Consider the following 72,089-nt stretch of genomic DNA (forward strand, 5'->3'; position numbering starts at 1 on the left):
TACACTATAAAAATTTTAGTTTAATTCAGCAATATTTTTTTAAATCAAAAATAATGATATTTGATTGGTTCCACATCCACTACTAATGGGAAATACATTTTAGAGTAAAATGACAGTTAAACGTATGCAAATTAAGTAAATTATAAGTAAATCGAAACACATTGTTCTCAAAGTTGTGTTGGTAAAAACGATATTAACAATATCAAAGAAAGTAATTTTGTTCGCAGTTTGAAACTAATTGAACAAAACCAAATAGGCGCAATGAACGACAGTCCTCAATATCTAAATAGTTTTAAGCGGAGCTAACTGCCTGTTAACGCTACATCTCGATATGTCAGCCACTTGACCCGGAAAAGCTTCCTCGAACGCTGAAACGTGCTTTAATTCCAACGACGAATGAGAAAACCACCCCTAACTACCAACATCGGAAGAGCAAGGCGTAATCACTCGATTTTATCGAATCGAGTTATGGATTGTTCCGCCTATGGGCTTGAACTTCCCACCGAATAAACAAAAGTTTTGACCATTAGTAAACCCATCTCGTTTTTTCATTTTCTTATAAAAACTGTAGAATGCGACTCCAGAGCATCATTTTCGATGCGACAAATATTAATCGACCGTTTCAACCGGAGGAAATGGTTATGCCACCTCACGAATACTCCGTTTGATCCCGCTGAGACGACCTCCTCTCGGAAAAATGCCGTTATCGAACGACCCCGGAAATCGTTAGAGTTACAATAATCGCGCCATTGCTACACAGCGATTTGTTATAAAAATGGATTCAGACACGTTCTATTTTCAATGCACCGGATGGTTTTTGTAAAAGGACTAAATTGTACGGAACCACTTGTGGAATTAGACGGGCCTTTTTCAACAGGGATTGTGGTAAAGCCTGACATCAGTCATAAACATCGTGCAAGGTGACGGTGTGGGATCACACAACTATATTTTTTAGTATAGACAAATTGAAGAAGATTTATAGATGGTAGGACACAAATTCAATAAAATCAGAGATTTTTTTGTTTGAGCTTGAATATATTTTAGTTAATGATGGATTGCTGGTCAGGCCAATGCATGAACAGCCAGCAACATATAATTGAAGAATTCCGCTCAAAAACCAATCAACTGCGTAGTGATTACTACATCGACAAAACATTGCTGCAGAGTAAATTATGCAATTTTATGTACATTTTCATTCCTGTTCAATTCCATGGACGATTCTTCATTACGTTTAGCAATTTCAAAACGCTTAATCTTCAGATTTTCAGTTTTTGGGCCTGACCCCTCTCAAGAAGAAACCCCTGAAGACTACAAAACACGAAGCTGCATTCTTTATCGTTTGGAATTCAAGGGACGTCGGTCATCCCTTCAATCCATAAAAAGTTCAGTCGACTATTATTTTCTTGTTATAGGCCTATCGGTGAACGTCGGAATTTATAAGGGTTGAAGCCAAGAAATCTTTTTGGCCTTTATTTCAACAGCACAGGGCGCGTCGTCACAGCTTGCCTAACCGATATGAAGCGGAAATTATTACTCCATCTCTCTTATTCTCCATATCCACTCAGTAACAATTATCTTTATAGCGATAGAGGGGTGGTGTTATCAAGCGAAAATAACTTGATCGGATTTCTCTTAATTAAAGAAAACAACAGAATTTTTTTCACTCCATCGAGGTCATAAAATTTATAAAATAACACTTATAGAATTATATTGGTCGGAAAACCAACCAAAAAATTATCTGGAGTTCTCGATAAACCCTAGAACTGTAGGTACTTAAAGATTTAGTTTATTTTATTAATTAAAGGTGAATTTGGTCGCTAGCGATAAATCCCACTTTGTAACCAAATTATGTTCAATTAAGATCTCTAATGTGAACATGTATGATAGACACTATGCTAGATGTATTTCCTCTGTTCTGATGTAGCATTACTTAGGCTCCCTTATTATGAAAACCGCATGCTAACCTCTGCGGCAAATGTTTTAGTCTGGTATGTTAGAAATTTGACCGAGAAGGATATTTCCTTGATCTGAAGGATAATGATCTGGAATTAATATCATTGAAGAAATTGTCTATTTTCCCATTTTGGTCTATTCATGCGAAATTTGCATGGTTTTCTCATCTAATCCGAGATGTACTGTTATAATATTTAGTTTTTAATCAATTTGCAGGTTTCTTCTAAAAATACGCTTCAGACATTGAATGTAAAGTATTGATTTTCTTTCTATAAAGTAATTAGAATTTTCCAAGCATTGCCTCTGCGTCATCAATCGTCATGTTTTGCTACATTCATTGTACGATTAAAAGGGGGAAGCTGAAACGTCAAATGTCGGAATGTTTATTTGCATCGTGTAAAAATACGGTTCAAGTTCCCTGATGAAATATAGTTGGGAAAAAAGAAAAAACCGTTGCAGTTATAAAAGTAGAAAATGAAAAAAGGGGAAAATCGAAGGAATGAGCACAATTCAACCGGTCCAGTTATTTTCTCCCGATTTTTCGGAATACACATTTTTTATACTAATAATAATGGTGGATGCGCCGGTTTTAGCTCGTTATGTTTTTGTTTTTAAATATTAGACATGGCGTTTCTGAACCAACACAAATTATTTTGGAATTGTTTTTATGGGATTTTTTTAATAATTACCTTAGATACAATAAAAACCCATCCAGGAGTTAATCGGCATGTTTAACGCTTTCTCGAGACATATTTTATTGTGAGTTAACCTACATAACAGTCTGGGTCAAATATAAATATGAGTCCTGTCAATGCTATAAATATATCAAAATTGTCGATACCTTCTTCCGGATTTCAAACTGATTTTAATTAATGTTTTTTCATCGGAAGTTGCTCTAGAATATCTTTATTATAATGATAATTAAACTAGGCACTGTACCGTAAATTTAATTAAATCTTTATCATTAAAGGAAGTTTAGCTTGAAGAATTTATAGCTTGAAGCAAATGGACGTCTCCTAGAATAGTTTAAGTGAAAATAGTGAATTATGATGCAAGTTTTAAAATTTGACAATGTAGAGATTACCTCGTATTGGCATTGAATTATTGATTTTATTTTTACGATTGTTTAATTTATTCTGATTGTACAGTTTGCGTTGCGAGATAATCTGTTAATCATGTGACAAAATAGCAAATTAACTAGCTAATGGACTTTTTATAAAATATAACTATTCATACTGAATGTTGCAAAGCTAAAAGCATTAACCGATATTTTCGATCACATCATATAAAAGTTGGACGGTAAAAGTTATCTTCCTTGTATAAATTTATATTTACTGCCCTTCTTTGTAAGTTTGATTACTCCATAGTCTTTGATTTATAACACTGGAAGATGCCTGAAGCAAACGATAACATTATTTTTTTCTATTCTCAAATTTAGTTTTTATCGTCCGGCATTTCACTTTATTTTGTAGAAATGTTCTACAGGGAACTTTAGTTCCGAGTCAAATGGCAATTATTCCCTTTAGCATTGTAGAATAACTTTTATAGACAAACTTTTCCATTTCCATAAAGGGTGAACATAATGCAAATTCGTTGTTTCCTCATTAATAACTCCCAGATAAAAAAAAACTTTTAAACCTGACGAAAACGCGAAAAATCTGGCAGAGGAAAAATACGGTATTATTCGAAAGTCACAAATTGGAAATTTCTTTAATAAGATCGCGTGCTTGAAGTAGTTCTAGAGTTTCCATGAGGGAATTGTACTGTTGAAATTCGATATACTTTGTTAAATGCTTTCGTTTGAATCTGCTCTATGAGGAATTATGATGCAGTTCTGGAGTACACGGTAGCACGAACTTATCAAAAGCCGTAATTTATTGATTTTGATTGTTGTATGTCTACTAAAAATTTGAGAGTACCGTGCATTAGTTTAACTCGGTTTTTCGCATTATATACATAAAACAAAACGTTTTTAGAAAATAATGTGATTTAATGGATTTACAAAACATTCTCAAATACACTATTCCGACCAATACGAACTCGGCTTTAACAAAATCCCGCATAAATGCTCCCTGAAAATATCACCACTTTAGGAAATTTAATGTTGTGCCAGTTCTAAATCTCCAGTGGGAAGGTATGGATCAGCATCTTGGTTTGTTTATTCCACAGACGTTGATCACGACTGAGCTAGATTATTCGCAAATTTATTTAAAATGTCTCTACCTTAGATTAGAATTGTAGAATTGTTTGTCTAGGGATCAGCTAAAATCTTAGACACAAGAAATAATAAACTGTGCTTTACTTTTATTCGGTATTTTCCTTATTACTGTTTCATAGCCCTGCAGTGCACATTGAAAATTATTACGCTGTTATTGCTCTGCATTTAAATACCTGCGGGGAGATTCCAACTAGAGACAACAGTTTTAAAGATTAAATTCCCGTCGGAATTGTTTTAATTTTTCAGAACAATTCTTGTCCCGACTATATGACTTTAACGTGCGCCCTAAATCCATAAAGTCGTCAAATTTACAACGTCGTGTGTTGAACGTAAACAACACGGAAATAGTATGGGACAGGATACGGTTCATAAAAATAAAATTCGGCTGTAGTTAACAAACATGTAACATTTAGTTGTGACCATTTCAGGCCAATGGCAATGAAATACATACAATGTAGGGATTATGAGAGCGGCATGGCTGCCAAGATAAATTCCACACTAATTTTGATTTCGAGATTATAAAACGAGCTCTTTAATTTTGGCATAGATTTAATGTTAAAAAAATACAGTTGTGAAACAGCTGCGCTTCTTGCATTTCAATGTGACTCGTTGGCAGAGGTTTAAAATTAAAACTTAATTTTAATAACGCTGAAGTTTTGACACCGATTTTACGGTTGATTTTATTGTAGATTATTTGAATAACTTTACATTTAGAGTGATTCTTGAAATTGCCATCGAAAGAAAAATTACATAATACAGTTTTATTTATTTTAGTAGTTATATACAGGATGGGCCAACGAAAACGAAACAGAGGCGCTTTGAGGCACTTACTGGTGGAATTTCAAAAAACCCTGAGACAGGTCAATTTTAGTTGTGAGGGGGACACACAATACCCGTATTTACAACTTTTTGCAGTCAACTCCCTATGAGGGGTGAAATTCACCCCTTTCATTTTTAAATATAGATATAGGACATGGCATTTTTTTTGGAAAGGTCCATTGAAGACCTTTACAGTGATATAATATTTTTTTTATTTCTAAGCCCTATAAAAAATTTTTTGAAAACGAAACTGAGGCGTTTTGAGCTACTTACTGGTGGAATTTCCAAAAACGCTGAGACAGGTCAGTTTTAGTTCTGAAGGGGACACACAACACACGTATTTACAACTTTTTGCAGTCAACTCCGTTTGAGAGGTGAGATTAACCCCTTTAATTTTTAAAGATAGGTATAGGACATGGCACTTTTTTTGAAAGGCCCATTGAAGACCTTTACAGTAGTATCATTTTTTTTATTTGCCCTTTTTGTTATTGTTTTTGAAATCAAATGTACGTATTTTAGTGCCTGGTTATGTTGATATATATATTTTCCTACGACCCCATATGAAAGTGACATTTTCCTACGACCCCATATGAAAGTGGCGTTGTTCACACGGTTAAATTGACTCCGAAAGTTGGAGTTTTCGTACGTCCATTTCCGAAAGTAAAAGTCACTAGTGTGATATGAATATATACGCACAAACCTGTCAAAATTGAACGTTATTTTCAAATACAAATGTAATTCTTGAATTTTTGTCTCAAATACCTAGACGATTCACTCTAAAACAACATGCATAATGGTAAAAATGAGTTGGTTAGTTCGTTTTTGACAAATCAGTTTTGACAGGTCTGTGGGGATATATTCATATCACACTAGTGACTTTTACTTTCGGAAATGGATGTACAAAAACATGAACCATCTAAATATGTGGAATACGTCACTTTTTTATGAGCTTGTAGAAAAATGGCATTTAGAATAGATAAGAAAAGAACTATTGTCGAAACTTATGGTTTCTTCCTGATGATGAAAGGTCGTAGGAAAAATGGTGTACATAACTCGTCGAAAAGTGTCTTTCTTGCACTCGTGTAATATCTGCACTCGGCTGGCGCCTCGTGCATCTACTTTTACACTCGTGCGAAATTGGTCACTTTCCGTACTTGTTATGTAAATATTTATTACGTAAATTCATCGCAACTGTTTAGTTCTAATATTTTTTATAGGGGTTTAATACAAAAAAAAAAAATTATATCATTGTAAAGGTTTTCATTGGGCCTTTCAAAAAAAGCGCCATGTCCTATATCTTTAAAAATTAAAGGGGTTAATTTCACCCCTCAAAGGCAGTTGACTGCAAAAAGTTGAAAATACGTGTTTTGTGTGTCCCCCACACAACTAAAATTGACCTGTCTCAGCGTTTATTGAAATTCCACCAGTAAGTGCCTCAAAACGCCTCTGTTTCGTTTTCGTTGGCCCACCCTGTATATGTATACATATAAAATGATTTTGAGCATATTTAACATTTATATTTAAATCCAATCTAAACAATGAAAAGAATTTAATGTCCTTAAAATGAATGAACATAAATCAATGGGAAGTTCATAGTCGAAATCTTACGCGTTTGAGAAAAGAGAATTACCTGATAATATTGATTTTATCTCACTAATTAAAATTCAGCACCACAGTCTGATGCTGCAAACCCTTGCTAATTCCGTCCTCAAAAAGGATTACAATACCGAATACCACCGTTATTGTACCACATATTTTATTAATTCCAACTCGTCATGCGTCATAAACTTTATTTTTTTAGTGTTGGGAGTGCTTTAAACGTGCTCATACAGCCACGAAATTTTTATACCTCTAGTAAGCCAAAAATGTCGTTGGTTTTTTGCTGGAGAAGAATTATTTCTAACCGTAGATGTAATCAATCATAATTTCAAGCTTACACTGAATAGTGGACGTTTTTATTATGAAGCTCTGGAAAAACGATGACCCGAGCAGTATAAAACAATCTATAAAACTTTTACGAATATTCAAGCTCTCATAAGGTAGCGGTATATATTTTATTTTTTGTTTTATAAAAAAATCATAAAATTCAAGCGTAAAAGCAAAGTCTAATTATTCTACCTGTTGAAAAAAAGCAATTAATTTATTTTAGTTTGTTTTTTGATTTTTGCTAAAGAGTAGTATTGAATTCAGTGTAATATTACATGCATTCTCCAGTTTAAATTTAACATTTTTGCTCATAGCAATTCAATTAATGCTGTGCTTTTATTTTAAGATTCAAGACACTCGATGTGTTCCTTAAAACTCGTCGCTCCATCGAATTTCCCAATTCAATTTTCAACTGGAATTGAAAGTCAGTTTCAAACATTAAGTGGATCACAATCTCTTAACCTCTGATAGCTCTGGCTGAAAACATGATGTTTTATCCTCATAAAGATTTTTTGAATTTATCATTCGGCGTGTTTGCACGCCATCGATTGATTTCGAGTGCAAATGAATGCTTGTTATATATCAATTTCAAGTTTTAGATAAAAAGATTGTTTCGACATTGGGCAGTAACACGCCATTGAACAGTTTTTGTGCATATAAACTAGGATAAGGATCGTTGGATATGTGGGGCGTTAAATACTCAATTCCACATTTCTTGTTCTTGATTCTCTGTAGTTTAAATCAAGATTTATATTAAATATTTTTTGCTTTATGTTTTCCGAGTAAGAAGTCTCCCAAATCTGAAGAGGAACGACAACACACTTCTGTCTCTTATACGGTTGACAGAATCTTCCGATTTTTTTCTTATTAATATTTCAGATGTCATCTGCTCCTTTGAGCTTTAAATAGAACCAGTAAAGCAAACGTCATCGGATTTAGATTTGATTTCCCTTCAAGCGTAAAAATTACCATCGGATAATAAGCAACTGAAACCGTAAAGTTTGTCCAATAAATTACATTTAAAATATGTAAGACTAACCCAGCTAATATTTCTTCCTAAAATAAAAACATCAGGGTGAATAATTCTTACTGTTCTTACTTTATCGAAAGATTTATTTCATACATATAAAATGCACAACCTCACCCTCGATACACGTCCTGAAAACTTCCCCTAATCCTTGATTATAATCACCTGACCTGATTCAGCTATTGCTGAAATAAATTTCATGGGCTTTTCAGCTGCGCACAAAAAAAAGAAAGACGGCGTGAAATTTAGTTGTTTCAAGATTAATGTTTCATATTAATAAAGTAGAAAGTCTTTAGGACAAAGCGTTTAATTTTAGTTATGAGAATTAATAGCTGACTAAGACTGCATCTTCTTTAAAATTAATTCTATCATCTTTACAAATTATGAGGGCAGGGCAATAATATTTTACAATTTTACAAATTTGGTGTGCAAAAATGGTGGATGCGCCAGGTTGGTTTTTTTTTTACATAAAAACATACATTTTCCAGGTTTTCGGGTCGTATCAAAGAACTCTTTAGAAGCTAATCTGATACATAAACAGGCGCTTTATAATAAGTAACACGATATTTTGTTGCACAGAATCTGAGCTTCATCCGACAACAATTTGGAGTAAGTTTCGAGGATAGACTCTGAGTGGGCCGAATTTACGCGCTTATATGTGTTTATATTTATTTTACTTAGATATCTTGTCAATTTATTAGTTTTAGTTTGAAATTGTTATGCTTTAGCGGATATTAAAACAAGGATACTGAGAAAGCACACACAGACTTCATCCTCCCCAGTAATAAGAACAATAGCAGGTCTTGCGATACAGAAGTTTAATGAACAAAGTTGGTGAAATTGAATTTTACCACAGATAAGACTTTTGTAAACAGCAATGCATTGCAAAGAGCTTTCATCAGTAACAGTCGCTAAATGATAACAAAGTGATCGTGTCGGCATTTTTGAACGGCCCAGTTCCATTTACTCCGTAATGAATTTAGTCCCCATGTTTCTATTCCGAATGCGTGCGACACTAAAGTAATTTAATAAAAGCTCCGGATAATTGCAGGTGTATTTCGTCTGTTGAGCTAATAAGCATATGATAGTTAGCGAGTGTAAACATGCTAGTGTCGGCACACGTGCAGACTCGAATCGTGCTCGAAAGCGCCGAAGCAAGAATCGATCTCCGGAGTTCTGGAGTTTGCCGCAGTTAATGTCGGATTCCGGAGGCGGCTCGTGCTCCGGGCAGTGGGCTCGCGAATACAATGTACCACGAGTATTTCCGGGATAGTCCTATTATTCACAGTAGGATATACAAAGTTACAGGTATTCCATGCATCTTTTTTGTTATGGTGGGGTTAGTGACGCATGGGATCTCAAATAGGATACTGATTGGTGAAGTTAGATGTTACTTCTTTTAGGCTGTTTTCAACCTGTTTTTCGTCGGAAAGAAAATACATTTTTTATTCAAATTTTTTCGGGAGCGGTTAGCAGAGGTATACTGCACGTGGTTCGGAAGGATAAATCTGAATAATTTTGTCAGAATCATTATTTGAATATCGTTGTTTGCGAGAAAAATAAGGTTTAGACCGGAGGAAAGTCCTGGTTTTATTTTCCTGATTTTGAGACGAAATTAGAAATGGTAAAATAAATCAATACAAATTTTCGTACATATTGGGAATTTGTTTTTTATCTTGTCGCAATGTTCGGGAATAAATTAGATGTGTTGTTTTAGACAAATCTTTTCTTTGAGAAGATTTGTTGGTTTTGCCTACATAAAACGCATTCATTAAAACTCGTCGTTTTATGGCAGGTCAACTTTTATGACCTGAATTCTCAGCGTCGTATATCAAAATATGACGATTTATTACGACACTATTTATAATCAGTTTTCTAGTGTCTATGTACGGAAAAGTTGCCAAAAGACAAAGAGAGGAAATTAAATTAAATCGTGGTCAAACCGGAAGAGTAAGAGTGCTGCAATTTTTCCGGTTTTTTAATACTTGATTTATTTATGAGTTTTTTCCGAAGTTTGTAGTTATTTATAAGCTGTCACACTTTTTCTCCTGCCACTATATTTGTGTCGACTTATATTGACTTAGTTTAGTGGAAAAGGCTACTTTTCACCTGTGTATCAAAAAGTCATATATTATACACCACCCCCATGTAAGTTCGGGATAACACGTTCGATCTAGCTTATACAGATACCTGATTTCTTCTAAATCTGAATTATGCATACTGTAAGCTTTCCAAATCGATACTCCTTTATCTATGCAATGGATCATAAATTTATTGTAATTTCAAAATGGAAAGTCCGAAAAAGGCAGGATTTATGTGGAACGATAAGATTTGTAATTTTCTAAATGAAAACAGTTCAAAAGCTAGGACTAATATTTTTAATGAATGTTGTAATTTTTGACAGCCATTCATAACGTGCATAAACAGTAAAACAGAATGTAATAAAACACGTTCTCAGTTCAGTACAAGATAAATATGAACTGTTTTTACAATTATTCCCTTATTAAATAGTCAGTCGCCAACGTACATCATATATGTCCGCTTCCTTGCAAAAAGAAAGTAGAAATTTTGTTGTTGCCGAGCTACCTGCCTGGTTATTGAGTAATATTTACCTTGTGTCTCTTGTAAGTTTGGCAAACTAATTATAACAATGAAACGCACGCCAATTGGCACTGATTTAATTAAAGCCTGCAAAAATTAATAATATTTCTGTCTTCAGCTACCAACCGTTAGGACTGCCTGGATAATGTTCTTCAGTTCACCTTCTCTTCTACCTTCATTCTCGGCTAACTGTTGGGGTGGGTCAATAAAAATCATGCTTTTTACGAAAACGTGGCAACAAGCTACGCGTCACAGTGCCAAATGAGCACCCCACTGTTAATTTTTCACAGCTTTATTCAAATAATTTCGTTGCTTTTATAACTACACAATCGGCCACTGAAATTGCTTATTACTATATTTTGGAAATTGGCTGTTCACAAAGCTTTGTTTTCTCTTTTCTTTTACGACAAAAAAACAAGTCAACGAAGCACATTTCTTAATTAAAGGGCCTGTTATTTTTGTGTAACCATCCAGAATTTTGTCTTCTTCCGGAATGTGTAATAGTTTGGGTAATTTATCACGTTGCCGAGCAGTTTTTAAACAAGCTTTCGGGGTAATTAATTTATTATCATTAAATTAAAATTTAGTGTGATAAAGTTCCATTGTCGTCTGGTCTCATTAATATTTATTGTTTATTAATATTCAGCCTTTCGGGCGTGCCGCTTACTGGTTTTAGCTGTGCGAAGATCCTAAAGTGAATTTGCAAATATTATTAGCGAACCTCTTTCTTGAAAAACAGAAAGTGAAAAGCTCTACTTTAAGAATTAACTTGACGACCTCAGTGTGTTCAATCTTAACAACAATTTTTTAATTGGATTCAATTACGAGTCTAATAACTTCCTTAGCGTTATAATTTCGCCCCATTGTTCGCTTTTAAACGTTAATCATTATTGTGCTGATTTAATTATAAAGCTTTAGCACCTTGACGACAGAGTTAAATGAATTTCGTGCCGGCTGGATCTTGAAAGAATTGCATTTTCTTTGAATCGGCCAATTTTAGAACGAGATTTTCAATTCAGAATTCGTATGTTTATCGTCGGAATAATCAAATTTTCAGAAGGAGGATAATTTAATTTCTCGTTTTACACAAAGTGTGTACACGAGACGACAATAGTAGTTCGAGATTCGTCGTCATTCACTTCTTTGAGAATTAACCTCATCGAGATCAGACAATGATAGCTCCAATAATTCACATGGCTGAGTTGTTTGAATTTTAGGTTACTTGTCTTGAGCTTTCAGGAACTGGCTTAAATAATTCAGTCGTAGAACTTTCTTTACGTCATCGCGGGGATTGTAAAGTAAACATTTCAAAAAGTTTTTTCCGAAGATGGATATTCGTTTTCTAGTCTCAGCGACAAGTTTTTGGTAATTTTTACGAGACGTCTATTAATCCAATAACAGCAATCAGAGTGGTAACGCTCAGGGCTATGTCAGCATAAAGTTTTCTCTTTTATTATTTTCTTTGTTTTTCTTCCAATCCAGAGTTTCCACTTAACAATCGGGAGTCACAGTCCCAATAGATAGAACGTTTATAGTTCCATTCCCTCAATTGAGGAAGTCTCTGTGGATCCATATAAATGCGAATTGTGTCAGTAGTCTGTATTATTTATTGATGGAGTGACATGTAAGCAATTTGTCAAAAAACGGTAATCAACTGAGAGTGGATCAAAAACACGTTTGGTTAACCTTGGAGCTTTGAAGACATTCGCAACGAAAAGAAATTCGAATCTAACGAAGTTAGCTGTAATATCTCCCGCAGCAAAGGTTTCATTAGATAAAAATTCTTTTATATCTAATGGGGAAATTGGATTAGTCCACAAATATGTCCGACATAAAACTAGGAAATTAATTTCTTATCTAAGATGATTGAGTCCAAAGTGTGAGCTTGCAATAAAATGAAGCCGGAAATTTTTAATCGCGTTATATTACGTCTCACTGGCTTCATTTATCTGAACTCCACAGGCAAGATAATAATGATAAAAATGATTAATTAGTGCAAAAAAGCTACACAATAATGTTGAAATGTTGAGAAAACGAGGAAGAATTCTGGAGGAATCGTTTAAGAGTTTAGCTGCGTCATTGCGACACGGCCACAATGCGTCTTAACAATTTATTGTTAATTTTACCCCCAGACCTTGGCTCAAATCGTATAGACTTTCCAAGTGTATATCCGAGTCGAGTGCAATAAAGTTAATTTAGAGCTTTTCACTAAGCCTTTTATATTATCGCGATGGTAGAAGAAAGTCCAGAATATGAGGGTCGGCGACTTTTTAAATCAACTGAAATCATTTAACACAGGTAAAGCGCCGGGAACATTTACTAATTGTGTTTGTGTCTGCGAATGTCTGTTACATATTATTTGGAAAGGCCTCATAAATTAATAACAAAGCGTTGTATGTACGTTCTAACCTAATTAGCGTTTTCGCAGGGCACGGTCTAAATATTTAATCTACCGCGGCTGTTTATTGAAAATTTTTGAGAGATAAAACTTCTACTTTAGAAGCGTTTAACGCACATCCTTTTCATTTTTGGTAAAACTTTTATGAGTTGTTAAACAGATTATGGGTGTAGAGCAATAATTTATTAAGTGTTCTTAAAATGAGTGGGAAAATTTACAAAACCAAGGGCTAAGGCAATTGGCAGCAGAAGCTAATTAACTCATTTTCTTTTCTAAAGAGGGGTAAATACAAAAAACATGGCTAGTTTGCTTTTTCCGGTAGAAACAATCATGTAAGAAGTGTGGCTTTTAGAAATCTGCAGAACTACTCTGATGGGAAATTAATTAAACCGTAAAAGATACTTTACCCCACGATGAAAGAAAACTGTAATTTTGAGTACTAGGTAGTCTTATAGTAACTAAAACTATGCTAATGGTTACTTTTATGTTATCAATACCCGTCGACGTTGTAATACAATTTTATTAGTCTTATTAACTTAGGCAAGTTCCATGCAGTTATCGGGTTAAAGTATCTTATCTCTTGAGTAAAGAGTATTAACATGCAAGGTATGTCTTTTCTAATAAAAATAAAACTGCAGTTTAAATGAGCGCGTAACTTATAGGCTTCTCTCCAAATTGGAAGCACACCACCTGTATTTAAATTTTTCTCTTGGGACAACATTTGGCTGAAAGAATGTAAATGAAAGTAAATGCAGACTCGAATTTGCCATTATTATGCAGTGGCGATGGCTTTGTGAAAGTTTATCATACCTTTATAAGCGTTGGTGGTTTTATTTTTAAGCGAGGGTGTATTTTGGAGGTTAGTGTTAACGGAATAAAATGAGTAAGGGATTAGACGAGAATAAAAGCCAAAAATAGAAGTTGCCCGCAAACGCGAATCTTTAAAACAACAGGATGCAATTAAAAAATGAAGCTCTGAAATCTGACTAACTCATGCATATAAATAGGAGATGCTCAGAAGCCAATTAAAATTTGATCAGCCTGCAGAATGATATTAGACTGAAATATTAATACGACAATGAACTACTGTAACAAGCAGGTGAGTCTGTAAGGTGGAACATTTCCCCCTGGTAGCTATTTTGACATGGAATAATATTAACAATTTTGAAATGCTAGTCTAACTGTTCGAGAAATTTCTGACATGATTGCAACCTGGTTTTATTCGATTGGGACGAAGGAAGGATGTGGATTACTAAGCAACACGATTTAGCTTTCTGCGTCATATCTTTCTATTGATTTATAGCGTGATTTATAAAACGTGAAATGCGATCAGAAAATACTTAAATAATTTGTCTTTAATTAGCTTCTAATGCCACTAAAAGGATGGAAGAGCTAAAAAGACAATAAAGGCAATCTATTTGTTCCGTCGAGTGGTGAGACGCAACGAATCTTCTTACAAAGATCTCAGGCAGTTATTAAATGTATTGTGTTCATTCAATTTTTCTACAATTTTGTGGAAATGAAAAATACGGTTCTTATAGAGTTTTTGCAGACGCTCACTTTATGTCGAACGTATAGGTATATTTTATGAATAAAATATTTTTTCAACTAGGAAGGAGCCTTTGTGGTAGTGGTGGTGGCTTGGAACGAGTAGGTTTATTTAGCTAGCCATAAAAAGTACGAAGTCGAGCATTTCGTAAACTGTATTCAAAGTTCACTTTATTGAAAAATATTTTACAATTTTGAGTTTCAATTGCTTGTATGATTTTAGTTTATATCATTTGATGAATAATTCTTCTTTAATTTCTGCAGTCATTTTAGTATGAATTATTTTCAGCAAATAGTGAAATATTAAAAATGGTAACAGTCATTAATAGTAATAATCCATCAAAATGGCGAATTCATTTATTGCCAGAAATGGGAATAAATAAAAGTTTAATATTGAATAACAATAACTCAATGAATCGATGTGGACAACCCACAAATTCTTAATCAGCACAGATTATACTGTTAATGCTATAAAAATACAACATTTTTAAATATCCGCAAAGAAAAGTCAAAAAGGATTTATTAAAACAAACCTACTTACAAAATCTAGGTCAAAGAAGACGAACTTTGACAAATTTAATGATACAGTAACGAAATTTGGCAAGTTCATTACTTTTGATTTGTTTATTAATTGTGTCCAGTTATAAACTTCTAGTGCAAAAGAGACAGGTTTAGAAAATTGTATTTAAGGATCGATCTAGCCCACCTACGTGACCTTAACTTTTCGTTCATTGGTTCAAAACTGTTGTTTATTGAATAAATTTCAAAGCTAATTAAGTCATGCACAAAAAAGAATCAATTCATAGGATGTTGTTAACAAAAAAAATCACAAAACAAAAGAAACGGACTTTTTTCATTGACTTTTGTTTATTCGATCGAATCGACATTTTAAGAAATCGGTGTCCGCAAGCTGTACATAAAATGAACAATGGAATTTTTAATTTATTTCAAACTGATTTTGAAAATTAAGGTTTTATCTAGAAATATGTTCGTCTAAAAAATCAATGATCCCTAATCTAAAATCCAATGTAATACTAATCGACTCACCACCTCCGGATCAACCCTATCTCGCATCTAGCCGGGTCCGGGTTTGCCACAACTGTGAGTCACGAAATTCTTGTAACAAAAGATATTGACACCTGCTTTAATTAATTTAAGCGTTTAATTGGATTAACTTAACGGGGGTTTTCAGTGCCATATTTCCATCTTGAAGTGCATATTTTGAACAGCCGTTATTTTGATATTCTCAATTGAGATTAAAATGTAGTTGAACTTGACATTGAAAGGCTGAAAGACTAATTTGTGTTTCAGTCTCCCAGGAAACATTTTTTCAGTTCCGTAAAACTGCATCTCATTTCTGGAGATAATTTTCAAGATTCGTCTTTGAAGTATTACTTTTTAAAGAGCTAATATAAATACCATCCGTGGGTGTCCTTTTTTCACTTAAAAATCCAATATAATATGACGTTCAAATATAGTTTGGTAACGTGAAATACAGTAAATTATCTTAGAAAGTGGTTAATTTCTGGATGAAATGTAATGAGATGAGGTTTTATAAACAACGCCGCTGGTTGTTATAAACTTAAGGTTATAAATGAATGTTTCAGGTGGGTGGGGATATTAGATTAGCTATGAGGACATAAACGAAACCTAATGTAAGCTACTTAATACTTCAAGTAAATTTAGTTTACACAGGAAATGTCACAGAATGAGGGTTAGACGGAGTGTAGATTTAATAAGCCTAGCTTTGACGCTTGGCTGCATGTGCCAGTGAAGTAGTCTTAAAATTCTCTATCTCGTAAAATCCCCGCCGGATTGTCTGCATGAATCTTTCATACGAATTTAAAACTAATATTACGCTATTTGCGCTATCGCCGAAACCAGATTAGAATTCTTACCGGCGTCGTCGAAGATAAAACTGTGTCGATTTATCAGCCAGTGGGAAATCTCTCGAAGAGCCGATCAGACGACACGCTAATTTGTTACTAAAACTGTGACAGAAACAAATATCTTCTCCTAGAACTTGAGTGTAACGACGGTCCTGGCAGGTGCCTAATCAAGCTGTCGTCACAGCTTTTCAAACATCTCAACTATGTTGTTATTAAGTGAACATTGTCGTGAAAGTGTGGCATCAAAAAAATATTAATTAAATCCGGGTCTGGATTATATTCCCGTCATTAAATCCCGACCATGCTCGAGTTTAACTTAAACCTAGTTTTGCGAATATCATTTAATGAAATTGCCACAGAAGTTGCTTCATGATGGCTTTTCTCATAACTTGCAGCAATAACAACCCTCGCTTTCTCTTAGGGTCACAATTTCGAAACTTTTTTGTGTATTGAAAGCTAATCTGTTTTGATCTTGTCTTACACATGTGGATTTTAAAATATTGTTTATAAAATATAAGCTTATGATTTTTTAGAATCTAAAGCTTTGATATATCCTTTATGAGACAAGTTCAAGTTATCATCATGTATTTCACGAATCGGCGCACAGAATGTTTTATTCAGGTTTAAGCCGGAATTTAAAGTACCTTATTGAGAGAATACCAATATGGTGCATTGTAAAGAAAACATAACAGAATGTATCAGCCAAATGAAAAGCAAATAGCAAAAGTTCAACTGCTGCATCAAACAGAACGCTTTTATTAAAGTGGGATTGTTAGTAAACTCGTTTCTGTTTGCGTTTTACATATTTAGGTTTCAGATTTGGTAAACTAGACACATAAAAAAGTAATGGTAAAAAGAATTTTTTATGCGGTGGACAAAGTAGAAACTGGTTTAATTTTATAATTTCAGGAAAATTCTCGACTTGTTTAACCTCGAGCTTTCATGCAAAACGGTAGCCTCAATTGTTTAAATGTTATTCTATGTAAGCTTCCTGCAATTTTGTTTTGTGTTTCTATGTATTCAAAAGCGCAGAGGTTTGTAATGGTTTTTATAAACATTTCCTAACATGTTGTATTTATATATATTTTGAATATTACTGAGCATGGGGGTTGGTGTTTGTACTTTATAGCAATTAAAGCTTGGTGTTAAAGAACTTATGGGAAAGTGAATTATACTGGACATCTCTTTGTAATAGGATTAGATTAAACAGACCATATTCGATTTTGGTGATCTTGACAAGTTTGGACTAAGTAATGACAACGGCAACTCCTGTGATAAGGGTTCGAACAATTCAACAAAGATTATTTGGTATTAAGTGGATTTTGACAGAATGGAGTAAAAACGGAAAATTTTAGCCTTGCAAAAAAGATAATGGAATTACCGTGGGTCAAACATGTGGCGGTTTAATCTCAATTAAAATAAGAAAAAAGGGCAGAATATAAACATTCCTAAAATTCATAATTTTGATCATTTTTATGCCACTGCTATGAAATTTCGGTAAGTTTAAATTTTTGAATAGTTTTTTTACACCACTACATTGCAAAATTGTAGAGCGGAAGAATCAAATTTTAGCAATTTTTATTTTCAAGACCTAGCAAATATTGCCAAAATTTTTTGCTAAAATTTGTACTTTTGATAATTTTTGTGCTAAAGCAACGAAATTTCGGGAATATTCTATCTAAGAATAGTTAAATAAGTTTACTAAATTGTAAAATTGTAGGGCGAAGGACTCAAATGTTAGAAAGTTTATTTTTCAAGACTTACCGAAAATTTCTAACATTTTGTTCTAAAATTGGTAATTTCGATAATTTTTATGCTTCTGCTAGCAAATTTGTTAAAGTTACTATTTTTAAATAAATTATCAGCTTTATCAACTTTCAAAATTGTCGAGCAAAAGACTCAAATTTTAGAAATTATCGTTTTCAAGACCTAGCAAAAATTGCCGATATCTCTCGCTAAAATTCCTAATTTTGATAATGTTTACTACAAGCTACAAAATTTAAGTAACTTACTGTTTTTGAAAAGTTTGTTAACTCCACCAAATTACAAAATTGTAGAGCGGGAGACTCTAAAATAATTTAAAAATTCGTTAAAATGTAAGACAAAGCAAGAGATTATTTTAAATTACGTGTTTACACACGCTAAAAATGCTTCTTTTCTTTTTCATTTCAAGCCAAGCTGTCACATAGTGGTACAGCATTTTTTGTCCTACAAACATTCACACCACACTTTTTACATTACAAAATATGTTCTACCGTATTTGTGTAGTCTTTTCCCAGTATAACCGAGAGTCTGTTTTTTATTGCAACTCATTTACATCGTTATAACTTGATGTTAGCGACACACCATTAAAGGCAGTTACCCTTAATACTGTACCAAGTGAAACAGCAATAATTAAAATTCAACATTAACAAGTTCGGTTTTGTTCAGAAAAAACATATCCAAAGATGGATTACACGTTGGGTTGTCACGATCCGTCTTTGGAAGTTAAAATCAAGTTTAACAAGAAAACTCTTTCATTGTCTCCATTTTATCTCGACTTTTTCTGTTTAATTATCTTGTACTCCTAGGATTTCATTGCGGAAATCATGGTTTTAGCTAGATTTGTAGAGTTTCACATTGTGGTTTATATGGTTCGAATATAAAATATTCTGTTTGGGTTGGGCCTTCTTCGATTTTCAGAACACAACAAAGACGTGCTAACGCTCTTAACCGCAAGCCACGTCCGTTTTGGCTAGAGGCACAACGCGACTATTCATCTTTGAGTGGTCCCGGAGGAACGGGTAACGCTAGCTTTGTAATAAACGAAGCAGCTATAACAAAAACGCGGTCCAGGAACATTTATCTCTATAATCCAATCTACTATCAATTGTGATATTACATTAGGGTTTAACAGTTACCTAATTAATACAGATGGAGAGTAAAGTTGGTTATACGAAAGTTTGGGTTATACATACTCAACGTAATGGTTAGCGGAATTTTCTTCTCATGATAACGTGGATGTTCTGGTGCTATTTAATAGTTCCGAGTTCAAATAAATAAAGTAAAATCTCTAGACATGTCCAAATACCAATTTTTGTTAATGTCTGGATTGACTCTTCTTCTTCTAAACCTAGTGATGGATGAATTGATTAAAATGTCACTTCAAAGAGAAATCTTTTAAAAGAACGCTTTAATATTAAGCAAGAATATTTATAAACCGTAACAGCTGGTTCCAATGTCTTGAGATCAATGGCAACAGTAAATCACAGAACTGTAGGTATTTCGCATCAAATTAGTTATAAAAAATGTACACAAAGTACACAAATCAAAACGTTAAATAAAATGTACAACTACATTTTTATCCTACACATTCATGTCACCCTATAAATAGCTTTAACCGCTTATCTGATTTCACTGTGATATGCAATTTTCACAAATGACAGCGAAAAAGTTATAGTACTGTTTGTTTTTAGCTATATTGTAACTGATATGTCTCAGTATTTTTATAGCATTTAGGTTAGTTTTATTAGCGGATTGTTTTGATTGCAAACCTCTTTCACGCCGATCACGTTTACTGACAAAATCGATTATAATCGATTAATTAAACAAATTAAATGTATTAATAATTATTGATACATTTAATTTGTTATTTCTCTCATCTTTGCAACATGCGATGAAAGAATATTGCATTGAGGTTTTAAATTCTTATTATTATTTCATTGGTTTGTATTTTTTCTTATTTCCCAATAAAGGAAAGCACCTTATCAAAAATAAATTCCTCGTATTATTTTTCTCTTGAAACTCTCCATTCGTCAACACATAGAGAACTGTATGAAATCGTCCAAGGTTATGTTACGTCAATTTATCGGCTCGATGGACGATTAACTCCGATGAGAACCCTCGATTAAGACCAATAAAATTGGACGAAACGCAATAAAAAGGTCCACTTCAGATAACGGGCGTTCGGAAAAACGATTGCTAATTTGTTAAAACAGGTTCGGCGAATATTGCCAGTTGTTTCGGTATTTCGTAACTGCAGAATTTAGTGGGAAATTGATGCAGGTCGTGTTACTCAAAGAACAGACGCTGTTTTGAAGAGGACCAGTAGACTTTTTTACTGTCACTAGAAATTCAATGCGAACCGGATATGTGTCAAAAGTCTGTGTAAATTTAAATGAGTGATGTTGGGATTTTGCTGCGTGACATATTACAGGACGTTTTATGAAGGTGGAGAGGCTTTCACATGTGCTAGGCTAATTATTTAGTTTTAACAATAAAACTAGCTGAAAACACTTTTGACCTGGCGCATCCACCACTTTTGAAGAGCAGTATAATGTGAAAACTACGAAAATAATTGTTTAAATTTCGAATAAATAATTCACCGCAGTCGTTTCGCGTCGAGAAAATCGATAGGCTCCACTGTGATTTATCTCTCATATGAGGTCTTTTACTTTCCGATCTTGCTTGCAAAAACTTATCTCGAAATTCACCCAGAAAAACAACGGAGCTCGACGTTTATCGCGTTATTTTGATCCCATCGGACTTACATTCTTATATCGGAATCCTGGGAAAGCTGATCACCTCACTCATTTCAGGCAGTCGTATCGGTAACTGAAACACTGTTTCACAAATATAATTCGTTTATGTTGTGTCGATATATTTAAATATATTTTCCAAGTTTCACAATCGATTTCAAGTTTTATCGTCCTACAGTCTTGTGGAAGCGGAATCCAAATAAAAGACGAGTGAAGCGAGATAAACTCAGCCGAAACCCAAGTCCTGTTTCGAAAGTTCACTCCAATCCCGAAATCGGTTTCGTGTGAATTCTGCTTCATTATCTCAAGGGATATTTTTCATTCATTGATTTCGTATTCTTCTAAATGAGAAATAGTCTTTGTGGGTTGAAGCAAATCAACATCGGTAGTTGTTATTCAACAAAAGTAGTATTTTTTGCAGCTCTGAATGAGTTCGAAGGAATAATTATATCTGTTTATTTACAGAAGCGCATCGAGCTTTGGAACTCCTCGAAGATTATCACTCGAAACTTATCAAGCCTCAAGATAAGCAGCTACGCTTGGCTATTGAACGTGTCATTCGCATCTTCAAGTCGAGGCTGTTCCAGGCACTTTTAGGTAAGAATAGTAATCCTTTATTGTTATCTCAAGGGAAATTATTCCGAAATTTCTCTGTAACAGAATTATATTTTGATGTGCGTAATTCAAACGAGAAAATTAATACGATGTGCTCGAGACGACCGTAATGAATTACAGGTGTGATTGATTTATTACTTTGGTAATAATTGAAAACAAAAGGCTAACTTTTAGTTCTATCATGTTCCGGGTTTACTGGGCTATCTTTAAAGTTTCGTGTGCTAAATGGTCTCCGCTGTTTCCGTGCTACGGAAGAACTAAGAGAATATGCTGATAAAACTCGAAGCCATTGTCTGCTTTCAAGTTTAGTGCACATACTTTAGCGGGAACGCTATACTTAAATTGCATTATTTATTAAATGCGGTGGTTTTCAGTTATTAATTCATTTCTATGCAATAATTAAAAGTCTTTACTTGCGAGTTGAGCTAAGTTATTTAAGTAGCTACAATTTTCATAAAATCCGATCATTGTTCATAAGCTCATAGAAAATGAAAGCAATAATAAGATAAACAAAAAAGACAAAATTTAACCGGCGCAAGCTAATATCAAAGGAAACTCTAAAAGTAAAGGAAAATCAAGACTAAACTTGAAACAGATAATGATATGAAGGACTCTTTTGTTTATACCTGGTGCATTCACCAAATTCAGAATTTCTGAGTTTTGATTTTGAGACTTTTATTACATCGTAATGCAATTGTTTTATGTCTTTGTAGTTTTCTAAGTGCGAAAATATTTCCCTTGAAATGCGGGTAGGATATTTCAATAAAATCGTTTCAAACTTATGATGCGAGTTGTTGTTTCTTTATGTACAGTTAGTTTTATGATCGACTATTAAATCAGAAATGTGTCGGTACCAAACTTGTATTTATAACAACCCTGTGTAAGTTTATGTACTGTAGCATATTGTTCTGTGCTTTCAAACACAATCACAAGACATAGGAGACTAAGAAGTCTTTATTAAATTTAATTCGATTCAAAACAAGTTGTGAAGCTTGGATACCAACTAATAGTCTCTTGGAACGTTCAATACAGAAACTTCAGCGTTCTTCGTGTCCGCAACAGATTCTTCTCGCGTCAAGTTTCAAGTTTTTTCAGTGTTATCCAAAAGCAGTATGTGTTTAGTAATTTTGATAGTCATTTGCTGCTATCGATTCCCACTTATAATAAAATTTTACTCCACTCATGTGATAAAATCTGTGGTTTTATGTTTAAGTTATTAGCTTGTGTGGGAATTATTACCTAGCACTTTTATGTGCGTGTTAATAGATTACGCCCAAGATTATGTTTAATGATTTTATTACAGTGCAACGGTTTTAGTAATAACCGTAGCGTTTCTGTTTTCATATAATTGTAGTGTTTTACTACTTTAATAATAAAGTAATGATTATTTTTCAATTTACGTGTAGTTTTTCAAAACTTTCAACAAATTATAATTTAAAGATGGCTTTATTAGTGCGATTTTAAAGGTTGTTTAACCTTCAGCAAACTTTGAAAAGTCCCTTTGGCTTGGGTAATTAATTGGTGGAGAGACGATAATAAATCATCCACAAAATTAAAATTGCGATATAATTGAGTGGTTTTTCTTGGTGGTCGCCCCAATGTAGACATGGCTTTAACTGCCTCATCATGGGCGGCCGAAACGATGCTTTAATGAGTGGTTATAAATATTAAACTGCTTTAATACCACTTTTGTGGGCAATAACGAAGGATACTTTCGCTTAAAATTTAAATTATTTTATTTTGTCACACCGATATGTGTAAAAACTCACTTTTAAGAACATTTTTTAAAGCGTTAATTATAAAGACGCTCGACAAAAGCACAACAAAGACACGTCTAACCTTCAGAGAAACATTCAATGAAAAACGATAAAATACAAACTAACAATAACTTGAATTATTCTCTGATACAAAAGCTTCATTCTGGAAGCGTGCTTGCCGTTCTTGTCTCTTATTATTATACAACAGTACCCACAACTGTCAAAGATTACTTAGCAGAGCTTAAATAAGTTTATGTTACTGTATACGCAAACTGTGTCAGTAGTTCATTGCAACAAGCATAAATAAAACTTGATCTCTTTAAAAGTCGCAAATAGATTTATTTCAGCGACGACAGAATCAATATTTCAATTTGCGTATAACGGAAATTTCAAAGACATCGCAGCGACTAAAAGCAGCGATTATTGGCAGTGTTTACCCAATAAAACTATCAAGAGAGTTAAGAAAGTAAATTGTTCAATTTATATAAAGTTACTGCAAAATTATCGATCCTGACTTCACATAACGATTCTTCGCAGCTTTGGGCGACTCTTTAAGAGATTGTTTTTCTACGGAATATCATGCGCCTTTCAGGTTCGGAAACACGTTGGGGATAATTGACATGGTCCTAGTGAATTATTAAGAAACCAACACCTTAATTTAGCGTTTCTTGACACAATTATCCGGGATAACCGAGTTTGCTTAACGAACTTTTACATTATTTAAAATGTGGCGATCAATCGAAAACCGGGATGAATTGCACATGGAAACTTGTGCAATATTAAAAAACACAGGAATTTAGGGACGGGACACAGAGACCAGTAATTCCAGAGGGATAACATCAAAGACATTCTCAAGGAGAATATAAATCATGACAATTGTCATGGTTATGACTGAATGTATGTACCCAACACTGGAATGTCCTAGCAGGAGGAATCTATAGCGCAACGTGACTTCAGGTGCAAGATGCAAAAAAGAATAAATGATAGGAAAGTTTGGAATGTATAAGAAAGTAGCTTATAATATTTCCATAAAATCATAATGTAACGTTAACTATCGAGGTGAAATTCGCTAGTTTTTATGAGAAGATTTCTCTATTTTTAATATTGAACTTCATGTTCAGATTCCTGAAGAATGTCACAGCGTGGATATTATACAAAAAAATAAAATTATAAAAAAAGACCCGGCGCATCCACCATTTGTAGTAAAAATATTTTTCTAGTTTAATTAATTTTTGTTATTTGATACAGCTATTTGTAAATAGAAAGAAAACCTACGTAGGTTTAAAGAGTTTTTCTACCCAAGTTTGTATTTAGTCAGTTCACATTGTGAAATGGAACACTGCCAAAATCAGTCTGACATTAATAAGTATTTTAAATGACTGTTATAATCTTTAGTTACTTTTTCGTGGCATATAATATGCCTCGGTCTTTCTAAAAAAGCCAAACGACTTGTCATTCTCTTTTAAATTTTCAGCAACTTAAAATCGATACTCTGTCAAATTATACCCAAACAATCTAGTCCATCGTTTTCCTAAAATATTAACTCTTCAGCGTTCGTGCTCTGTGATGACATTTTTTATTGGGTTACATCTGATTTGTATGTCGTAGAGCGCAGAACTCCGTCGAAAATCCTCTTACGTATTTTGCTCAACGAATTGATTGCCCGATCAAGTTTAAACGTAATTTATTGTTGTTCATGAGTCGGTCGCAAACGTCACTGACACTATACATTTCGAGAAAGTTCTCTTCGTTATCATTTGAAACTTCTACAGATGAGAAAATTTGAGCTTTGTATTCACATTCCTGTTCCCAAGGCACGTTCATGTCAAGAAATAATAAACGGTTCGCCATGTGAGTGATTGCTGAAAGCGGTACTACCTGTTTTATTTACAAGGTGGTTGTGTGTAACAGATTATCGTTGTCTCAACAAAATATTGATACTGTTGTGCGAAGGAAAGGAAGCTTGGGAACGAAAACGAAGCTTAATATTCTTGGATTTTAATAGACTGTTATTTAAGAACACGAGATTTGTCTTATTAACAGTGTATAGAGAAAGAATTTTTCATTTGCGAAATGTTTCTCTAAAATAACATTCTACTTTAATAAAACAGAAATCTGGGGCTACTGTTTTTATAATAATTGCGTGCAGGTTCGGCCTCACAAATGAACTACAGAGAGCACAAAAACGATATTATTGTTGTTCGCTCTCCTGCACCATACTTTTCACATTGTTTTTCACCTTAATTAAAATGACCAGAAAGTTTATAAGTATTACTTATGCCAACTTTACAAATGAATCGCTACTTTATACCAAATGGCTTTCTGTAAACGGTTCGTTCTAAACAAGTTTATAGCCATTACTATATATTTTATAAAAGCTTTTACAAGTAATAAAGTTGCTCTTTATACGAAACTTTATGCGAAATTTACTTTCTAGAAAGCAGATACGTACATGCTTCTTCAACATATGAAGATTAGAATAACATGCTATTAGAAAACTTAGGTAGAGTGCATTTACCGTCTTTTAGGAATTCTTCTCTAGGAGGTGCAGTTGTAATAATAAGACCTGTTTGATTAAGGACAAGATTCTCTACATCCTATTTTGAGCAAATTTTAATAGGCCTACCTATTAAAGAGAATTTATACTCAAATAAATTTACACGGAAAATCGCAAACATTAAATTTTCGAATTCTGAGAAACAAAAGTGGGAGAAAAACGATGGCGCATACTCTAACACTTTTTTGTTGCACGTTTATATTATAATAATGGAACTGTCTAAATTACGACTTGCATGAATGAAGTTTAATTACCAACTGCCGTAAATAGAAGCTGAATTTTCAATAAACTGTTAATTGAATTTCCACATACAACTGAAACTTGTGGTAAGACTTAATAGTACCTGCCAAATCGCTTTTCACATTTCATATTTCTCTGAAATGAAATCAAATAAAGGTACCTATTATGAGTATATCTAAGGTCTAGCCATTTTGTGAAGTCCTTTAGTAGATATAGGTGCCATTTTTCGTACACGCTGATATCGTTATGCTCAACTGTCATCCCACTACAAAATGACGTAACACCTCAAGTTCAAAATAGAAATTCTTGTACTTTTGTAATAAGATATCGTGGGCTGAAAAACGTTCGTTAAAGTTGAAGAACGTCAAACTAAGTAAATCAAATATCTCCGAAACTTTCTTGTTTAAGTAAAATTGGAAACTTAAACCAAACTGTAATTAATAACGTTGTAATGTAACGATGACGACAATTAACTTGTGTTTGTAATGATACATTATTTCTCTAAAGTTATAAATAAATAAAGTACTTACACGTTTCATTTATTTATTATCACAAATTAGTTTCAATTTCCTATTCGAAATCATATTTCTAATTTTCCGTTTACTGTGGCAGAATCACATTATTGAGACCAATAGTCAAGCTGAAATGTTTAATCAGTGCTATTTTGCAACATTTAGATTAGAAAACATCAACAAATGATCTTATAACTCCACGTTTCAATCTCACAGCTCTTTTGATCTTTCATGTGCAAAATTCCCCAAACTTTCATTGATAAATCTCTTTTGTTGCAACATTGTGAAAGTGAAAAACTGCATACTGCAGAATGAGATAATTTATAGCGTCACAGAATTTCGTCTGAATGTACTTAAGGTATGTTTTAAATTATGCCCATGTTTTCACTTTTTGCTAAGTTGATTTATATCGAAGACAAACACAAAAAAGTGTACGAAGGGAAAGTGGTTAACATGAAATTTTATAAATCATTTATAAGTAAAACTTGGATATATCTACTCGAGGTTGTTTTTGTAATGGAAATAAAAACTGAAACCTCTAAAGTGGATGGTCCCACAAAGGTGTCCTGTCTAAATGTTTGTTCTTTGCTCGATCCAGTTTAGAGAGTAAATATTTGAGCTTAGTTCTGACTTAAAGATTAAGTAGAACGTTAACTGGTCTAATTTTATACTATATGATATTATCTTGGTACTTTAGTTGACGATTTATGATTAATGCAATCACGTTCCACTTTAGATTTTAATTTCAGTTTAAAACTGCATTCGCTGTTAATCATCTACTTTTAGATTAATTGCGTACTTAAAAACTTATTTTTGAATCAAGAAGCTAAATTTATGCAAATATTATTTAAACCAACGATAATTTTCCAGAATATAAAGTCTTCCATTAAGTCATACCTGGTAATAATAATAGCAGGTTATATTTATGACGCGCCAGCTCTTCATATTATTACTATTACCAAGTAGGTAGTTTAACAAAACTTCCGAATAATACTTTATTAAACTTGATGGCGCTTTTGCTAATTTAGTTGGAGTTCCATTATAATAACTCACTTTCAGAACGACGTGTTTGTATTAACAAAAGGATTAACAGATGTATTTTCTATGTTCGACAATGAAAAACCGAATTTCACTTTTTGATGCACGTTGCTTGTCTCTCGACTTTTTTACTTCCCCAGCATTAATTAACTTGACAACGTTACCTTGTTAAATGTAAAGTTAATTGTGAAGTTGGAAATTTAAGTAGTTCCTGTTCAGTTGCGTACAACCATAGATCATTTAGGGCCTAACAACTACAAAGTTTTCTTATTTTCTTCTTAAATGGGTGTTTTAAACTGTACAGCTCAGCTCATCGTTATGAAAGGCAAAATCCACTTTAAATGTTTAAATGTGTCATAAATTGTGAAGGAAATTCCCAACGGTGTTTTTATTCCTGACAACTCACATATTTTGGAGATTTTTTCATCTCATAAGCCTGAAATCAGCCTTTAATAAATTATTCAACATTTTTTTAAAGAACGTGTAATTGTGCACGTGTGGAAATCAGTGTGACATCTTCTAGTCGGAAATTAAATTTCTAACACAAAAATATTATCTTCACAAAGCCCCCGATTCGTTGGCGTAAACCACGGCATAAATTTCTCTCGTGAAATTTTAGACTTACACGTGCGCAGGTGTGGCCTTTGGTGTAATATGTAAATTGAATAATATAAGATCGTCGATCTGGTTTATGTTTCCACACGTTACCGCTTAGGATGAGAAAGTTTTATCTTAATTTGATTCATAAATAATGGCTCGAAAATCGTCTCGATTTCTTTGCTTATGTCATCTGGAAAGTGATAGTAAACGGAAAATTTTTAATAAAAATATATTTATTGAACACTTTTTAGCTGAACAAGAGACAATGATAACGACTAGATTATGGGAACAATGCAACTTTTTCTCAATACTTGTAACCTCCATTACTGTCGTACAAGCTTGAGCTATGATAGTGATGGTCGTGGTGATCATGATGGTCGTGATGATCATGGTGGCCATGGTAATGATGATCATGGTGGTTTGAAAAACCACCACTTCCGCTAAAGTTATGATCGCTGTAATAATGACTATGTTTGCTCGCGTAAGCTCCAAGACCAAGACCACTATAGTACGACTTATGACCACTACTGAGTGACCCATGACCGCTTAACAGACCACCATATAAATGACTGCTTAAGCCTCCTTTCAAACCTCCAGGAATTACGAGGGAGCCATGATGGTGGTGGTGGCTGTCATGATGCAAATCGTGATGATGATCATGGTGAAAATCGTGATGATGATCATGATGAAAATCGTGATGATGGTCATGATGGTGAACTGGAACTGGAACAGGCACTTCCACTTTCGTTGGGACGCGTACCGGAACGGGTTTTGGGATAATAACCGGATATGGCTGTGGGACACTAACTGGAACAGGTTTTAGCACTTTCACATAAACGGGTTTATGTACGGGAACTGGGACTGGACGAGGTACGACGACCGGATAAGGTTTGGTAATGACAACTTTAACCGGGTGTGGAACTTCTACACGAACTGGTCTGGGAACATCAACAGGTTGCGGGACCGCGACCGGAACAGGAACTGGGCGATGAATAACAACAGGAACAGGATGAGGAACCGGTATCGCCACATGTTGCGTGTTTTGGGTGTAAGTGGTTCCACCGTCCACGACAGGACCCGTGCCTAATCCTTGGCCTAGCAGCACTCCTGTCGCCGCACCCACGCCGACGGCAACAGGAGTAACTCCAACATGTCCTCCACCAACAGCGACAGGGGCGCCTGAAACTTCCGCAACGGGCGCAACACCAATATGCCCTGTTCCAAGGGCGGCGGGGGCGGCTGCAACACCAACATGTCCTGGAGTGCCAACAATTCCTGCCACGGGAGCAACATCAACATGCCCATGGGTGGCTTCTGCATATCCCACGTTCTGTTGGGCTACAGCGACAACACCGTGGCCTATTTCTGCACCGGATGTACCATGAAGTAGCTGCACCGGCTCTGACCCATATCCTGTGGCGTAATCGGTACTGACTGGCGGTGTTAAGTCTGCAGTGATTCCGCTGTTGACTACTCCACAACTTGCTAAATTAGTTATGGCTAGTATAAGCGGTAGAATCTGGAAATTATAAAACGTTATTCGAAACAAAAACTTTTGGCGATAACCTACCACGACGGTTTTCATTGTGTGCGAAAAGAAAAGTGAAGATGAAATGATACACAAACTGGACGAGCGACTTTCTTATATATTGACCACACCTCGGATAGGCGACAAATTGCACTTTCACGGCTACGATGTCGGACCATCCCGATATAAGTCACATTTAAATGTGCCTTCGGTAGAACTTGCCATTGTTGAAGAGGTTTGGCGAGAATTCAAAGGACATTTTATGTGAATACAATTAGAAAAACTGTTTGTTTACATTTTTTTAGTGTTGATAAAAACTGTGTTAGTTTGTCCGACATTCATAATTAGTCTGTAAATCAGTGTAATCAAACTTTTTTTAATTGAATTTGTGCAATTAACAGACTGTTAATGATATCTACTGCGATTGGAACAATGATTTTTAGTAGTGTATAATTATAAATAGAGTTAATATAATGAATACCGTAAATAACGCTCTAAAAATAAAACGAGCATTTTGCAAATCTGTTTAATTTTTACTGGTTACAAAAATTGAAATGATATTTTGTTGCAGCAACGTAGTTATATTGAATATTTTGTTTTTTTCCAATAGTGACATAAGAAATGATTGAATATGAATAATTTTGTTCCTGGACATATTTCAAAAGCAGTCATCTTACGTGATTTGATAGCGACACATAAAAAAAGAAATTTGTGAGATATGTAATTATACCAGAATGGTAAATTATTTTGAGCTTTCTTCTTAATAGTAGATAATGAACAATTTTGTATAATGGTTTTCTTACATATGAACATACCATAACGTAATAGTGATTTTAATTACAAATCCATATTAGTGATAATAATATTCAATTTATTTAGAAAACAGTACAAAAAAAGTCAATAATCTTCTATACACATGCGAGCGCAATAATAGAAAGTCTAAATTTTTTATTGTAAATGTTAACTGAAGGCCATTTTGGGGCAACGGTGTTTCTAACCTGAGTGGACTTTAAAAAATCCAACAATTAAAAACAATTTTACAGAATCTTAAACAGTGAAAAATTGAAAATAACAAACTTCATTCTCAAAAACACTTCCCGGAGCAACTTTTACTTTAACATGAATTTTAATAAATATCGGAAACATTTGCATTGAATTAAAATTTTGCAAGAGTTTTGTGTTAGCGAAACCAGTCGGCAGGTGTTTTGAATGAAATGGTACAATAAAACACATCTTCCAAAACAGAATATTTTATTGCCTCATTCATGAGATAATTGGATGCATATCATTATTAAGCCATTTTATTAACATTTTACGCGACACGATTTCCCATAAATTTCTTTGATAAATTACAAGTGTTTCCAACGTGTGTTCTGGGAGTTGTATCCGGAAAGTCCGCCACGAATGCTTGGGACATATGAACCAATTAGGTAACCACCGCTTGATTTACTAGAACCACCTCCAGATGATAATCCGGAAACGAGTTGAGAACCGGAATCTACGCCAAATCCTGTACCAAAGCTAGAACCGCCGTTTACTCCATAGTCTGATCTATATGCTGACTCGACTCCGGAGCCAGAAACAAAGCTGGATCCTAAATCAGCGCTGCCGAGGAAACTCCCGGATCCAGAGTGGACGCCGCCAGTGGAAATAATTTCGTACCCGGAGCCATAACTGTTGCCTCCATCGGTGTAAATTTGACCATGGTCAGCAACATATCCCGAGTCCACATGGGACACGGTGTTCACGCCTACAACTTCAGGGACTTTGACGAGAACTGGTGTAGGAACTTTCACAGCGACAGGATAAGGCTGTTTCACTGTTACAGTCACTGGATGTGGTACTTTGACATAAACGGGTTTCTCAACTGGTACTTTGACAGTTTTGGTAATGTGGACGGGGTACGGTTTTGGGACTTCCACAGGGACTTTGACTTCAACGGGAACAGGAACATGTTGCGTCACTTTAACCGGGTAAGGTTTAGGTACTTCGACGGGAACATTTACCTTGTATGGAACTGGGACTGGCTTAGGAACTTCGACTGGGTATGGTTGCGGTACGGAGACAGTCTTAGTAATTTCAACTGGGTAGGGTTGAGGCACTGGGACATTTACATGTTGAGTGACTGTGTGGATTTCGTGTGTCCTCACGTTCGAGACTTTTGGTGCGATGTTTTCAATGGTCTTGTAACCACTTCCAAAGCGCACTCCGGTGGAGTGACGTGAAATGGAAGCGGAGACGCCGGAATTTCCGGAGCCGAGGGAACTGCTTGTGCTGTATCTAGATCCTAGAGATCCCAAAGAACCACCATTGGTGTACCCAGATCCTAGAGATCCCAAAGAACCACCATGGGTGTACCCTGATCCTACAGATCCCAAGGAGCTACCGCCGGCGTATCTTGATCCACTTGTGCTAAAACCAGATCCCAAGGAACTGTATCCGGATCCTAGTGATGAACCAGTACCGTATCCAGAACCAAAGGACACGCTGCTTCCATAGCCGGAACCAAGAGACAAACCACTGTCGTGTCCTGATCCTAACGATACCGATCCTAGCGAAACACCGCTTCCATATCCGGACCCTGAGTTATCAAAACTTGAAAAATCGTAGTTATTGTACGCGGATGTACCATCAATGTGGCGTTTTGGTTTGTCTTCTTTTCCTACTTTGGTTTTCGTGTCTGATTTTTCAGCGGAAACTACAGCAATCACCAGTAAACACTTAAAACAAGCACATTATATTGAGAGTTTAGTTCGACTAATATACTTTACCACCAGGATCTTCATTTTGCTCTGGCCTTGCTAACAACACCCACAAAATGACAATCAGTTCAACAGTTGGGCTTTTATAAAGGGGAATTTTTAGTTTGAAGGACAAGGATGTTGATGTCACCATTCCAGTTTTTAAATTATAATTTTCTCTTGTCGTAAATTTGACAGAAACATCCATTTTAAACACATGAGAACTCGTAGCGTTTTTATATTGAAAATACAGTAATAATTCGATAGACAAGAATAAAATCAATAAATCCAGCTGGGATAAACTCGTACATACTTGATAGCATGCTACTAAAGTATTTTTTATTTGCAAAATCCAATACACGGATACCAGTGGACATCCACGCAGAAAAAAATTGAACAAGGATTTATTGTTTTATAATGTGGACAAACAACATGACATTTTAAAGAATGGGTCTCCTATTCTTATGTTTCAATAAAATTGGATGTCAACAGATAGGTCAAGCTAGTAATGAGTGTCTCACATGACTACTAATTTATGTTTGATCTCGTGTAAAGCAAATGAGAGTGTTCTCGTACTTAAAACAAAATGTAAACGCCCCCTCTTTGTGATTTTACAAGAATTCACTTCAAACTTCAACAGTTGTAGCATACTTTACGTAAACGTGTATTAGATTCGACATTTTTATAGCCAAATCAATTCAAGCTATAAAATAGTTTTCGTTTTACTATGAATACCTCTCAGGTTTCTTTAATATATGCAGATAAAACTGCATATAACAGCCTCTCGTTATATTCTCTGTTTTGTCAATTTTTAAAATTAAACAATGTAGTTTATTTATTCATTTATATTTGAAAACAGACATTATCGAAAAGCAAATTTACAATTTTATTTGCTTCATTCGATTGCACATTCACAAATTAATTGATTTGTTGAATTATTATTATTTAAAGATGTATAACAAAATACATAATTATATAACACTACAGGCCTGCATTTTTAAACAGTGGCCATTATTTAGTTTAAACATAAAATTATGTTAATTTATTCTATTCTTTATTGTCTCTTCTGCTTATAAATTAATATGAATGACGCGGATTTTGTTGAAAGGGTAAAAAACATTCTTTAAAAAACTTGAAGTTGTTTGCCACGTATTTTAACAAAAAAAAATCCAGTATACTAGATTTTCCACCCCTTTCTGATGCCGAAAAAACAGAAGCAACTAAAAATTATTTTATCAACGATGATAGCACATGAAGTTATGGTACTGACATGCAATAAATCAAATGCTTCAGACGTCACAATATGATCGGCTTTTCTTATTCGATTCCGATCAATAAAGCTCTTTTCTGTAACATCTGGGTCTTTTTGTGCACAGCAATGTTTGCTTAGCACTGAGCTTAGCACATTCAAAGCGCGTCCGACTAATTTAGATACTCCAAATATCTAAATTTTTTCGGATATTTTTGAGCAATGCGATTGGATTTTTTTATATTTCTGTTGACATAGGTAAATGTTTCACACATTATTTCTACATACATACATTCTATTTATTTTACAATTGCATTCTATTTTCATCAAAGTTTTGCAGTTTTATTAGCAACAATGTGAAAAATTTAAATGATTTTTCATTAATTGTGCGAAATTTGGGTGATTAGCCTGATCAGACATTGTTTTTCTTTTATCTAAATTTATTTTGTCGATCGATCAAACTGGTAGGAGAAAGTTGTGTTCATTCCACTTAAAAATTGCAATTTAAATTTAAAGTGTCAACGATCATTGAAGTTATCGGGAAAAACGCAAAAGATGAAAGAGATATGAGTAACGTACAAAAAGTGAGGGAATTCCGTTAACCTTATGAAGATATTCATGCCAAGCAGCATTTTTTCATCGATGCACAGCAATCTAGAGAACAAACAAAATGATGGCGTTTCCTTTCGAATCATCGTCATCCGGAGAAAATTTAGCGAAGAAATGACGTTATTTTATGCGAACGGAAATAACATCAACTTTTTTCAAGTTTTTGGTACAAAACACGACTGCTCAAGGCGTCATCATAATATTGCTCCTGCTTTTGTTCTACGAATCCCCCACGACTGAGCTTTCACATTTCTTTCCGCGTCGTAAGTTGTGGTATTTTCCCGTCATTATAAAAGAAAAGATTAGATTAGAGTTCTCGATTCCCCAGTTCTCTTATTGTCCGATACGACTAAGTGAATTCAGTTTGTAAAAAATGACTTTTAACCTTTTACGCCGAAGAAAATTGTCTTTCATTCGATGAAATCGACAACTTAGCTTGTTACATCTTTATACAAAATTCTCGGATAAATTTCTTGTCACAATGCTTCGTTACATATTCGGAAAGTTCTTGCATCAGACCCGCTTGCTTCATTGTCAAATTTTTGCATAAACGGTGATGGGTTTTTTCCCGAGTTTCTTTCTTCAGGTGATTCATGTCACTTTCATCGAAAACTTGTTCTTGGGCAAGCTCGCTCGGAGACTATCAGGAAGTAACTTTATTTGGTCTGTCGTGTAACACGCCGTATCCATAACATCGATGGATACATTCGATAGCGTACCCTCTTTGAAATCACTCGAGCTACCGGCGCGAAAAAAGTGCGGAGATGGGATCAACCCTTAGACCTAAATAGCATTTACCCTTAAGGCTCCGTCCTACCCCGGCCGAAGTGCATAGGAAATAGCGCAAAACGCCATTACTTTTTACGGCCACAAATTAGGAGTTGGAATTTTGATTTTTTTTGTACGTGTAGATAATATCAAAATGTACACGGGAAACTCTTTGATTTTCAAAAATTTCTTATAAATTTATTTAAAAAAAATAAAAACTGAAAAAACGCCATGTCGTTTTACGGGCACAGTTTTAGGTATTTTTGCTTGAACTACGACTCGATAGATGAGGGATTTTATTCTACATCCGGGAAACTCCTTGGTTTTTTCCCCACATGAATAGTTTCTTTAGAAAAAAATAAAATGTAATGTAAAAATGATCCCCAATTTTCAAAAAGTCGGCAACCAACACTTCAATGTTGCCATGATTTACAGCCCCTCACAACAGGGGGTCTCGAATCCTAATCACGGTTTGACGACTACAACTCGGCGGAACGGCGATTGACCATTGGGACCCCAACTTTATACCTACTTTCTACCAAGAATTGAAAACTGCCGCATCTGAATATAATAACATTTTATCCCTCATGCAAGATTTCTAAAAATAAATTTTAAGACATTTTGTCGACATTTTAATAATTAGATTAACGATTGCAAATGATTTTCAATCGATAATATAATTAAAAAGTCACTGTTCAGAACCTTTTTTTTTTCTCAGTTGAGTGTAGTATTTTGAGTTTAGATTTAGTGCAATCAAACTCATATTTGTTGACAAAAAAATCGCTTTTGACTCTTGAAGTAGACCTCAATTAATAACTTGCATTACAACATTACATTTAAACAGTCTATTCTATATAGGACAACGGATTAATTGCATTTCATACATTGATTGTTATGCATTTTATTGCATATTTGGCCATTTGGTCCTTTGCCGCAGGCAGGGTGAAATGTTTTCTCAAGTAGCCATAAGATTGAAAGCTTTTTAGCGCTCTCGTAACTATTTGATTTTTAGATACCAGCATAGCTCTATATTGTTACTTCTGTATTTTGGCAATTTCTCCAACTTTGTTAAAATAATTACCCAAAGCATGATTTTACATTTTCAATGATTCCTTTATACATATCTCAAATTGTGCTACTGTAGCAACTTTTTAAACTTTTCCAAAACGATGAAAACATTCATTGAGATGGACATTTGTTCTCAATTTGTGAAATATTTAGTTATGTCAAGATATGTATTTTTTTAATTTTTCGTGATGCGTATAAATGTAAGTTTTTTGACGTCCACGTATAAAATGTAAAAACAAATTAGTGTTAAAATTTAATACACCAGTATTACTTAGAATCCTTCTAGATCGATGGATATCTTTCATAATTTTGAAACTCACATTAACATAAGTAGCTGATGGCAAAAGTATAACTACACAAATTTTAATAGCTATTTGTGTATTAAGAGCGTAAAAATTTACATTGCCGATTGAAAGAGACAAAAAGTCTAAAACGGTAATTTGAATTTGCGCTCGAAATACACACAATATTTTTTCTACAATCTTGCATTTTCCGCGATTAAAAACAACTTCTATGTTGCCATGGTAAAAATACCTTTGGCATAAGCGATTTATCGAAAACAAAATCGTGATCGAGTGTTTTTTCAATTTTATAAAAAAAATTGTAGCTCTAGAACATATTCTTTACCTACCTGTAATATTTTGTGTTATTCGGAAGTACCCAAATATCCATTTTAAAATTTGGTAGAATTGATTTTATTAAATACCCGTGGATTCGTTGAAACACAAGAAACGACAAGATGAACTAATATCTAAATCTAATTTATTTAAATTTATTATCAACTAAAACACTGCGTGACAAAGTTTTAGTAGCCAAAAAACTGTTATGTTCTATAGGTAGCCCACCTTTTGATAAAACATATGCCGGTAACCGCAAGTCACCACCAAATTTTATATTTAATTTTAAAAGTAAAATTTTATAACTTTGTAAGTTTTAAACATTTTTGTTTCCAAAATAAAAGTCTGTACATTGTCAAATACAATCAATTTAAAATTATTGTAAAAAATCGAATTTTGTAATAAAAAATAAAAAAATTGTATCAAAGTTGGCGGCTAAACAAGTTATGATTTGCATATATTTTTTTTTAATTTTAGTTCTTTTTATGTGTATTTTAAATATTGATAACCATACATACATTAAAATCATAAGTAAAATAGAAAAAGAATCTCTTTTCTATGATTTTTTCAACTACTTATGTTAAAAATTGTGAAGGTTTTGAGGTAAGGATGTTCTTTGGGTATGTACTTTGTTTGGATTCCATAACACAAAATTAATTTGAATTTGTCGCACAGTGTAATTTTGAAAATAAAATTGTGATGGTACACATTTTTAACGAAACATTTTTTACTTGAAATATAAAGTTTATTAGATGATGCCATCATTTATTATTTCTCTTTATTATTCATTTATTATTTTCGAGGGACATAATATTTCGAAATCGGGAAAACGTTCGAAACAAACTCCAAAGCAAGGCAAATTCATGTGCCTGGTTTATTGCTGAACTGTGGTAGAAAATATGCTAATTTTACAGACGATTTTCACCCTTATGGATGATTGGCATGTGTCAAATGGTTAGTATGTTGGGTTGCATATTTTTTAAAACACGAATTTTAGTTGAGGGGTAGAACAGCCTTAATACAGGGCATTCGCAGTCTGCGTTCAACTCGCTTGTGATTAACGATGATGGAAAAAAGATACAAATTATTCAGGTTCATATATTTTTAGATTTACTCATGGAACGGATGAATGCACAATTAATTAATTATTAAAGCATTCATTATACATTTCCTGCCATTAAATAGGCTATTATTTATTACTAATCGCTGCAACGAGCTAGCTAAATAAAACTAGCAGGGTTTTTATTTGTTATTTATGGGCGATAAATGAGAAGCGGATTTAAACTAAATACTAATAGTTTAGGAACTCAATGCGAAGATTTTTTAAATGAATAGCTTATATTTCCCTTTTATCGTTACCAGACATGATGGCTTCATTTTATTGACATCCAATTAAAATTGCAATGCATGTGGCTGTTTTTTCCAGAACAGCAGACAAAAAATTAGATGGTTTTATGGAAAATTGGCAATGAAATGAAATTCATATAGTAATCAGATTGGTCAGGATGGAATGTATTTACATAGCTGAAAGATTATTATTTTTAGATTAACACTATCCTTTGAAAACTTTTGTAGAATTGTATCTCCTGTAAAAATGCATCAAGTTGAAAATACAAATTCAAATCACATTGTCATTTCTTTTTATACTTTTTGCTAGGCGAATACGTGAACTATACGTATGCATTGCAGCGAGTTGCTTTTTACAATAATGATCTGATAAATTGATATAACGTGTATCTACGTATTATGCTTGTGACAGTGATACATGTAGGTACAGATACCTACCCATCTACATATTTATTATCGTGTTTATTAAAAAAGTAGTGAATCACTTTTGATATGCCGCAATTAATGTAAATATGAGATCTAATAGACATGTAGATACTTATCTTGAACAAATTAATTCAATAATTAAGGTCAAATTTTACCCTACTTTTGCTGATATTTATTTATTATTGGAATAAATAACAGTGCAATGAAGTAATGAGCTATTGAAAACATTTTCTGCCTTTTAAACCACTTGTATCAAATTTCCTAAACAATTTAAACGTTCTTGAAAACGAAATCTAATATTCTTAAATTAAATTTACGTTAATCTCTCTCTTGTCACGTTTTGTCGTAAATAGTATTGATTAATATGTTTGATAATTAAAAATTTTGGGGATGTTTTCTAAATATGACGATTTTCCAGTTTATAGAGTTAAAACTCTACTATAGTTAGTACCAATGCGTGTATCTACAGTAACTTTTTATTATGTTTATTTACATTTTGGTAGAATTCAGTTACACAACCCCAACATTTTTTTGTGGAAGGATCGATGGATTACAGTAGTCAGCGAGGTTTTGTACTAGCGGAACGGGCAGTCTCTGATAAACTTCGCCCCTAGTTCCGAATCCGACTTCCGTTTTGCTTTATTGAATCAGGACTCGGATATACATATTAAAAAAAGAGATTTTTCTTGGGATCGCCATATGCTCTAGAAATGATCAGCCACTTTGCCAATACAAGTTTTTCTAAATTTCTAAGGAGTGTTGTAAATTCATGGTTTTGAACTGTTTATTATGCTTTAACATCACTCTATATTCTTCTTTCTACTCCGCACTTCCTTAATTAACTTTCTTACTCTTATTTAGCTCATTTTATCAAGGTATCATGACTTTCCAATTTTGTGTTTAATTCTTTTTGAGTCTAAGGAATACACAGACCTTTAGTGTCTAAACAATATGAAAGTTTCCAAATATTTTACCAAGTTCAATGACAAGCGTTGATTTTTTTTTTATTTCCGAACGTTTTAGAGCTTACATCATCTTGTAATGGAACAATGTTGTTCTTGTTTTCTGAACGTGTTCATTGTTTAACACTTTCTTTTCGCTCGAAACAGGTGCAGTGCCTTAATAAGAGTCAATGACTGATTGAAAAATCTCACATTAAAACCTTTGAGTAAAATTTCCTTTTATTTAAAAAACAACTCTCACGAGATGTGTATCTCTCTCAAACCCCCCGTCCACCAACCATCTTCACTCACCCAACCACCCCTTCCCTCCTCAACCGCCCCCACCACACCCCTCTAAATACCCCATTTATATTCAAATGAGCTGGAAAAAGAATGAAATATTTATATCCTGTACCCGATATTCTACGAATTTTTTGTTTCAGGTGAGTACAACCTTCCAATGAAGAATAAATGAGACAGGTACTGTTTTTATTGCTACTACAAGTTGAATGATTGAAATTTTGATTTAACGAACAATTTACATAAACACCACTGGACCCGTAAGCTGTTTTTAAGTAGCTAGCCGAGCTAATGCTCTCAAATTCCTTAGTGGATATTATAACTGCATTAAAACAATTCTTTTTGTAAGTTTGCGGAATTTTGAACAAATCCCCACCGACACATGTTCACAAAATTGGAAATTACTCCAATTATGATATTCCGTTAACACTTTTAGGATAAACCAGGAACGTGGCCAGGCTTAGGCCTTCACCGCTTGTTATCAATTAGTTCGGTCAACATTCAGTAAACAGTATTTCAGTGGTCGGCAGAGCTAATCAAACTAAATTCGGCAGGTTTGCATAAAAAAATATAAACAACTATAAAAAACTCAACATCGCTGGCATAATTACGGATTAAGAAGTATTGTGTAATGCCACTTCATTTGCATTAATTAAAAGGCTTATTTGGATCGTTTTTTCTGCGTTGTTTTGGTTGTCGGCACAGCCTTGACAGTGAACGGCATGTATTTATAAAAGTTCTCATTAAATATTCCATTCACGATTGTAGACGTAAGTACAAACTGGAACGATTCACATTTCTGCATCACTCTTCTTGTGGTAAAGTTTGACTTAAAAAAACTTTCTAAAAATGGTGAACGAACAACCTCCAGATCTCTCAGAGAACATAGCGCGCGCTTATCAACAAATCGATGAATTCAATTATTTAGTTCAAACGCTTTCAGCTAGGTTTTTACAGGAAATTTGTTGAACAAAATGAATTGAGCTTACTCTGCATGCCGAGATAGGACTTGTTGACCCAGTTCTTCCCGGTCAAGATTCTTGAGTGTATTGCAAGTTCACACTGTTGTAGCGTGACTAATAAAAATTCTTACAAATTTCTTGGTGTTGGGTTATTAATTGCTACATTTATCAAAACCATTCTAATATGTGTAGGGCTATGTCACATGTATAAATGTTTATAGTTTTAGGTAATTGTAGCTAATTAATACGTCGCACTCAAACATTTTATAAAAAAAGATTTAATTTTGTTCCTAAGAAATAAATTATAAAGAATTTAAAACCGTACTTTAAAGAAATTTAAAAAATGGGAAGATTTACAAGCGGAAGTAATATTATCCAAGAATTTGTTTTGTATTGTTTAAATTCATAAAAGAAAATCTTCAAATTTGTTCCCTTAGCAACATGAGATGTCACGCTATATTGTACATATTGACATCGAATTTTCTAACAGTGTTATGTTGATCTTTAATACGAACTAAGGTAAATGAAGACCGAACATAGCACAGATCCTAAAAAATAAAATTAATTAGTAATTAATTAACATTGGAATTTATTACATTGGTAGCACTAATGTGTGTTTATGTTAAATATTGATTGAAAGTAAAGCAAGATAACTGATGCGTTAATTTCATTAAATATTATGTTTCCTTTTTTTTAATTCAAATTTAAATACGCCATTGAATCAATTTTCACAGCGCCATCTATGAGACAGTGGCGTAAGATAGTTGTAGTCTGATTTGAAGTTGCAGATTCCTTGACTGTCAAATACTTTTACTTAGATAACAATTTCTAATTTAAAAGAGATTCAATCTAAGTTAATATCGTTACATTTTTGATATTATTTTAATAGAATAATTCTGCGTTCATATATTGATCCTCGTTCATTTCAAATACACTAGCGCCACCTGTCGTTTCCACACGACTTAGTTTGACAGTGTTGACAGCACCGGTGGAAGCTCCCAAGAAAGTTTAGTTTATCAACATTAACACCACATCCACCCCTCAGAAATTAGTTGTAATTGAAAGAATGAGCACGTATTAACACAAACATCAAGTGAGTATTCCATCTTTATGTTAAAATAACCGAGTATAGCTTGCATAACCTCACATTTCCCCCTTTTTTTCAGCAAAATGACTTTAATGTCTGTGGCTCATTACCTCCAGTTAATCGAGAAGTACTGGCGCTCCCAAGACGGCATCAGAGTTGCTCACTTCCTGTCTTTACGACACGAACACGCAGGTTATGCCAATTACCATGTTGAGAGTCCTGAAGGAATAGTTGAGCGTTTTCTGACCGCTCCGCTCGACGAACTTGTTATTTTACATCTCAAGTGTTTGTTCGCGATCAGTCAAAATGATTACTTGTCTGCTTATAATGTACAAAGTACTCTTACTCAGACTTTCACAAAGATCCTGCAAGCTCAGAAAGAAGAGAATTGGTCTCTCCCAATTATGTACGTTGTGTGTTTGGATCTTCGCTTGTTAGCACAGTTAGCTGAGAATCAAAGGGCTGGAGTTAGTGAAAAACCTGGAGAAATCCTTGAGAAAGCAGCAGAGTGTTTGATGGGATGTTTTCGTGTTTGTGCTGCTGATAACAGATCAGCAGAAGAGGACACTAAAAGGATTGGAATGTTAGCTTTGGTTAATCAGCTTTTTAAAGTTTATTTTCGTATTAATAAGTTACACTTGTGTAAGCCGTTAATAAGGGCGATTGAGTCTTCACCTTTCAAAGAGAGTTTTTCTCTGAGTCAACAGATTACTTATCGGTATTTTGTAGGGCGCAAAGCTATGTTTGACAGTGATTACAAAGTCGCAGATGAGTACTTGACTTACGCTTTTGAGAACTGCCACAAGCTTAGCAAGAAAAATAAGAGACTTATCTTGATATATTTAGTACCTGTGAAAATGTTATTAGGGTACATCCCAAGTAGAGAAGTTTTAGAAAAGTACGATGTGGCGTTACTATGGGATTTAGTCCAAGCAGTGTGCCAAGGGAACTTGAAGGCATTTGATAAGATAATGGACCAACACGAGACATTTTTCATCAAATGCGGGATTTATTTGATTGTAGACAAATTGAAAATTATTGCGTATCGCAATTTGTTCAAAAAAGTGTACTTAATTTTAAACACTCATCAAATTCCAGTTGAGGCTTTACAGACTGCGTTGGTGTATTTGGGACAAACTGACGTTGATTTGGATGAAACTGAATGTATTGTTGCAAATCTGATTTATGAGGGGAAAATTAAAGGGTACATTTCACATCAACACAGGAAGGTTGTTGTCAGTAAGCAAAATCCGTTTCCTCCGCTTACTAGTTTGACGTAGGTTTATCTGATTTGTAAAACTTAGAATGTGTGTACAGAAGTTTCAAACGATAGGATTTACAGTTTGGTGTAATATATTTTATTGTTAAACACCTGTATTGCTCACAATGAATGACATTGATGGAATAAGATAGATGTTATTTTATATTTGTAACAAAGTAAGTTAGTATGTAAAATAAATCTTTTTATGAACTGTACTGAATTTTATTTACGTGAGAATCTTTACAGCATTTGCTTGATTCATTGCTTTAAAGCATGCTCAAATAAAATGAAATTTTATTAGGTACGTAAATGTAGACTCTATTAAACATCTGCTGCTAAACCATTTCTGTACTTTTTTATAAGTAATACTAGAGTTTACTTTGTTTTTATTGGTTCTTGGGACTTACAATGAGAAAACAGCTTCTTAAAACATGTGCTTGCCATGAAATGAATAAAAACTACAAATGGTGGATGCGCCTGACAAGCATATTGTTAATTTATTGTATTTATATCAAACTGTTGGACTCTACAGCAGTTAAAGTGAAATGAAATAAAAACTAGCACAAATAATTGACGATTTTACTTGAATTAGGTAAAAACATGATTAAAAAACTTTTGTTGTTTTTGCTGTTTTTACTGTTACGGACAGAACTCACAAATATTGTGAAAAAGTCCTTTTCATCACCGCAAACGCTGAATTTTTCGTTTTTAACACCAAAAAGAAATATGGAGGAACTTACCATCAAAGTTTGAGCTCGTGTAAAATCCGTTTTTTTATTGAAAAACCACCAACACCGCACTCTCCCACCACTTTACAACCGGCAACGTCGTCGATGGTGACTTTTTGGTGATAAAATCAAATAGGTTAGCTGCCTACTTGACAATTTGATTACACAAAACCACCTTTCAGGCTGTGCCCAGTCTTTTCACTATTAAATCATTTGATTTGCAATCCAACACGCTGTAAAGAAACGTTTTTAACGAAAACACTGCCTAATTTTCAGAAATGTCAAAAATTTGAAACTATTTTCTCACTAAAAATCTCCCTAGGCAACGTTGCCGGTTGTAATGCAGGGGAAGATTGCGGTGTTGGTGGTTTTAAAAAAAAAAACAGACTTTATGATTGGTTGCCTATGACATCATGTCTAGGGATATCACTTGTTTGTGTTCACAAAACTCACTTTACTGTTCACAAAAATCACTCCACTCGTCCTAAAAGTAATTCACTCTTCACAAAATTTACTCTTGGTAGCATGGCACCTCTCAAATAGCCCCAAAAAGCCACCCCGAAGCACTTTTCTTGTCTTGGCTCTACTGAGAAAATTTCAAGTGTTTGTGCGTTAATAACCGGTACAAAAACCAAAAAACTGTTTTTGGTCGGTGAAAACTAACTTTGGAGTCACGAAATTAGAAATTTCTGATAAAAATTGAGTAAAACAAGACGCGTCTTAAGGGTTGGAACACAGCAAACAAGACCACTTCGGACACTATCGTGTGTGTACGGGTCGTCAGAGAGTTCGTGAAGTGACATTAATAAATTTTCCTTTTAGTTTTAAATGATGTTTGTTGATGTCGTTTTTTTTATTAATTTAATTTTTATCACGCGATTATCTCAATTTTTTAGTTTTATATAAATTTGAATTTATGAACAATGACGAGATTGACCGATGCTTCCCGAAATGGTGCAGAATTCGCGGAACTTTCGGTTTGTGAAAATGTTTGCGGTGAATTTGTGTAATTTTAAGTGCTTTTGAAGTGTTCTTAGACTTCTTGAAACAAAAAGTAATTATCAAAATGATATGAAGTGGAAACGGCACTGGTAATAGAACAAGTTTTTGATTTTAAATTGTAAGGTTATGTTCATAGACATTCTGTTTTTTTTGTATTTTTATGAAAATTACCTTTTCGATAAACCAACGCTCTGATTATAATAATTACATATTTACTTCTTTAAATAGTTATTGCAGCAAATAATATTTCTCAAATAAATTGGATAAAAGAGCGACACATTTCTGTTGAGTTAATGCATAGTGTGCTCAACAGATGGCACACCAACAAAAACAATCTTTAGAGTCACTAGATGTTAAATTTTTGGCACAAGTAAAGAATAGAACTCACGGGATTGACGCAAAAACGCCATAATTTTATAAATTAGCTAAAAAAAATTGCCGCAGTGGTGGAGAAAAGCTGTGTTTGCCCCTTTTTTCGGTAGTCAGTTTTTTTTGTGTAATCTACTTAAATTATATTGTTATTGGAGCGTATATGAATTCTGAATGTGAGGCTTAACATTTTTTGATTTCGCCTTCCAGGCTCATGTTTACGTAAACTAAATAGCTCTTGCGTAAAATGTTGTTTTACAAAAACAGTATTTCAAGAAATGAATTTATAAACCTTCTTAAACGAGATGCTGCAGAATGAGTTTGCGTTTCTGCTCTCCACCTTAAGTAGTTTATCCTAGGTTTACCGAATAAACCGAGTTTAGTGCTTTATCGTTGTATCTCTTATAATTTATGATGTTTATAACTAATTTAAGCAAAGTAAATGAGTGTTTATCTTACCTACAATTGATTAACTTTCATTTTCGGTGAGCGCCCTAAATACTGGAATAAACGGTGTATGTAATATGCATGTGTGTGTACGCTAACAAAATACCATCTTTGTCAGATAAATTACCTGCGCCAAGTTAAAGATTACACGAACTACTAAGCCCAGCTTTAATTAAAATTTGCACTTAATCCCACACGAGCATGCAGGTTATTATGGTCGATGTAAAGAGACTGGAAGGTACACCATTCCCATCCTGTAAATAATAGCGGAATGCACCTCCAAAAACCATGTAATAAACACAGTCAACCCTTATGTACTATTTATTTTGCTGGGACGTGTAATCTGGAATTTAATTAAGATATACATACAAACAGGGGATACCTTCACAGATAACGGAAGGCCGCAAGCCTTCATTGCATGTCACGTTGTCGGTGTAACGTTAACGCCAATTAGCAGAGTTTTACGGATTTCCGTTGATTAAATTTGACGAAAAAACTTTTCTTTTCAATTCCCTCGCCTCCGGGACTTAATAAATGTTAATCAGATGACGTAGTTTTAATTTATACGAACCAAGTTGATTCAGATCGGATCACATTAATATTCAAAAACGAGATTTGTGGGGCATGCGGACGGCGCTTGCATTAATTCCCCGGATTTTTGTTTGCTCGTGTGTGTTTATATTCCGGATCTTCTAATTTGGACGGAAAAAATGGTGAACTTGTTGGTCAGTTTTTTCCACTAAGTAGTTCAACATGTAACTGAGTGGAGATGATGAAAAAAGAGGAAAAAATTAATCCTTTTATTGCTCCAGTTATCGGTTCTGGCAAGTTTTAAGCTGTGCGACGAACCATCTGAAATGACTTGCCCCATGTGTTCAATATTCTGTATGGCCAGGGTTGTGCACGGTGGTTACACAACTCGTTACACCGGAAAGTAATTTAACAAAAATGCAGTTATTTGAACTGCCTTGTGGAGTTGTGGAATATGTGCTTGTCCTTAAATCTAACCGAAATTTTAGTAACGTTCAAATCTCCAGCGATTGAAGTCGGAAATTTACTTTTAGTGGATCGTATTAAATTACATACAACGCTAAAAGCCTGATGAACTCCATGTTCGGAAATTTTGTTAGTTTATTTTAAGACATTTATTTTAAGCTAAATAATTTCAGTTAAGTGTGCTACAGTTAGAAACCTACACAATCTAAAACGAATATCAAAAAGAATTTAATTCCGTGATTAGCCATAAAGGTTTTGAATTAACGAGTAAGTGGTACTAATTAGTGGATTAAGCGATTAATAAATGGAATTCAATGCAAAGTTGCAAATCAAATAGATTTCGTAATGCCAATAGAAATGTACGTTACCACAAAGTCATTAATCATCATTGATCATCAAGAGCGGCGGATGTGATTCAACTTTTTTGTAAATGGAACGGGGAAAGCTTTCAATAACTTGGATAAAACATTTGAGTGGAAATCCAACAAATTCTCATGCTTGCATATAATTGCCTACTTTGTTGGAGCAGTTTTTATCAGAAATATAATTTAGTAGTAGGAATGTATGGGTATGAGTCTCGCTGCTAATTCTCTGCTGGATCTTGGTGGTTTTAGGGCGTAAAATCCGTTTTAATGTGTTATTGCTGTGGAAAATAAGTGCAAAAAGTCTGAACGAAATAAAAGTTCAAAATACTAATATTTGGTTTACAGTGTTCACGTATTTCTAGCTCTAGGGCAAAAAGTGTTTTCGTTCTATCTGTGTAACAGAATGGCATTTATTGTCCAACTCGTTGTATTTTATTGTATGCTGTGACAAAAATAAATACCTCTGCATATTTAGCTACGGAAATGGTGGATGCGCCGGGAAATTCTCATAACGTACATTTACAAAAATAATAGCTTGTAGTTTATTTTAAAAATTTGATTTTATATTCAGGCTTTACTGACTGTAGCCATACAATTAATCTTTTAATGTGTAGTATAACTGGTTTATTAACAAAGTTATAAATGATAATCTTGCATCTTTGTGGTTTCGTCTTGCAGTTCAACAACCTTACCTTACTATTATGAAGAAAAATCTTAAGCTATTTAGTTACATCTACACCAGATGACAACATTTATGTCTTGATGTCTTGCTTGAGTGCGCTTCCATTATTAGTTTGAGTTCCCGGTATTAATCAACGGCCAGACTGCTAGTGTTGGTGTGCAGTTTAGTGCACCCAGCCTTAGGAAATTTGCCTTGCTTGTCACTCTCAATATGCTCTCAAGGTGTTTCAGCTTGGAGAACAAACTTCTCGCTTACATTACGTAATTTGCATTGTGGTAAAATCGACACAGTGAAACTACTTCTCACAAAAGCTCCTTTAGTTTCTTCTACACATTGCGCAGCAGTAACTACTAGTTTTGAAAGTTTTTGAACTTCACGCGCGATACTATATAGTTCTTTCTTTTTTTTCACTTTTGGTGGTTCGTTTTTATATGCTAATTCTCGTTTCGTGAACTTGGAAGGAAGTTAAATTGGGCACCTTCCAATTAAATCCGATTTTACTTTTTCGGAGTGAAAATACGGGAGCGTTTCTAGAATTTTCGATAAGAATGTATGAACTGCTCCGCGATTCTCTCGAATCCGACTTATCACGTTTAAAAGACATCGAAGTCTTTGAAATTTCCACATCCACACGTCAGTTTTCTTTTTGTTCCGCGCGATAAAACTAGACTGTCTTTAAATTGAATTTCTTTTTGATGATATGTAATTAACTAGATGAAAAGCATTGTAGATTTATGATAGTCTGGATATTTTTCACCTACTTTCAAGTTTGTTATATTAAGTAGTGTGTCTGATGAATGGCTGATGGTAACGACAAACAAAAAAATGGTTTTCCTGAAACTTTAATTACTTGTTTTTTTGTCGGAAAAAAGTATAATAAGTAAACTATGTCGGCTGAAGACTCATTAAAGAACATGCCTAAGTTAGGAAGTGGAATAATTATCGAGTACCAAAACTTTGTTAGTGGAAAGTTTCGTTTGCTACTTAGCTGATTGTAAATCTGGTTCAGAGTGAAGAAATATATTATGGTATTTCATTCCGAACATTAATATTAGTAGCGTTTTGTTTACACATGAACGCATAAATCTCACTTGCTTCAGGTTATTGCAGCGGAATTCCGTATTATCGTGGTTGCAACTTATGCTAAAGCAGGAGCACAAAAGCGTTTGCTTATTTTGTGACAAATATGATATTAAATCTAGAACTATGAGAGAATCGTGATTATCACCAGCTGTTCCGTTCTTTTCAAACCAGAATACTCGAACTTAGTGTATTATACCTTACAAGAAATACTAGTTCATAGCCGAAGACTTGTAAATGACGTATTAAGACGGTCGACATATTGTTTTTGTTAAACAGAATATGTATTTATTTCCGTTGTATTGTTGATGGTTTACTGTATACATACGTAATGACTATTGTCCTTTTGGGTCTACCTGTAAAATGTCAGGGGCAGAACTGTATAAATCTGTTTAGTTCGGAATAATTCCAACATTCTCTTTGTGTGTACGGTGGTGGTAAACGGACAAACTTTCAATATCTACACGATAAACTCTCTAATGCTTACATTGTTAAGCAGGGTTTTCCTTTGAATCCCTTTAAACGCACAATTTCAAAGAAAAAAATGGCACAACAAAAGGCAATTTTAATGAAGGATGTTGGAATTTTTTGCTTCGTTTAAAAAATAATATATTCTAAATTTTTTGTCGTTCGTCCTAAAATACTACAATTTTGTAGAGTTAATAATCACTTAAAAATAGTAATTTTCCAAAATTTTTTAGATGTAAGACTAAAATTTTTAGTAACGGATGTCAGAAATTTTTGCTTCGTCTTGAAATAGTATATTAAAACACCGAGTTTCATAAGGCAATTTTTTAGGCACGAATCCAAGTTTATAAAACGAGCGGCAAAGCCGCGAGTTTTATAATGGATGAGTGCCTAAATGGCCTTATGAATGAGGTTTTTACATTATTTTTCCTAATTTGTTCTTGTAACAGAGCTATTTTCGCTATTTTCCAATTCGTTTTCAGTGCTAGAATATCCATTTCGATACGGAATGTTAGAAGCTTTGTTTCCATAGCAACTTAGGAATTTTTAAGATACAAATTAGGAAAATGAAATTTCTAAAATGTGTGCCTTTTGTTCTCACTTTTGCAATTTGTTGACATTTACTCGATTTAGTAATAAAGAACAGTCGTTTCAAAATATTTTCTTTGGTTTCAACAGTTGAAACGTTTCCACATTTTTTAGACGGCCAGGGTAAACCGAATTCGCGAAAATTTGAATAATACTTTTTCTCCATTACCTAAAAAATGTTATTCTATGTTAACGCAGTATTTTCAAGCGACCAAATTCCTTAAATCAAAGACAACTTGAATAATCAAATTCACTTTATCCCGACAGTTTCAGGTTTTGTTCTGAATGGTCTCAAATGAGTTTCGTCGAAAATTTGCATACTGTGATTAGCAACTTTTTTTGCTTAAATGGATTAAAGATTAACCGTCGCCGAAATTCACAGTGGAATCATCATAAGAAAAAAATTGGGTAGGCAGCAAATCAGAACCTGAAAAAACTTTATCCCCGTTGAGGATCTATTTTGCGTTGTGAAAGAAAGATGAGTTAGTAGCTTTGAGAATATTGCGAAAGCGGGCACGGAACTGTATTAAATTACAAATACCGAAACAAATTTGCTTGTTTTGTTGCTATCAGTTACAAGTTCCTCGAGTTTGTAAGTTAAATGAGAAGTGACTCGTATGTTTTTCCGGATCTGGAATTACCGGGTGATAAAATTTCATTATTTGAAGAAGAAATCTTGTTTTCTGAAATGAAAGTTGGAGCACGCGCTTTATTATTATTGGTGGCCAACCCTTCCTTGACTTATCTTGTATTATCTCGTATTACACCATTATATTAATGAACAGAGCTGCCTACCGCGTGTCAGAGAAGACTATAAAAAATTATACTGCTGTCAACAGAACAGAGTTTCAAGAGCATTTGTAACAAAGTACTCAGCCCAGACCTTGTCGCGTTTAATGAGTCACGTACGTAGACGTAAGATCTGGAGGCTCTTAACTAGAAACGCAAAGAATTAACTGAGTTTATAGTTCGCGTTAATGTGGAGAATTAGCTTTTACTATTTTGGCTTCAAGAATTTTAATGAGCTTTCTCGAGATCCATTGAATTGTTTGCGACTTGTAGACAGCAAAAAATTCCCATGAATGGAGATCGAGAAAAGAATTAATTAAAGGCAAATTCTTTTTTTTTTAACAAAAAATGAATCGATTAACACGTGGAAACGCTTTCAGGCAAAAAAGTTATTGTAAAACTTGCAGAAGTCAAAGTATTTTGTGGTTGTTTTTACACCAAATGTTTCTTTTCCAAATATTTTTTGCTCGTAACAGGTGGTAGCTAACTTTAACCCTGCAGAAAAATCTAGAAATCAATCTGCGGTCAAATTATCTAATCAATTTGGTCAAATTAGCTTCCTGAGTTTCTCTTAGGTAGTTATATAATTTAGGGTATTTAGAGGATCGTCTTGCTTGGGGGTGCTTTTAGATACAGCGTCTAACAATAAGATGTATTTTATTACATACAGCTTCCTCGTTAAAGTAGGGTTTTGTTATGTCACTCTTGTAGAAAATCTTTGTTTCTACATACAGAGTGTCTCAAAAATGTCCTAGCAACGTTCTTCACCTAACATTAAAACAGTCAAGTAAAACGTGACATATTGGATAAAGAATAATAAATTGCCAAGATGGTCATTAAATTTTAAAAGGAAGTAAAAGTGCAAATGAGCCTCAAATAAAAGTCATTATTATCAGGAACGCACAGTATCTATATGAGAGTGCTTTTAACCTGTTTAAATTTTCAAAGGGCCTATCAAATAATTCTGTTTAATACAGTTACCATTAATAACTGAAATAGGAATATCCTCTTATGGGGGATATCACTGTCATTGTTATAACAATCCCGTTACTTAATATTTGGTAGTGATTATTCAAAGCTACTTAATTACAATCGATAGCATGCGGTAATTATTCGATATGCAATTACATTGCCGAACTTGTAAGCTCTATTCCAGCTGTACTTTTGCAAGCTTTGTGTGTGGTAAGTTAATAACGATGTTCAATTAAGCACAAAGGACGAGTTCAAAAGTATTACAATTTGTAGGAGATCAAGCTTAAAGTTTTAATTTCTGCGAACTGAGTTTGTTCTGACGGTTACACGCAATCATGCTAATGGCTGATTATACTGCTAAATCTAAGTGTATTTATCAGCGTTAATGATCTTTTTTGTCGAGTATTTAATTGAATTTTCGTCGAAAGTGGAATTTTATGCGAATTAATTTGTTCCTACTTACACTTCACGGTGAAACTTTTTAATGAATCAACGACTTTCTTAATAGATATTAAAAACAAGTAGCGACCTTTTGCAAGTTTCAGCGAAACGTCACTGTATTTTCACAAAGATTTAACAGAGAAAATTAGGAAAAACTACCCTTTTTACCTTGTCTCTTTGCGCTAGGGGACTTTTCCACCAGAAAATGTATACTTAATTAAAACTCCCGCGCTGCTTTGCCTTTTTTGTTTGTCATCCGACGCAGAGATAATGAGACGGAAGATGTAATTATTACTTTTTTTTCTGTTGTTTTATTATCACTGCATCGCTAAATGCACACTGCTGGAGGAATGAAATCGGGCGGCGGAGAGTGGCGGCATTCAACCAAAAACACGCAGTCGCGCTCTGCACGAGGCGTCGGAAGCGTCGGGATGCCGCCGTTCCCAGTTCGCGGGATTCGCGTTGCATGAATGGTGCATCAAAAGGTGACCTGTTGAAAAACGCAACTTGACAGTGCAGTCAAACAATTTTTTTGTGATACGCATCAACCACCAAGTGATCAAAAGGACCAAATTGTGCTTGGTGACAGTGTTTGTTGGGTGGTTTAAAAGAATTGGTTGTAAGTCGTAAGTTGAATTAATTTTGTTGAATTCGATGTCTTACACTCAGCTTAGAAAACTGCCGATCATCATGTCATGAAATTGAAAATTTTCAAGAAACAACGAACTTAGTTTGCGGTAAATTAATTCATGACACCGTGTTTGCCTAGCGCAACTGTCGATGCCTCATATCCGGAGACCGTAGATATTGCAAATCTGATAAAAGATTTCAATTTTGGAGGACTATGCAATCCGAGGAAAATTATTTTAAAATTACTTTAGTTTGTGGAACTTGAGTTATCTAATATTTAGGGTCTCTAGCGTAATCTTGTAACCTATAATAATTCTCGGAGATATCATCTTCTTTGTTGCCATAAACAGGTTCTGTTCTCTAAGTTGTAAACAATTATTCACACACATTTCGTATAATTGCAAGAGATAGAGAGCTTTACTTATATGAATTCTTCATTAGTTGCGTATCCAGCTTAAGTACAAAAACAATTTAGATTCTCGGTGAGAGACCTCGGTTTAGCTCTCAACAATAAGCACGCACAGACATAATGAACAGCTTAAACCATTTTCGCATCCGGTTGTAAAGATACAAAGTATTGCCTCTCTGCAATATCAAATATGATACTTTTTACGTTTATTGTGTCATCGTGCACACAGATAAAAAATAGTGTCTTTCGATATTTTCACAATATATTGCTCAAACCCGTTAAGCGTATTATGTTCGTACGTGCTGATTGTTGAGATCAGAACGCTGTTTTAGCAGTGGTGTTATCCAGAAAATTTATGAGAAAGAAGCAACACCGTGTGTTTGTAGTTACACAATTATTTATGCTGTTGTCTTGCGTAAAATGCAAAATCCACCTCTGTTTTACCAATACCTACTTTTAATTAATTTCCGCAATTAAATTCCGTTCAAACCATTTGTTTCGCTATTTTCTCAATTTTCCTCTAAATCAAGTTTTTAGTATAATTATTCTGATGAAGCGCACAGTTCGGTCTAGTGGGGTTTAATTAAGATTTCTCTTTTCTTTGAAATTCGCTAACTAAGCCAATCAGCGATTGATTTATTTCGTTTGAGAAAAAGTCTTTGAAAACTTGAATAAATATTTTCAGAGGTAGCACTAATTAGCAACTTAGTCGAAATCTTTTAGTCGGTGCTTAAATATCGTATATTATTTTCTTCAGCTTCTATGCAGTTTCGCATTGTTATAAAGACTACAAAATTTTGGTTTTTACGCTGCCTAACTGCATTACTTCTATCTTTAAAAACATGTTTTCATTGGAAACTCGAATCTGGGTGTAATAAAGTTCTGAAGTTATTAAATTGTTTTAATGAAGTACTCATATTATACTTATATAAAAATTTTTTGGTAAAATATGAATAATAATAATCATCATTGTTAACAAAACTATTTTATAATTTTTCCGTTTATCGACCCAGCAAACAGAGGAAATAATGTTGCATGCAATGTAATCTATTTTACGTTTTTCCATCTAAAAACAGATATAAATACATCTAAAAAATACAAGGTGATTTTGAAATAGAGGCGGAAAAAAATCCAATACAGTTTATTGTAAATGAAGGCAAGTTGGCCAGTTTCGTTTTTTAAATTGCTGGCTAACTTTTAAGAAGAAAATAATAGAAATTGATTCCAATTTTCATATAAGGTTACTATGCATAGGTACATGGTTAATTGTTGTTAAGGTTAGTTTGTGCATATTATTGGCGCCGAGTAAGGTCCGGATTTTGGAATTTTTATGTTTGCCTTAAAATTAATAAAAATTACTGAAAACGTCTTCTACGCATTTCCATGAAACTGTGATTTTTTCCGCAACTTTTTTTTTATTTTTTTTTATTTTAAAATCACCCTGTACAAAAACAGAAATCCCAATAAAAAATAAATTCTAGGTTTGATTACATTTATATTTTTTTTATATCACACTTTTAGTTGTTGTTGCGAAATGAAGTGCATTGCAGGCTTACAAAAAAGCTTTTGCTTCACTTTACAGCCATTGAAAATCAATCTCGTGTTCCCTATTTATACATAAAAGGGCAAAGTCTATAATGAGTAACTCAAAGGTGCTTTTGACAGCACCATTAACATTATTACATGCCAACAACAACACTTGCAAAGTTGATGGGCATCTCCATTACAACTTTGACAGTTAAAAGTTTTGTGTTGGGGTTAATTAAAGCAACCACCAGACATTAGAGGCGGCGAGTTAACAATAGCGCATTTTTTCCTAAAATTTCATAAAATGATACCTTTGAAAGCTCATAAATTGGGACAAGATTTGCGATCGGCTTCACTTCTTAGCAGTACATTGATCACTACAAAGGAGATAATTCCTTACATGTCTTATAAGATTCGTTGTTATTTATTGCTTTTGGTACGTTGTCAGCGGAGAGGCTATAAGCCTAACAATAAATACATAAAAGAGTACGATATATTGCAGATTGAAATACATTCTTGAAGAAGTAAGACCTATTGCAGTCATGCACTCGCTTTTATGAAATGCTGTAAGAACTTTCAAACGGTTTTAGATTGGAACCGATTTATCCATGTTAAAGCGGAATTAGGTTTTAGCAAATTGATGTTATTTTGATGGAATTTCCAAACTCATCAGGGGAGTTTTAATGTAAAATAAACTGGTATGTGCGACAGTTCTCAACTTTGTCTCAAATCAGATGTGTATTTTACAACAAAATCGGATTAATCGAATTGGAACTACTGTGTTATTTTTGTTGGGAACTATACAAATAAAAGTCTCATTTAATCAAGAAAGTGACTGCAATTTTAGAATATGAATAAAAGTTTCATACTTAAGACTGGATTATTGTTCAAACTAATTTTGAATTTAAAACGACAATGCTTCAAACTTGAGAAAATGATGTTTTGTACTAGTTAGACGGTTTCCCGGCAATTACTCGTAAATCTGGAAACATGCTAATCCAATTTGCAAAGAAGTACACAATACTCAAATGAAGCCCTTGAAAGGTAATTTGGACATAGGTAAAAACTGCTAATTTGTTGTTGGTTAATCAGACAATAAATGGCAAGAATTTGTTTAAATGTAATCTTATTAAGTGTTCTAGTAAAAGTTTTCAAGAGATTTAGGCTCATCTCCGTGCAGCATTGACGGAGTTTGTTTAATCGTGATAGCGATACTCAAGAATACCCTGGGAATTGGGTCAAAATTGGATGGACTAAAACGACCTAACTTAAAAATAATTTATAGGTCGAATAAAGGTCTAATGGAAGCTTGTTCAGCGATATGTAATAAAATTATAATAACAATAACGGTTAGACCGTGATAGTTAGAAGATTCACTTCCACATGCAAATTTGTTTTAATCGCGGAAGGTTATGAAGTTACGGCTTAAAGCAATATTTGTTGTGTTGCCGTGTAAAATGTCAAAATTTGCATGTAAAGTCAGCGAAGTACCTATAATACGAAACAATATCCTTAAAGGAAATGGAGAAGAGACTGCCTTTCTAAGCATTATTTTCGACAAGTTTTGATGTTTTGTTGCGAATTGATATTCGATCCGTGCTATATGTACCGCTATTTCTCTCCTCGATGGAGAAAGAAATACATATTTCATTTTGGTATCAGCTTTCAAATTTAAATCTCGATGATGATTTGATTTGGTTTAGGTTGTGGGGTTCTTTGACCGTTTGCTGTGGAAAAACTCGATGATCGTAAATCGATATGCCGAAATGACTTTTTCCGCAACAAGCCTGTGCTAGTGCAATCAAGAACGTGGAATTTACCATCCGCTTGAGTTTGCAACACAAATATTTTACGTTGTAAACCGCTGCAGCTGACGTTAATTAAGTAATAGTTTCGAAATTCTCGTGATAACTTTTTGTCCGAGTAGGGTTTCAATACAACGAGCGAACGCTTAAAATCATTTAATAAATCAACAAGTCTCATAAAACATATCATCATTTCGCCACCGTTCACTATCTCTTTCGCCAAAAGTTAAGAACTTCGGCAACATCAGATATAAAAGCACAAAACTTGGACGGTTGAGCTATTTATTGGTACAACTTTCCATATTACGTGGAATATAGACGCAGATAAGGCTGCGGTAACTCACAGCACTAGATTTAATTTAACGTAATGATATCGGGAAGAAAACAAGATGCATTGCAGAGCGGTAAACACGGCGGAAATAAATTGTGGAGCTCACTGAAGCACTGTATTTTTAATTTCAGTTTTTATTATTTGTAGAAATAATAACACAGATCTGATAGCGTAGAGACGCCGCTGGATAGATTTCACGTCTCAACTGTCCTGGTCGTTAATTACTTCATCTGGAAGACGAGCGTCGCGACGCTCTTTCCGCGGGTGCGCTGTCCTCGGGCGCCAAAGAGACTCATAATTTAATTACTGACTCCAAATTGGATAACACTGATTACGTTACCTCTAGCACTGTGACAAATCAAATATATCAAGCCCATTGGAGATTTTACAAGCGGTGTTCTCAGAGTCGCACCGTGTTTATTCGATTTATTAATTCCTGAAGCCAGAACAAAACAAAATTAAAGACAATCCTGTAAACGGACTTTTCTCAACCGGAATCCGATACAACAAACCGAGTAATAAGAGACGATGATAACACTAGGGTTCATCTTCTGATTCCGATTCTGCGTGAAGGTGTCAATTTCGAATTATGTTCAATACCATGTGTCACTTTGGTGTCGGATCATATTGTGCTGAAAACGGAAAAATTAAAGGGAAGTTTACGGGAGTTGGGAAGGGTGATAAAGGTCATTTTGTCCCTATCTTGATTTCTTGTGTCGTGCCGAGAATTGAGATGTTCCGCATACGGTTTTTGTTTGTTGCTTGAAAAATGAATTAGGTTTTGCTTTTGTCGTAATTATCTTTTTAGATCGATAAGTCGAGATTGATCACACTGATCTGATAAATTCGTTAACGGGGAATAGACCCCTGTCTTCACTTTTTTAACGACCGCTTCGGAATAATAAAACTCTTTATTAATTAATCAAGTTTAATTTTCGGTCGCAGATACGTTAAGAACAGCGTTAATTAAAAGTTTTCTCAATTTCATTTCTAACCAAATTGTTGAACTTGAGTAATTAATTAAGGAATAAACGCCCATCCTCTACCACGTTTCAAAATTTGAATTAAATTGTCAGTTTACACCAGAGTTTGATTAGACATTTTTTTTAACTTGTATATGAATATAGTACTCCTAATTTAATTGTTTTTTTTTATTTTAGTTCTTGTAATAAATTATTTAAACTATTTGAAAGGTAGAGCTAAGTCACTGTTTATATAATTTTTAGTTTTATTTGATCAGAATATCCTTATTAGCCAATCATTTTTCCACATCGCTGCTTTGTCCCAAATGGTTTGATCAATAAAGGATGCGATTTAGTGTGTGTCAAATCAACGTGGCGCCAAACCTGCTTCCCGACTTTGTTTATGAGAAAATTTTAAAGCTAATTCATCAAAGTCTTTTCACTTTTCAAATTAATTTTCAGTAGTCTCTGTAGCGGATTTAATTCGATCATAAATTCATAAAGAAGCTCAACGTCACAAAGGAAGGCGTTTATATATTTGTAGGAAATGATCCGTAACTTGAAATTTATCGATGTTGACGACATTGTGAAGTTGTTATAATCTTGCCGGAATTAGACTTTTTCGTTGCCATATTTTAAATCAGAACTTAGCGAAAGAACGATAAAAGAAGAAAAGCTCGATAACAAGAATACAAGCAAACAGAGCGAGGGTCAAATTTAATACATTGTTACCGGAAAGCAAAAAGTATGTTTTTTTATTTGTTATGTTTATTAAAACCGTTGAATCTTTTATTAGATTTAATATTGTTAGAAAATTATATTCTCTGTGTTTCCGGGCTGCATACAAGTAATGTAAAATTTAACATGTATGGCGTCTAGGACTTTGAGTACTAATGGCGGTTAAGACAGCATGAGGTTTCTAACAAATGAAGACTGAATATTTTATGAACCCAAGGAACAAGGAGACTGGACCATTAGCGTAATTAAAACAAAGAGTTTGTTCTAACGATTATTACTTGTTACCTAAAAACTGGAAGCCTTAAAGCACGTTGAACTTTTCGTTTCGGTAAAGATGTTTACATTTACTTTTCGTCAAAATAAACACTGCAAAACATGGTTTAATTTGGATAATACCATCTCTCTCGTAATTAATCTTGGTTGAACCTGTTTAGAATGAAATTTTACAAACCGTGTTCTCCTGAATCTTAATATATTTTTAACGTATTTAGATTTCATTTTCCGTGCGAATGACTTGCCTGTTCATAAATAATAGGAGATTAACGCATACAAGGGTACGAATTATTCATACATAACTTTGTATAAAGAGAATTTTATATGATGGAGAGTATTATTTATTTCGATCTTGAAATGGAGGGCAATAATTAGCTCAGCGCTTGGGTTTGGCTAACGAACGGTGTTTTCTCTCGGGACATTTGGTTATGCTAATCTACAGACATTTCAATGAAGGAAAATTGCTGTTAGTAAATTCTGTATTAAATGAACCATTAAGATAACTATTTCGGCGCACTTGAATAGAAATTTTGATAAACATAATGGGCGACAGTGTTAACAGTGTTAAATAATTCAGGTTTAAAATTCGCCGTGTTTGTGCTTACTTCCATTATCACACGGACAAAACTTTGTTGAAAAAATAAACATTTTGGGGATTTACATTGGTAATGTGAAAAAATATTTTGCGTATACTTACTTTAAGCCACACCACTAGCCTTAGGGTTCAAATTTTTATATTCCTATATTTTCCATACTTTTAAAACTTGGGTGTAAATTCTAAATATATTGTACTTTGTATATTTTGCTACCTATTTTTTCTTACAAATTTTCATACTTTTTGAACATATGCTATTTATTACATATTACAATGTCACAAACATTTAAGGATAACTAGAAAAGTACTAGTGGCACAAAAGTTTGTTGACCCAACAAATTTAAATCAGAATTATTCCGTATTCTCTACATTTGAACTGGATTACTTTGCTTCAAGCACTAAAACTTAATAAAACGTAGTTTTGAGCAGATAAGAACGTCGTAACTAAAATAAGTACTATTTCTAGACTTTATTATTTTTCCTGATAAACAGATTTTCTGTGGAATATATTTTAGTCGAGATTTCCGCAATTTTTCTTGAAATTGCTGATTTTCTTTACTATTTCAAAATTAGATAGTTTTTGTTATTAAAGTAGTTTAAATGGATAGACATTTACGTTTTATTCACTTTATAGACGTTTAGTGCTCTACAATTTCCAATAAGACATCCGGCATTTTACGGGATTTGTCGCTTTATGTTCCCATTGCTTTATTCCAGTTTTAGATTGGTTGGCTGCACTAAGCTAATGGAGCTTACTGTGTACACTTGGATTATGGTGTAACATTGTCACAGACTAGCAAAATAGAATTAAACAGGAATTGATAATATGACACTAGCGTTTGCCCATAAATTAACAAAGCGTAGCTCAATTATGTGTCGAAATCAAAAGCACACCCACAAAACTCAGTTTATGCATTATTACAACATACTTAAAATTACTTGTGCGAGTTTCAACACACTAGGGCATCTCTCTGTTCTACCCACTTCTGCGACAGATAATAACCAAGCTTTTATCTTTCTTTTGTATTCTGACGTGTTGTTGAAAGGGTGTTAAATGTTATCATTTTTCTGATATTTCTGTTGAAATGGCTAAAAATGGTTCGTGCTCTGCATAAACATCAAAGTGCATACTTGACACATATTCTTCTCTTATGGTTTTATTTGAAAATATAATGCAGGAAGACCTAAAAAAACTATATTTGTCTTGTGTATCGATTTAGATGTAGGTACATAGTAATCATTTCATGTTGCAAATGTGATACACATGCTGATTTGACCTCAAGCAAATGTGAATTCAAATTAACTGCCTCAGGTTTCAGGTATCCGGTAGGACACAAAAATTGATTTGTAGTGCTTCCTGTTTTTAACAGATACATATACACATGTTGTTGTATCAATTTCAAACAGTTACAACTCTTTTATTAAATTTAAACAGGCTTATTTACGCAAATATATACTTAGCGTCCAATGTAGATTGTGTAATTTTCATGAAAAGTACTAAATTAAGTGACAAATTAATACCGTAACATTTAATACAGGGGGAAAGTAAAAGGTATTTTTTTTTAAGTTTTTATTTGCTAATTTAAGTCATTTGAACACAATCACCCTCTCTCATAATACCATACCATAACATACCATAATTTCCTCTCATCAAACATTCTTAACTTAGTTTTAAATTATTTTTATTGATTTTTCTCCATTCAAATAACATCACTGTTAACTTTAATTAGAGGGATAATTCCTTAGAAGCACTCACGACATTTTATTATTTTACGACAAATTTTAATATCATTACTACATATCCTGATTCCAAAGAACGTACAAGTTTTGAGTTAACTTAATTTTTTGCTTGTTTAACGATATCTCAAGTTCTTAAGATTCGCTCATGAAAATAAAGTTGTCAAAGAGTTGAAGTATGATTTTCGAATTTAAATAGTCAGTCAGTTTTTTGTGTGGATAAACTTCCTCTTCAGTTCAAAAAACAATTTTTGAATGAATACAAACCTACCTCATTCAGATTTTCCAACAAAAATAATACTAACAGACGTAATCCTCTTGATGTTTTCCAGTGGTTTAATTTTATTTTGGATTTACCTACAATTTATTTCCATAACTATTCAGCTTGATGAGTTAGAATACATTCGATCCGCTAAACCTCACGTGAATAATTAACAAGATCAAACGAACTTACCAAGTGAAGTTCGATCTTGATTATGCTATCATCTTGCACAACGACATCATTAGAATATAGGTAGTACCCCCATTCTCTCCATAACACGCACGATATTTAAAGTAAGCAAATTCAAAACTCCCGCCACCCACCCTGTTGGTAGGCCTGCTTACTGGCGGTTCTGTCATTATTTTAAAGTCTTCGATGTCGCAACTTGGGAAGATCAGGGTTGCATCTTTTTGAAGATGCAAAGGGTGGGAGTGATGTCGTTGTGCAAGATGATAGCATAATCAAGATCGAACTTCACTTGGTAAGTTCGTTTGATCTTGTTAATTATGCCACTCATCTTGCACTTCGACATCATTAGAATATAGGTAGATGTTTAAAGTACGTTGCGACTCGACTTTTATTTATTCCATTCTCAATTTAAAACTGGAATAAATATCGGTAAACGTAAAAGATGAAAATAAACTATGTCAGTGTCTCCAATGACAAGGCTAACCTAATATAAACGTATATTAAGGATAATTTGAAACAACCTTAGCAAAAGGACCACATCTATTTTACATAATAGAACGGTTATAATGCCGCACACAACGGATTTTTGGACCATCCTAAGAATAGTCCTTTCCTAAAGGCTCTAGCGGCATTTGCCGAGAAAATAGAGGCGTCAACACCTGCTGTTTCCAAAACATCCTTTATGGCTCGACTAATTGTAGCGAAAGAGGCATTCTTTTGGAAAGTTGGAAAAAGACGAAAACAAAACGTCTTATCTTCTCCGTTTGGTGAAGTGCAAGCTTCAATGTTAAAAAAACAGAGAAATATGTCTGCGTTTAATGAAATTGTGCGAAGGTGTGCTAAGGCAACACTGAGGTCCAAACTTTATCCTACTTGGGACTTGATGACCTCAAGTGATAGATATGCTTAAAAAAAAACGTTTAATCCTGTGATCCTCACCTAATTTAGGTGCAAAAAGAAAGGCCAAAGCCGAATTGAAACTGTTAAGACTCCCGTACGAAAATCCGTCTTAAATTCGTATGTCAGAAAGGACAAAACATTGTCTACTGATTTCACTATAACGTTTAACGCAAAAGTGGCTCCGTGACTACATTTCTTCCACGTCACGCCATTGTTTGTATGTTGAATTGGAAATAGAAGCTACCATTTTGTTAATGCAAGTATCCCTCTGGACTCCTAAACAGCCATGGCATTATTTAAAGAGCTTGCATAAGAAGCAAAGATCCATAGTTCTGCTGCTCACAAAATTGTGAATCCTTCTGGATAATTTAGAAAGTAATGGAAATTGAATACCACCCATCCTATTTATATTAACAGCGGCGGTGGCGTTGTCAAGCCTTAATAAATTTTTGCATGACGTGATTCGGAAGCTAACCACCTTAGACCGAAAGGTGCTAGGAATTCAAGATAATGGAAGTGACACTTCTTTTTCTTCATCCAATGTCTAAACGCCCATTGATTTCCATTTACAACTCACCAGCCGGTCCACGAGGCATCAGAGTAAGTCTCAGTTGAAAAGTCAAACGACTTTATTTGACAGTCTGATAGAGAAACTTTAAGCTGCCACTTAAGATAATCTTCTGTTAAAGAGGGAGATAAACAACATGCGAGCGTCATATTTATCTCAAAATTGTTGAAGGGCTAAGCCTTCGCTCTTTCCATGTACCTTGTATTAAGCCAGCCATACTGTACAGCTGTACAGACGGGTGTAAAATCTAGTATATTCTCTAATTGTGCAAGAAAGTTTCTTTGAAAACTCTAGCTCTAACTTTGATCCTCTTTTCCGGTTGCAACTCTACAGTCATTCGTTCCGAATTCAAAAGAATTCCTAAAATTTTCACGACCTTGCAAGATGGACTTGATTTTTTAATATTAATTAGAAATCTGAAAGATTCTAGCAGTCTTGGAGATACCAGAGCAAGATTCATCGTGTCATTAAAGAGCAATAAGTCATCTTATTATAAAACTGACAAAGAACAACAAGTTTTTAACTTGTTGAACAGCTAAGAAGCCAACGCTAACCTTAAGGGTAAAGGCGAATATTCATAGTTTTCCATTTAAACAAAAGCGAAGAAATCGCCTATCAGTGTGAATAATCAAACAAAGAAATATGCAACCATTAGATCAATTGAAGCTAAGAAGCAACTTAGGGCAAAGACCTAATGCTTAAGTGTTTTAAATTTAAAATTCGTCGCTGAGAACCATTAGGCTTACAGACTGTAAAACAGTAGTAACGAATTGTACTTCAACTGGTTTGGTTTACTTGGTTATAAATTTATAACACCCTTCTTTAGTAACATTAACTGCGACCTAAGTCGCTTGATTTTCTGAGACAGACATCAATCTTTCAGCAGAAGATGACCTTGGTGTGGAAGATTAACAAAAAAAAGGATTTTAAAACCCCAAATCAACGACAAATTTGTCTAGTTGCTGGTGATGGACTGTCAAGCATCAATAAAAGACTGCAATCGTTCGGCAAATCTTACAGTGAAGGCCGCCACTGCTAATCTCAAACTTCCGTGACTGGTCTTCTGTGGTTCGGATCGTTTAAGTTGTGTTTTCTTGGGTAAAAATTCTTCGTCCATTTCTGATTGGTGCGCCCAAACGGGATGAGTGCTGGTATGAACCTCGGCAGTTTTAAGGACGCCTTGACAAAGTCAGATCCCTTGGAGAGGCCGTCTTTCCAAGTGTTTTTGTTTCCTAAAAGTCGTTCTTCAAGATTATTGCCAAAAAAGGGAACGAGATTCGACTTTTTAACGTTTGAGAATTAATTCTAGACGGAAAGCAGATTTGAGTGTGATATACATTTGCCAAAAGGCAAGCTGCATCTGATAATCATACTATAATCTGCACATCATTGTCGCCCCCCCCCCTCCTTTTGCAAAAGGTGGTATAAAACCGTTTGATATTGAAGAGGGCCGCCTCATCTGAACTTGAAGAAGTCCAGCTTAACGAGTGTCGCGATAGATTACCCATTCAGGGACAGAGACGACTGATTCTGGATTGAATTTTTGCGCGTTGAACAAAGGACAATTACCATCCAATGGGTATTTGGGACCAAAGTGGAGCGAGATACAGAAGGCAAACCTTGTGTTAGAATAGAGGCCCAACGCGCCGACAAATTTGCATGAACAGGATCACCTATCGTTGACGCCCCAACTGGAATCTGCACAAGAAGTGACAACACTTCTTGCTCTAAACAGGCGCATCCTCGGGCTCACCTCATCCGTTAGGATAGTCTCAGTAACGTACCGCAACCAGCAGGACAACCTGCAAGTTGTAACGCAATTCTCTACAAGAAAGCAACTCTGAAGAAGATAATCTCAGTAACGTAAAACGTATTCCGCAATCAGCAGGGAAATCAGCAATTTTGCAGCGCATTTCTCCATAAGAAGAAAGCGCAACGTGAAGAAAGGTCACCTCAGACAACGCTGCTAGGTCATACAAAAAACGTACACTGCAACCAATAAGAACACCTGCAAGTTGCAACGTAATTCTCCATCAGAAGAAAGCGCAATTGCGTTCATTCAAGGCCAAGGAAGTCCGAATATTCCTGAAAATGCTGCAACTCCTCTTTTTCTAGGCGATGAATTTTCTGATCGAGTTCGCTGTTCTCTCTCGTTCCTGTGAACGGACTGCAACTCGAACTGTGGCCACGATGTCTACTGGAAAGGTATACGCAAAAGTACCCCGCAACCAACCGGATAACCTGCAGTTGCAACGCAATTCTCCATAAGAAGAAAGCGCAATTGTGTTCTTTCTCAGTTTCTAGGCGATGAGATTTCTGATCGAGTTCGCTGTTCTCTCTGGCCCCTAGGGACAGACTGCAACTCGAACTGTGGCCACGATGTCTACTGGAAAAGTATACGCTAAAGTACACCTCAAACAACAAGATATACTGCAGTTGTAATGCAATTCTCCATAAGAAGAAAGCGCAATTGTGTTCTTTCTCAGTTTCTAGGCGATGAAATTTCTGATCGAGTTTGCTGTTTTCTCTGGCCCTTGGGGACGGACTGCAACTCGAACTGCGGCCACGATGTCTACTGGAAAGGTATACGCTAAAGTACACCGCAACCAACAGGATAAACTGCAAGTTGCAACGCAAATCTCCATAAGAAGAAAGCGCAATTGTGTTCTTTCTCAGTTTCTAGGCGATGAGATTTCTGATCGAGTTCGCTGTTCTCTCTGGCCCTTGGGGACGGACTGCAACTCGAACTGCGGCCACGATGTCTACTGAAAAGGTATACGCTAAAGTACACCGCAATCAACAGGATAAACTGCAGTTGCAATTGTTCTTTCTGGGACGAGCCTGGAGTCAAGAAAGTCCGAAGAGTGTCGTCAAATTCCTGAAGAAGGTGACGCCGCAACATAACCTCATTTTCTAGGTGATGAAATTTCTGACCAAGTTCGCTGTGCTCTCTCGCTCCTGGGGACGGACTGCAACTCGAATTGTGGTCACGATGTCTTCTTTTACGATATTTTCCCATTGCCTAACGTTTGTTGGCTAATTTCTTCAAAACTCGGGAAAAAAACGTGAACGTGTTATGGCACGAAAATGAAGAATGACAGAACCGCCAGTAAGCAGGCCTACCAACAGGGTGGGTGGCGGGAGTTTTGAATTTGCTTACTTTAAATATCGTGCGTGTTATGGAGAGAATGGGGGTACTACCTATATTCTAATGATGTCGAAGTGCAAGATGAGTGGCATAATTGCTGTGTGTGGTTTTAGGTTTTTAGTCATACAGCGATTGTGGTTAATATAAATAACTGAATGCTTTTAAAAATGAGCAATGTAATGTTACCAGATATTTTTACTTTAGCAAAGTTGTTATAGTTATAACACCTCGTTCGCACATTTTCTTTGCTGCTTTCCTCTTGTTGCGAATTTTTATGCTAGTTAATTTTGTTGGAATAAAGAAAATTAACTCTGCATCCGGGAAATTTCTCCAATTGCGCTTACACAAAGGTTCTTTACAATCCGGTTGAATTCCAACAAGTTATAAACCTAAACCTGGAATTGTTATCTCTTTACCACAGACCAGGGCGACGATAAAATTTCAACGCAGTGATGTTGCACCCTTGTAATAAGTTTGGGTATAATTTTTGGGAAAGCGGATCGAACGGAAATTATTTCGTTAAAGCAAAGAAGGAGTCGCCAGTTTGGAACTTTCCCAAAATGATTATATGGTCTGAAATATAGCCGGATTACCAATTTTATAAATACATGGGATGAGATAATTTGTCAAGCATTTAATAATGGCGTTTCTAAAATATTTTATTGATAGAATAGAACGTATTTTGATTACTGTTGATATTGTTCATGTTTGCACATTAAAGGTTGCAGATAATGCTGCTAGCTTTTATCTACGTAATTTTATGCAAATGAAACCTTTCCTGTTGCATAATAAAATCACATTTGCGCTGTATAATGTTGCTAATATAAATATAAATGTATCTGAAGTTTACAAAACCTTGTTAAAGAACATATTAAAGGTTGTAAAAATTAAAAAAAGAATTGAAATATTATGGCCATTTTAATGCACATGAACGGAGAAAATTATTTTAAAATATGACATTTGCTTTAAAATACGAATTTAAAAAAAAATGACCACAATAACGTTAATTTTTATTTTATCTATTTTTTTTTCGAGTCGTTTCTTTCGCAAAACAATACTTTTGTATTTATCGCAATTTTGTAGTCGTCACGTCTTTCAAAAATAAGTAAATAAAGCTTCTTGTTTAAACTAAAAAAACGTTGAAGATAACTGTGATTTATTCGACACTTTAACTGTTGACAAAACCAAGTCAACTGTAGTTCTTTTTGATTCCGTATATCTTGGCCGCCTTCTTTTACGATGCTCTGCAGCACTCAATCAGATCGAACCAGAGTTTCAAATATCGTATCTCAGCGAGTCATCTGGGAAATCTGTTTGGGAATTTTCATATCGCAGAGACAACCCTCAACATGTTTAGGCAGGTAATCCTGCATCGAAAATAAGTCACAAGAGGGGCGGGAATCGTATTAGAAAGCTATCAACCACCTTGCGAAATGTTGGGTTAACTGGGATGCTACATCTTTCCTGGATATTGCCTGATCACGCACGAAACGTCAAAGATTGAGGGAACACGTAGCGAAAGAGGGTGAAAAAAGGGCTCCGTATGTGTGTCATCTATGACAGAAAGGGCGAGGTTCAATATGGCTAACATGCCGCGGGATACATTACAGCTAAACTCGAGTAATCCCCTTCATCGATAGCTTTCAAACGATTCCGATCGATTTGGAGCTGATTGAAAACCTTTCCAGTATGCAAGCGTGTTGATATTTACATACACGCGACATCAATTTGTTGGATGGGAGGTGTAGCGGAAAAAGAGATATGCGTTTTCACACGTGCAAAATCCTGGCGGGATTGGGGAAAAATATTTCTGCTTCAATGAACCTTAATTATAGAGTATTCCCAACAGTCGTCTTAAGATGTCTATTAGAATATTTCATTTTATAATTTCGACTGTTTTGATAGTACGCTGAGTGGAGATCAATAACTCAATTCGTTCCGGAACAAATAGCCAATTATTGCAGCCTGCATTGCAGTCACCGGCAAATTCTCTATTTCTGCTTCAATTAATGGATTCCCCAGTAGATATTACGTAAGAACATTTACTGCCGCTGACTTGAGCAAACACAAAGACTGATATTAAACGTTCACGTTTATTTTTTGTTTAATTAGGGATCTTTGATTATACTCCAGTTCTGAAAATTGATTGTAGGTATCTCATTTATTTTACATTATATTAGGAAATTTAGGATTGATTTACCTCTTGTATGATTAATGGAACTTCAACCAAACAATTCAAATATTTGAGGCACAAACACTTAAAACAAGACATTGTTTATAAGCAAGTAAACCGCTCGGGAGTATCTTTTTTATTATTTAAATTGGCTTAGTCTCTGAAGGTTTTCCCCTGTACCATCTTACAAATTAAATTTTTTATTTATTTTCACCTGAACGCACAACGAAAGAAAATGTTCAACTTGGTAGTTTTGTTTACCTAATGCTGATGTGATCACAAGAAACTTTTATTAACTGCCCATTTCATATCGGTAAAATATTATCGCCTGTGCTTACATTGAAGAGCGCGAAAGCATAATTCTCCGTGCGAAAAACTCGCCTAAAAACCGAGATAAAGTACGAAAGACACGAAAAAACTCAAAGACATCAGCAGAGAATGCCTCGAAAGAAATGATATAAGAACCTGCAAGAATAAAGGCAATGAATGGCAAGACGAATGAGTTTCGAAGAGATGAAAGTTATGGATTAGAATGGGGTTGGAATTTTCACCGCAGCGACTGTTTCACGACCAATTTCAGTATCCGCGATGCATTTTCTTCCAAGTCACCCACTTGCGATTCAGCTGAAACGCCGCCAATTATCCGCACGCCCTGACGCTGTCTCAGTTTTTTCTTCTAGAATAATACTCCGCATGCAACTGTTAAGAACGATTCCGGAGGCAGCAGTCCGGAATTCCGAAACATGAAGATCGTTACAGTGAATTATGGGAATAGGCGGGCGGCGGCGACCGCGTTCGACATGGGCCGCTCGCTTCGCATGCAATATCGTGAGACGTGTCTAAAATTGTGAAAAATTATATAGGTATTGTCGCGGTTTCGAGGCAAACACTATTACTGAAGATACGGAGTACGTGATCATCATTCGATATACTGGAAATTATGTGCAATAGCATATACGGTCGGAAAATTATTGATGCTTGGACGAAAGTTTGGTTTTTCAGGGACAAAAATCATTTTTGAGGGAGTGTATTGGTTTATTAATCTTTCTAAATAACTCGCTCTGTGTGCTCATTCCGGCGTAATGAAACTTGCCTCGAAAATAATGATACAAATATCCAAACCTTTGTGTATCTCGTCGCTCAATTAGGACGGAGCAATATTAAGTTTTTCATCTGTGCACATTTATTTTTATCTGAATTTTTTTGATGGGTGGGAAGGGAATTACTAAACACTGAGGTCGTTTTGAAGTAACGTGAATTTGCAGTCTTTTCTTATCTGAAATTTTTTTTGTGCCTAATTTGTCAATTCACAGGTTCTTTTTTCTAATTCGTAGTCTGAGACTACTTTTTGTGACCAGCAATATTTTTGTATGACATGATGTGTTTTTAAAGACTTTATAATAAATTGTTTGCATTCTAGAGTATGTTGTGAATGCAAGTCGAAAAACTAAAGTGAAAAATGCGTTACGTTAAGAATGCTAAGAAACTACATCAAATTTATTCATAGCATTTTATCTTTAAAAGTCTAGTTTAGCACTGCAGAATAGAGCATTAGGAGTAAAAGAGTTATAACTAAGCTATTTATCACGCAATATTCCACCTCAGTGCTGTTCTAAACAAATTCAAAGACTTCCAACACAAGATCAAACAAGGAACTAAGCACGATCAATCTGTAAAGGCTCTATCCATAAACCTCCTATTATTGAAAACTTTTCGTCTGAGGAGAATTTTGTTCGTTAGTGAACCATCACAGTACCACTTTGAGACAACGAAACAACTGCAGTACAGGAAGTAACGATAACGAGTAAATTTTTAGTTACATTTGTTGAACTAATCTTAAATTTTTGGAATCGTTTGCAGTTTGTAATAAATCCATTACAACAAACATTCAGTTAACTACGGATAGATTTATAACTGTTCTAAAATAAAACGATATAGAAAACCGCATCTTTCTATCTGTCGTTGTTTCGGACATATAGCAAACCGAAAATTCCAGAATCAATGTCCATCGAATAGATTTTACTTGAAAAATTGAAAAAATGGCACAAACGAGCGAGAAAATTCTGCAAAAACCGCACTTTCTACCTGCAGTAGTTTTGGAGATATGGAACAATAAAAAAATGTGAAACTTAAAATTCAGTATCGGAAACGTTTCTAATGCAGTTATTTGTTGACATACGGGAGTAGTCTTATTACTGATGTAATGAATAATTAACTACTTTACTTGCCGCTTGCATTTTAAATTCTGTTTTCGGTTTGTCAGATTTGTATTCTCTTTCTGCATGAAATACTACACATTGTCAACAATCTCTTTGTACAATTGTTCTGCTGGTAGGGAGCTTTTGAACATAAGTAAGTACATACCTACCTATCTGTTTTACATTTTGGACAAGATGCGAGTTTAACAAATGGTCGTTCGTTTACCATTTTTTGTGCGTGTATAAATAACCTAAAGTCAAAACGTTTTTGTCAAGCTTTAAAGCAAATATCTTGCATCGTTCTCGCGCTGTAGAGTTTACTAGCTAAATAAACTCTCTTAAACTGTTGAATGTTGTATCACAAATTCTACCGTTTGTAGAATAACTGAAAAACGTTTCACTGGTTATGCACATTATGAAAAACGTGTTCAGCATAATAAAAGGGTAACAAGCATTTTATAGACAATTTTAAAATTTTTAATACGGTTCTTGGGAAGAATGACGCTTTTTATTATAATAAAAATAGCTCTTTTGACGTTCGGGTTAATGGATTGTGTTTATTCCGCTTTTTGAAAGTTTTCGTATAATTTAGTTGTTTTTATTTTTTTGCGAAAACGACGTAAATTTATTGTGTGTCTATTATTTAAGTTTTTTACAAGAAAAGAAAGTTATTATTCTGTCACGATGAAGTTGCGAACCTTTAGAAAATTACACAAGTTTGGTAATAAGTTTTTGAAATTTATTACCTATGGAATAGAACACCGCTGAAAGCTGCTACTTTTTTAATATTTTTTACCGATGTAAATTCCGGTTCGGACAATTGCATTACAGCTTGTGAATGAATTGATAACGATCACCCTGACATAAATTTCTATTCTGTGTGCGTTTCAACTCGGTTAACACCCAACACCAGGTGTTGCACATAACCGATTCTGAATATAAGCCCAAACTATTAATTACCGACGTTGACTGTTGAGTTTCCTACAGGGGTAGATTACAATATATACATGTTATCTATCAAAGTGTACCCAAAAATGGATCACCACAATTCCTACTGACAATTTTCTGCGATCCGTCTCTGGACATGCATATGCTAAACGGATTCGATTCGTTCAATTCTTCATAAATATGAAGGTGCTTTTAGAAATATTGTATGTTTATACCGATCGAAACACGCAGCTTATTTCCGGGCGGATGGAGGCTCCGGCAATCAATCAGAGCACTCTGCGACCATCATACATCGCTCTTTCATCTTCTCATCCGGAATCGAGCGTATTGTGACGGTTTGCTGGCTTCGTAGATGATAATTAATCATATTTACGTTTTTTTGCTCTTTGACATGGAACGACGAAGGATTAAATGATTTGTTGTATCGTTGGCGCCTGAAATGCTTCGCTTTCAGATTTTAAAAAGGATTACAAGTTGAGGGCATATTCGAAGCGATGACGGTTTTTTGTCCACGAAATTTAGTCTCAGTCCGCTTCGACTGACAGTACCTACCTATTGATAACATATTTTAAATTTATTTTGAATACAATACAGAAAGTATCCATAATAGGGGCTTGATAGTATCATCCATAACATTTACGGGATGATGA

The 72,089-nt window shown here is 34.4% G+C and overlaps 4 protein-coding genes across 4 annotated transcripts; 2 read left to right on the plus strand and 2 right to left on the minus strand.

The window, feature by feature from the left end:
• The first annotated feature begins 9,128 nt into the window (after positions 1-9,128).
• LOC148172418 (disks large 1 tumor suppressor protein-like) lies at positions 9,129-40,392 on the plus strand. Its single transcript, XM_088039089.1, has 3 exons — positions 9,129-9,251; positions 21,362-21,493; positions 39,953-40,392. The coding sequence occupies exons 1-3, from the start codon at positions 9,191-9,193 to the stop codon at positions 39,982-39,984; spliced, it is 225 nt and encodes a 74-aa protein (XP_087895215.1). The 5' UTR covers positions 9,129-9,190; the 3' UTR covers positions 39,985-40,392.
• Positions 28,509-29,865, minus strand: LOC148172419 (uncharacterized). Its single transcript, XM_088039077.1, has 2 exons — positions 29,786-29,865; positions 28,509-29,734 (listed from the first exon to the last, which is right to left on the minus strand). The coding sequence occupies exons 1-2, from the start codon at positions 29,798-29,800 to the stop codon at positions 28,520-28,522; spliced, it is 1,230 nt and encodes a 409-aa protein (XP_087895203.1). The 5' UTR covers positions 29,801-29,865; the 3' UTR covers positions 28,509-28,519.
• On the minus strand, positions 31,093-33,133 carry LOC148172420 (uncharacterized). The gene is made up of 4 exons (XM_088038704.1): positions 33,014-33,133; positions 32,852-32,940; positions 32,510-32,786; positions 31,093-32,463 (listed from the first exon to the last, which is right to left on the minus strand). Exons 1-4 carry the CDS (start codon positions 33,131-33,133, stop codon positions 31,093-31,095), a joined length of 1,857 nt encoding a protein of 618 aa, XP_087894830.1.
• A 1,333-nt stretch (positions 40,393-41,725) lies between the features above and the next one.
• Positions 41,726-43,330, plus strand: PCID2 (PCI domain-containing protein 2). Its single transcript, XM_088039078.1, has 2 exons — positions 41,726-41,864; positions 41,938-43,330. Exon 2 carries the CDS (start codon positions 41,942-41,944, stop codon positions 43,136-43,138), a length of 1,197 nt encoding a protein of 398 aa, XP_087895204.1. The 5' UTR covers positions 41,726-41,864; positions 41,938-41,941; the 3' UTR covers positions 43,139-43,330.
• The last annotated feature ends 28,759 nt before the right edge of the window (positions 43,331-72,089 follow it).

The sequence above is a fragment of the Gnatocerus cornutus genome, chromosome 6 (genome assembly GCF_029298725.1).
Source record: "Gnatocerus cornutus isolate USDA-ARS CGAHR chromosome 6, icGnaCorn1.1, whole genome shotgun sequence".
Lineage (NCBI taxonomy): Eukaryota > Metazoa > Arthropoda > Insecta > Coleoptera > Tenebrionidae > Gnatocerus > Gnatocerus cornutus.

Bases quoted from the DNA above. Each gene is read 5' to 3' on its own strand.
- LOC148172420 (XM_088038704.1), bottom strand. From the start codon at position 33,133: ATGCTACAACTGTTGAAGTTTGAAGTGAATTCTTGTAAAATCACAAAG. The intron at 32,941-33,013 runs GTAGTCATGTGA...ACATAAGAATAG, and splicing joins ACGAGATCAAACATAAATTA to GAGACCCATTCTTTAAAATG. The intron at 32,787-32,851 runs GTATCCGTGTAT...AGTATGTACGAG, and splicing joins TTCTGCGTGGATGTCCACTG to TTTATCCCAGCTGGATTTAT.
- LOC148172418 (XM_088039089.1), top strand. From the start codon at position 9,191: ATGTACCACGAGTATTTCCGGGATAGTCCTATTATTCACAGTAGGATA. The intron at 9,252-21,361 runs GTATTCCATGCA...GTTTATTTACAG, and splicing joins TAGGATATACAAAGTTACAG to AAGCGCATCGAGCTTTGGAA. The intron at 21,494-39,952 runs GTAAGAATAGTA...TTTTTGTTTCAG, and splicing joins GCTGTTCCAGGCACTTTTAG to GTGAGTACAACCTTCCAATG.
- PCID2 (XM_088039078.1), top strand. From the start codon at position 41,942: ATGACTTTAATGTCTGTGGCTCATTACCTCCAGTTAATCGAGAAGTAC.